This window comes from Apteryx rowi, unplaced genomic scaffold, assembly GCF_003343035.1.
Source record: "Apteryx rowi isolate R43461 unplaced genomic scaffold, aptRow1 scaffold_105, whole genome shotgun sequence".
In the NCBI taxonomy this organism is placed as follows: domain Eukaryota; kingdom Metazoa; phylum Chordata; class Aves; order Apterygiformes; family Apterygidae; genus Apteryx; species Apteryx rowi.
In genome coordinates, this window is record NW_020447253.1 from 1,140,872 (window position 1) to 1,212,960 (window position 72,089).

Sequence of the window (72,089 nt, forward strand, 5' to 3'; positions counted from 1 at the left end):
GGCGGTAAGCATGCAGCTAAAGGAGGTAGTGAAAATGCAGTCACAAACGCCCTCTTCTCTAGGGTTTAGGCTGTTCACTTGGAGATATGTAGAGCTACTTCTTTATTTAAGAATTACTCAGCCCTACACCCAAGTAAGGTCTATCTTAGGAGTAAGTAAAAGGAAACACCAGCTAAGTTTTATCCAGTATGTAAGCATCTACAACATACAACACTTATCCAGGATTTGCATTCATGTATCTTACCACCATTCTTTTATTATGTGGCTTCACAGTTACTTACTTTGTCTCAGTTCATATTTTATTCCCTGCAAAACTTCCAAACAGTTTCAAAAAGAGAGCTGTGTGGAGGCAGCTGGGGAAGATTTTCTCCTTTCCCCCAGTAATTTCAAATCTCATACTACCAGAGTGAGATTAGATAAAGCAACGGCAGTATCTACACACTTATTTCAGGCATGAGGGTTTAGTTGTTTAATTCCGTAGAGTTTTTAACTAGGTTTCATGAACTAGGTAAAATAAGCAGAAGACTGAGCTAGTTGTTGAGCAGGAATACCATAACAGTGTTTTGGGAAATTGCGATAATAGAAGTTTATGGAACTTGCAGAGTTGGGCAGCAGCTGACTAGTGGTTTTTAGTATCTACATTTTGGATCTCTGTCCCTAAGGTAGTCATTAGACAGCTGAGCTCATCTACAGCAGAGAGCAGGCAGCTGATTTGGCATCAAATGTGGAGCCATGCAGTCTAGCTGTGCTGTTTCTCGGCCTCAAACAGTATGCCAGCACAGTACACCACACCAGGTGAATTTACTGGCTGAGGCTGACCATAGCTCTGCACCTTGTCTCTGTGCAAAATTGTAGCATGTAGATAAGCTCCAAATTCCCATCTGTGTTGTACTTAAGTTCCCCTGCAAGTCTACAAGGGCTACTGAAGTTGTTTGTATCCTACAGGAGGAGGATCAGGTTCAAAAAAGGCATTTACTTATTAAGAACTTGTCATATGATACTACATATATCAGTTGCTACAGCTGATCTTTGTATTTTCCTTGAGTAGATGCTTGTGGGAAAGGAAGGATTAAAGAAGTAAAGCTGGTGAAGAACATCAGAATGTATTTCTAGATTCCAGTATCTATTTCTAGAGTCTTTTTCTGTTTCTCATCATCTACATCCTTCTATAAATGCTAAGAATTATTAAGAACACAGGCTTGAGAATGAAGTAATCTTTCCCTCTATTTAAAGTCTAGATTGTTGAGTGGAAATGAAATAGAAAACACAGCTAGCCATTCAGATCTGTCATTGCAGCTTCTGTGGTGAATTCTGTTGGGTGAACAGCTGACCAAAGTGCTTTGGAGAGTTGTTTTTTCCCTTTGCCCAGGTCTTGTGAAAGAGCAGAGTATAATTTGACCTCTTGTGGTGATATGCTGCCACATAAATTGTTACAGCACTCTGCTGGTATATTCCCCACTGCTAATAAAGTGCTAACAACATGCAAACAAAGCAGATTATATTGGTCACAAAGTCTTACCAGTTCACAATAATAAACACTTTAAAAGCGTACAGACTAAGTAAGTACTGCTAGAGGTGTAGCTAAAAGACTAAGCATTCCACTATATGACAAAGAGGATTTTTTAAACACGTATAACATATGCTATATGAGAAATGGAGCTGTCATCATTTCTTTTCTGAAAAACGCAATTACATTGCTTCACATGTATATGGTCAGTAGGCAAAACAGGAATATTTTGTGGCTGCGCAAGGTCTTAAAGGAGCCTGTGTGGCTGCAGACATTATAATGCAGGTGGTAACGTAATGATAGTTGTTTAGGGACAATCTAGCTCTGGAGATGCAATTTCTGGACTACTGCACAAGAAGGCTTTGGCAGCAAGGTAGTCCATGGAAGAGTAGGAACACGGCCAGGTCCTGCTGTTAAGAGCTGCTGGCATACATTTCTTGCAGGGAGTGAAGCTTCAGACCAAGAAGTGCCAATGAAGCTGTGAAGGGATACCCCATACCAGTGCTGCCCAGTCTGTGAGGCAGAGGGATTCCACACTCTTCACCTCTCCACCTAGCACCTCAGCACAAAGGAAAGTCTAAGGGGAATTGGCCTAGCAGTGAGGTTTTGGCTGTATACACTTCTGGAGGCAAAGCAGATGTCTATAATGGCTTGGCAAACTCAACAGCTCCTTAAAGCTCAGTAAATGTGTTTAGTTTATACAAATAAATCTTTCTTGAGAGATGGGGGAAAAAAACCTACAGGCTGGCCACATCTGGAGAGAGGAAAATGAAAGTCATGTTTCTTACATTCTGCCACCTCTTGCCTGTAGTTTCCAAGTGATCAATTCTCAGCTGGGCAGCTGCAGTCTCTCAGCTCACAATGACCATCATCACTCAGAATGGTGCAAAATAAAATGACCACTTGTCCTGCATTCACCTGAAACTTTTGGTTCACAGTTCTTCCAAATCATTCTTTCAGTGCTGTACTTTGCCCTTTGCCATGCTACCCCTGCCAGAAACAAAATGAAAACTAGCTGCTTTTACTTTTAATTGCCATTCCCCTTTCCCATTCATGAACTACTCGTTTCTGGTTTTTAGACTGCTTTATAATCTATTCCAGCAACATTGTAAAAAAAGAAGATAGGGTGACAGATTTTCCTCTGTGTGGAAATGACAGACTTATAACAAACACCTTTCCAGGACCAGGATCAGACACATGCCCACCTGAACCTCTGATAGGGGAGTAGCAACAGTCACAAGGTGAGAGAACACATTGAATGCTGAACCTTCAGTCCAGTTTGTCTGGCCAGGTTGTGGTACAGCAGTGTGAGTGACAAGGAAAGAATGGTAAAGATGGAGCAGTTAAAAGCATGATGCCATATCCAGCTCACAGGCAAAAGATTCACCACCCCTGCCTTAAGGATTATGCTTATTTTTTCCTACCTCCGGAAATTAAAAAACTTATCTCTTTCTTACAGTTTTGTGTCATCCCCCCTCACTTTCATGATAATATCTTATAATGAATCTCTAAATTTTCAGATGCTACAAGGCATATAGTAATTTTGTATTGGGAAGATTTCTGATTGTAGCTTTCATTACTCTATTATTATTATTCAATCCTTTGTGTGCAAGCATCCTTATGTTCAGTAGAGCTTATTGCCCTGCCAATAGCTCTGCTTGTTTCTCAGTTACACATGCCAAAAGCTCCATCTTTCCATGCAAGCCCTTCAAAATTACATTGCTACTTCTGCACACAACTTGCATTGTGATTAAAGCAGCACCAGGGATTGCCCTAAGAATTTCACTCTTACAAGTCAGGTTGCCAAAGTTTATTTTACAGTCATGAGCACCTCAAGAATCTAAACTATATTTCAATTTCCTGAGATTTACCTTCTGTTTCTAAGACTTTAGGATGCATTTCAGTTACATTTCCTGTCTTCTCATATCCATGAGAACTAGGAATTTGCTTAAAGAAAGCAACCCGTGTGTCTGCCATAATCACATGATGCCAGGAATAGGGTGCTTATAAGATATGACTGCTTCCCACATGATTTTTGCCCAGTCCTTCTATGGATGGGAAGCTCTCAGCCCAACGGATGTTCATAGGACAATGTCCTTGCATGGTGCTTTCCAAAATACTGGCACAGTTGCAGAAGGTTCAAAGAAGACAACTATACAGACAACCCTAAATAATATGTATCACAGGGAAAATCTAATCCCTTAGGAATAATTAAGAGAACAGGGCTGATTCTAAGACAGGAATGACCAGATGAATTAACACTGCACCACATATATCTGTATCATCTTGTACTGTGCAGTAGTATGTCCCTGTTAGCTGACAATATTTTTTCCAGTATTTGTACTGTCTCTTTGCTTGTCTTCTTTTCTTTCACTACATGTCTACCAGACAGGAGCACATTTAATGCTTTCATTAGGTCAGCAAAACCAAAACCAAAACCAAACTGAAGACTGTCAGGAAGAATAAATGTATCAGCCCCTGTCATTCCAATGCTACTGTACCTGGACTGTTGAAAGAACATATGCTGAACTAGTTTTCACTTCATTTTGTTTACATCAAACACAACCAATGCAAACTGGCTCTGCAGAATGCACAGCAAGGAGGATAAATTATCTAACATGCAAGAAGTGAGCACAAAAAAGCTCTCAGAAGTAGCTGCCTGTATATTCTCTGTGCCTGTGCTTTTATTAGAATCATAGCGAATATCCACTAGGAAATATGTGGCTTGAAAAGTAATCAGTCTTCAGTCTGGTAGGGAGGATACAGAAAGAGGAAAGATATGACAAGTGGGTAAGAAAATAGTGTCACACTGATCAGGTGTGTGACCTTTATTTTCCCTGCCTCCTGTTCACTACCTATGCACTCATCTGAAATGTAATCCACCCATGACTGAGGGCTTACTCTGTGATCTTGCAGTTACTAATCAACCCGATTTAGATCTCTCTGGGCCTATCCAAAAAGCATGCGCTACTATCTGTCACAGTCCACAACAGCTATTCTCTATCTGTCCCACTCCATTCTAGTTGCACTGCAGCCAATACTCTCAGTTTTGTCTGTGTGAATTTGTTCATCTCGAGATAACAACGCCTTGATATCTAAGTTTTTCATTTTACCAGATTTCTGAGCTCTCTCTGAGCTTTTTCTTGCTTTATGAACAATTCCTGTCCATCTTTTTTTAGCTGATGTCAGCTTATAAACCAGAGCGAAGGAATATTCTATTTGAAGTAACAATTACAGAGGAAATGAGTGGAAAATGCATTTGAATTTTTTAATGGAGGAGCTAAAGAAGCAACAAAGTCAAAGCAATAAATAAGCAAATCTTTCCATAAACTTAACAATATGCCTGACTATGATAGCTGCATAAGAGAGTTAGATAAAACAAGACTATCCCAAGACCAAAAATAAAAGGTTAAAAACAGGGCAAAACAGAATCAAATTAATTCAATCTTGTTTGGCCTGATAGGGAGCTCAAGGACAACTATGAACCTGTTAATGGCCTTTCTAATGGGGATTGGTGCTAAGCCTAAAGACATCATAACAGGAAACAGAGGCATTTATGCTTTCACAAAAACATCTTCTAGCTCTCCTTTTTCATTTTAATGTAAGTCAAATATGTACAAAAAATATTTTAAAACAAATTCATCTAAGCTACACCAAGTTACAAAGCAAAATGATACTTTTAATGTAATGTAATGATACTTGTAATGTAACATAAAAGCAAGATCTTTATTTGGATGTTCCTGGTTGACAAGATTCTTGAAATATTATCAACAAAAAGGAAGATTTTTGCCTGCAAGTTTGTCTACTGAAGAATAGCTGCAGTGACGCACAGTCATCTTGCAGTAATAGCAGCTATGACTGGTAGAAAAGCCTCCAGTATAAGGAATAATAAAATTCCAAGTTCCACAGATTCAGGAAAAGTGAAACTTCAGCTAATATACTGTTGTGAACACTTCATTGTTAGCCCATGCTTTTGACATGCAAAATAGCAGGACAAAATGTTTCATAAGTATATACAAGTATATACATAAGTATATATAAGTTTCATAAGAAATACATCATAAGATTCTGGAAAAAAATAGTACAGTAGCTGCAAAAGAGACTTTAAACTCAAAATTAGAGCAATTGTATTAGGGGAAGAGGAACTTTCTCTTCATGACAAGTCCCTTTTCTTAGTGAATTCACTAAAGGACTGTCTATGGGCTGTAGTATAAGTCTCTACTTAACACTTACAGTGGCTCAGCACGGTTATTTAATTACTCTCCTTCCACATTTCCTTTCCCTTCTGAATTAAATAATTTGCTATTTTTGGTGTTTCCAATTTCCAATGCAATTGTCAATACTATAAATTATAAAGATCAGAATGAACCAGAAATAAATGTTCTTTAGACCCAGCAAGGAGTCACTGAGATGGATTCTTCTCAGCAAGGCCTGCTCCTGCATTCCTATTCCTTCTGCACACCCGCATTAAGTTTGCATGCACAAAGGATAACAAATGGGATCAAAGTCAGTTCTAGTAGCTCATAAGAGCCACTAGTCAGGAAAGCTGTGTAGTTCAGTCCTGAGAACTGAGTCCTGGATAAAGTTGTTATATCTAGACCACTTCTGTGGCATTTTTCTAGAAAATGCTGATTCCAGATCTCTTCACAAGGCACTGCACTAGCAAAAAGGACTTTTTCCAAGTTAGAACTTTCTCCACTTTATCTCACATTCCCACTGACATCATCTGTGGAACCAGACAACTTCTGACTTTGCTTATAAGGCAAAACACTGGTTAACTTCCATTCTGGTCCTATACCAAACAACTTCTAACTTTGCTGCTAGGCAGCAATAACAGATTTATTTCTCCTATTGCTTTAATCTCCACAGCCACATTTCACATCTGGGCAGTTCCTCAAATCAGCATGTCCTGTCCTGAAGGAAAGACCTCTATATTGATATACTGCACAAAGTACAATCACTCATGTTAGTGAACACAATTGAACCATAAAGCATAAAAGCTCCAATAACAATAACAAAGCTTTCATTGATTTCTTGATCCATTACAAAACAGAATCTCACTTGAGCTGAAGATCTCCCCCAACAAATCTCATAATGAAACAGTCAAGGATTTTGTTAGGTGACCCAACTGAGCTTAAGGTTGCAAACAGGACTGATCCCACATGGTCTGCACAGGTTTGGAGAGCTTTAAACTGCTGCAAGGAGAGAGTACAATGAGGAGGACAGGACAATGAGAAGCTTGCTCCTCTGTTGCTAAGAGCACGCTGTATGGCTGTAACAATGTAACTGCCTATTTTGCAACTAGATAAAATTACAGAATAGAATGTTTATCCAGGAACATCATTTTAAACACCAGGGGTGAGCAAGGTGATGCCTTTGAAATATTCAATTGCTGATGACATTTCACACACAAACCCGTCTTTTAAAACACCACGCTATCAAGCTTGCAGACGGCTTGGGACCTATCTTACATGATATAAACAAGCTCTTTGGGTGAAGTCTTGTTCACTTTACTGGAGCTGGTTGGATTTCTGCCTCTAGGCATTTCCCCCCAGGCCTCCTGTCCTTGCTTACTCCTGGGGGATTCATCTGGGCACATCTGTGCAGCAGTGCAGAAACATTTTGCTCTTTCTCATATACCACAGGAATACCAGTATAAACAAATACTACAGGCACACGGTTTGAAACCAGGTCATCACCCTTCCTCCTACAAAGCATGAACTTCTACAGGACTGAAAAATCCTTTTCTGAGGATTCAGTCTAATCAAGCCATACGAGTTGGCAGTACAAAGAGGACACCAGAGTAATGGTAGCAAGCCTATAACAAATTGTGTACAATTGCAGTCAGGATAGACATACAGTTTCTCTACAGTACACTGAAGAAGTGATGTGGTTGATTTTCCTCCATCCATAGTTTTAGCCTTGTCATCAGCCCAGATGCTGAAAATACACTGAATTTTGATGAAAGTTAACTCAAAACTATAGTTTTTGGTTATACTCAATCCAAGGTACATTCTTATATGATGGTTTAAAACAGGTATCTCAAAAGCCTAAAAGCCTGCAGTAGTTGGCCTAGTTTGTTTACTGACCCATTCCCTATCCTCAAAATCTTACTAAAGCAATATATTTTATAGCAATATTCAAAAGTGGTAGTTCAAAACAATGGCTTTGGGTCACACTATAATCACATGGAGAAAGGAAAAAGGTCTTTCTAGATGTCAAATCAAAAGAGCAGATATCAGAATGGCCACATGAGATCACCTAGGAGCTATGTCTCATACAATGAGAAAAAAGTAGCTACTTATCTTCTTTTTCGCACTGGCCTTTTGATTGTGTACCTAGAGACCCAGAGCACAGAGCAGACAGTGCTACAGGCACAAAACTAGTTCTAGTATAATTTGGTACCCATAAATTACCATACTGTATCAATATCTTACAATACTGGCAAATATTCATCCTCCCAATCCATTTGTGATGTGGCTGATAGCAACTACTCCTCTTTTGTAAAAGATAAAGGTATTCAGGTAAGGCCATCAGGAATTACATGTCTAAGTAGCACTGAGAGCCTGTGCCTAAATGATTTTTTCAAAGTCATTCAGGATTGTCTACAGTAGAGCAAGGAACTGAATTAGGAGCATTACCTTCTAGTCCAATGCCTTAACCATAGTGCCCTTGAATGTCCAGATTATTTTACTCTTTTTATGAAAGACACACTAAATCAGAATGAAAAGCAGAAGCCAGTACCAGTAAGATAAACTGAAAGCTGACTATAATCCTATGCATGCACATAGCGTACACTCTATATTTGTTTTCTGGGATCACGAAAACTATGAGTAGCATCAGCTGGTATGCAAAGTACTTGAGATGAGAGTTCCTTAAACCATCAAGTATGGTGGAGAAATGTCAAGCAACACAGTTAATAAAAAGATTTTTGGTCTACATGATAAATCAGTGAAGAGCTTTGCCATGATCCCCAAGTACATATGTCAGTTCAGTGTTTGCCAGCAGGTTCAAAATTCCTAAATAGCCAATTGAAGTTGAAAAGTGCATGAGAGGAATAACTGTGAAATAATTAAAGAGGGCAACTGCGGTTAACTTGACTTTATGTCTCCCCATTTCCTAAATATCCAATTCTCCTTTCCAAAGGAAGCTAAGAATTATACTGCCTCACCAACAAGAAAACTGAAGTGCAAGGCACTGACACTAGCAAAGCAGAGCTAAAATCCAGTGATTTCTTCTTCATTAACTATTTTATGGTTGTTTATCATACACATTCACTCTCCTTGACTTTATAGCATTTTTCTCCATAGAGTCATTCAGGGGAACAATTTACATGCTTTGACATCATCTCATTTTAACTTCCCACATCCAACACAGGTTGGTTTGCCCAGAATATTTTCTACGACAAGCTGGTCCGTTATGTCTCAGGCGATCCCTAGAACAACAGCGACCGAGAGATTATGATTGCAAACACCAAAAAAATTTCTCTTCAGGCAGGGGAAAAAGGACAATATGAAGGTAAATGAAAAGCGATCCTTCACTCCCAAGCATATCAAATCCACAAAACACAAAAGCCGCTCTTATTCTTCAACAGCAATCAGAGACCATCAACTGCCTTTTAAATCAGCATCTCCAGGCTAGATTACAGTGAAGGACTGTAGAGCAGCATTTGACATTTACATGCTCTACACCAAATGCTGTTTTAAAATTTTAGCAAAGACTTTAATATTGCTTAGTGCTCCAGAAACTAAGAGAAAGTTCCATCCATGCATTCTGCTCCACAATACTTTTGCTTTCTTTGTCAGCCTTAATTTCTCTCTCATATCAGACAACTTAACAGGGGTTTAACTGCATGTTTTAAAAGATGCATTGGGCCAATTTCATCCATTGTGTAAATTGACTGAGTCCCAACAAGTCTAACACTAGAGATAAACTGGGTCTATTCAAGGTAGAATAATAATTAGACAATATAGAAATTTATTATATTATAATTTGCATTTATTATATTTATTATATTTAATATTTTTAATTTATATAATAATATCATAATATAACATTATATTATTATATTTATTATTATAATGTATTCACATCATCATCAGTGGTCATTTTATCTCAATTTAAATTCTCATTAGACCTGCCCCTGCCTTTTCTTTGAATCTCCTTCTCATTGTGTCTCCTCTGTATTTGCCTGCACATACAATGGTAGACATCCTCTTCTGTGGTAGCTGGACTAGCCAAAAAATGCTACTGTTCTCATTGCTTAATACAATCCAACATCTTGTCTACTGGCATTAAAACTATGAAAGTGTCCAGTAATCCCCTTAAAGTAAAGTCATACAGGCTAGGTCACCTTTATCATCTGCTTAAAGTGGGTAGTATTTCACTCTTACTGTGCAACAAGTCATATCTGTGCAATGGAAATGAGGCCCTTTATCAAACTAAGCACTTTAGCCTCCCCATTGATCTTGATGCTATGAAAAGTTTTTGTGCCACACCCACCTGATTCATTTCTTTCCTTATCTCCCTATTTTAAGGCAGGCTGTTAATTTTGTTCATGGTTTGGGAATTCAGACAGGATATTCTCCAAGACTTCTATAATTCTCATCCATATACTGAGCACTTTATGCCTTATTATCTTAAAAAAAAATTAAAAAGAAACATAGGCAGACAAGCTTTCCTGCAAAGTCTGCTCAGCAGCAGAACATACATCACTGAAACAGTCCACAGAAAAATGTCTGGATGATACACCCAAGATAGAAGGTCTCGGCGCCACTACACCTCTGTGACGTAAACTAACATGGCATAATACCAAAGAAGGTTTTGAGCTGAATTCTGAGGCAGCATTTGATCAGTGACAGCAAATGGTCTATAGTGGGCCTTTTTGTTGTTTTTATGTCTTCAGCAGGAAGGTTTGGTATGACTGAGTAAGAGATATAGTTTCTGACAGTATGATATTAGATTTTGCCTAAAGATTAATATTTTTCAATAGAACTGCAACTTCTTCAAATGGCATGTCCTTGAATAGAAGATTACAAGAGCTATACCTCCAGCAGATACATATAAGACAAGCTTAAATTCTGGTTTGTTAAATATTTTGGTTGAACACTTTCACAAGGAATTCCCCAGTGCTCCCAAATGTATCAAATGCTAGCACTTGCTGATGATTACATGGTTTGCAAAAAATCCTCACATAGTGTGGTCTATGGGACAATGGGACAAGCAGCCACTTTACAAAACATTTAACTTTCCAGTACTTTCTCTTTACTTGGTTAAGCATTAGAGCCTGAACTTCATAAAGAACACATACTTGATTTGTACCGTTCAAAAATATTGCTTTTAATACTCTACAAACAGCCATCTCCTTTTTTAATTTTTATATTAGAAAGCCAGATAATTATAATTCTCCATTTTTCCACAGTATGTTCTAGCAATGACTTTCTTAAAACAAGCCTTCCCAAGTGTCCTTAGTGGTGTACTTCTTGAGTGACCTGGGAGAAAAGCCATTTCCACATCAGAGTGGAATTAAACCTGAAACTAAACCATTTACGCTTAGCATCATGAAAAAGATTATACACCATCCAAATGAAAATTGAACGCTAAGCATGGATATTTTATTATTTTGGCAGCCAGTCAGAAATGTCTTTATATGGCTACAAAAAAAGAACAGCGTAGTTTCTCAACAGATGTATTTATTTACATCCCTACCTGAGAATGCTAAAATCAAGGTTCTGATTTCTACTCTGGACATTTGTGTTACTAATATATTTGGACAGATTTTGTCTGTACCAAATTCCATTGAATCAATACCACCCCTTCTTAAAGGATCTGAAATTCACAGAACTGATCAAGCACATCTTTGCTTACAATGTGAGGTTAGGAACAATACAACAAGAGGGTATGACAATACTGTATAAATAAAAACATGAATCCTACCAGCATAAAAATGTTACTTTCTGCAATAGGAGTCCTTGATTAGCATAACTTGGTTTCTACTTTTACAGTGTATTTCCAATGGATAATTCTACTAGTCATACTTCTGGAAGGCTTTGTTGTGGATTCTTAAATATAGGAACAGCCTCATTCAGATTTTTACCATGTGATTACAATAGATGTATATACGTGTTTAAAATTATATGTTTTCATTAATGTTCTATTGATTCAGGGCCTATGGGATGTCTGAATGAGGCCCTGAATCAGTTCAGTAACTAGAAAGATGATGTTTTGATGAGCAAGCATCATTGTAGACAGACAGTATTATTCTACCTACATGTAGAAATGGATGATGCCATGAATGCATAGAGAGAAGACTCTTCCCTGGTAAATGGTAGCAGAAACGATAGGTGCTACCTCAGATCAACCAGTCAAAAGCTAGCAATTTCAAAGGACAGTGAATCTCAACATTTTAATATTGTACATTGCCTTTCAACTTTTCTCTTTATCCACAGGGGAAGTAATTAAGTAATTTAATTAACAGAAACTGCTTAAAAGAACAATAAATTTCAGGATCCATTTAGTTTTGTTGGAATGTTGAATGGTAAACTGGTTTTCTATTATGTTCTGCTGTCAATGAAAAAAAAAGGACAGGAGAGAAAATGTGATGCTTCCTGGGAAAAGAGTCTGATTGACAACAGTTGAGTTGATAGTACTTACTTTTGTGGCAGTGATCAATTAATTTCATTGGTGCACACTCATCTGTGAATCACTCCATTGGCAAAGTTCATTTGTGTCCTAACTGTATGTAAATGCTTGGAATTATACGAGTCAAATATATGCTGATTGGCATTTACTTTCCTGCAGTCCTACGGGTAGACACTGTGGAAATCCCTCACTTCCTTAGATTTACATAAAATTTACTTTCAATAAATGTATCATCTCTTTTGCAAATACAAACAAAGCAGGAGAAGTAAAACAAACACTGGTGAAAACTGAAGAACTCATCATATAAAGTTTTTTAAAAGGAGAGGTCTTGATGAAGGTCTCAAAAAATATATATGCTGATCGAACTTAAGTGGATAGTTTACACAGTTTGAGAGGACAAACACTGGGCCTATGAGAGGAACTGCTCTTTCAAGTCCAGACAGAAGGTAGATGTTTTGCCAATAACAAGCATGTTTGTAATGGAATTAATTACATGCTGTTTCCTACTCTGAGTGCTCATAGTCAGTAAACCATTTAGAAGTTCCAGAATGATTGACCACAAAGCTCCAAATCAATTTCTCTGGCTTTCAATCATTTCTTTTCCAGTAATAACACAATCAGTTAAGGCAGTACTTCTGTAGCAACTTCACCTCAAGGATCTCACTTGGACTTAGCTGTTAATCATTAAAAATAACCGGATTGGATCCTCTGCTGCACCAATATACTTTTCAGTACAACCAAAAAGGAACTCTACTCTAGATTTAATTTAACCAATAACGGTCCCAGGAAACCAAGGTGGTGATTTCCAGAGCACAATATACTCTGGATACATATCCTTCAGCACCCACGTAATCTTGCAAACAGAAAGGATCAGGTAAAAGTTCGTTATACCAGCTCTGGTCTGCTCAGGCTGGAGGACTGCTAATTTTGCTACACCACACTAATGTATTAGCCCACTAATTAGTCTCCTAATGTGGACTAATAATTGACTGTAACTTTGGCAGCATTTTCTGAACCATTTCTGATATTCTGAACAGTAGATTGATATTAGCAGATCTAACCAAGAGAGAGTCTGTCTAAGCAAACTGAATTACTCCTTGTCCACAAACATAAATGTAAATTAAAATTTGGAATCTTCCTATGCTGAAAATCCTAGTTTAACTTTCAGAATTTTGTATTATTTGCAGAGACCTCAGTAAACTGGAAATTTAATTTCTGGAGAAGCCAATCTTATATCTGTACTACTGGATTTTTCCTTTCATTATGAATCTTTCCTAATGAATACATGAAGATATTTTGATGAACTGTACTTCTTTAATTTTCTGACTTTGTAGGAATTCATTTTTCCTCAGCATGAGAATGAATGCCTAAATAGACAATGCTGATGTGGAAATTAAATCTACACATAGACTTGATTTATTCTTGACGTAAGCTTTTCTATCAACACAGTCTGGTAACAAAAGGATCAGGAGTTAGCAGGTTCTGACTTTTGTTTACTGTAAAGTTAATCTGGACAGATCCTAGAAAGAGCTCTACATGCCTTAACTTGATGGCTAAAACAAAGTATTTACTCATATTGCTAAAAATAAGTATGTGTGAAGATCTCTAAGGGCCCCAAGTTTAGAATAACTCTCCAGGACATAGATCATCACTGATAAGCTCTTTGTACAACACTTGATTAACAGCTGGACCCTGCCACTGACCAAATTATGGGGAAAACAAGAACTAAATAAACTAGAATCTATCTTCAAGCTGAGAAGATGGTCCTCAATTCATTGTTTAGTACTGTATACTTAGACATGAATCAAATTTGCCTACTCCCACCTATGCTGCAAGTACCCAAAGCATACTATGAAAATATGGGAAAGGTACGTGCAATTATCTCATGGGAGGAAATAACAAACTACTCCGTGTGTGGAGGCAAATATAACAGCTTACTACTAAAAACAAAGAAACTGTTTTCATGGAATTTTTTCCAGCACAATGGAAAATGGAGGCTTTGGTGTATTTTTCTACCTTTTCTCTGAAAAGGGAGGAAAAATAGATCCTGGAGAATGTTGAAAACACAACTAAATCAAAGCAGCTCTAATGAGTCTGCATTAAATATTCCTGCAAGTCTACACTCTGACACCCTTTGCTTTCCCTTGATTTTAATTGGAAGATGAAAATGGCATGTTATTTCAAGAGTAATTTCATAAAAATCTGCTAACATGATGTCTGTGTGCCTTTGGTTTCAATTTATGAGAAAAGAACTGATAAAGCATCTGCTCAGTATATGGTGTTTGTGGAGCCAAGCAAATCTTTCAAGTAAACTTGTGAATATAGTTGGAAAAAACAGATAGCCTTAGGGTCCCAGTTAAGGCTCATGTGCCCCAAAGCTTGTCTATTTCTTCTTATTCCATCAGTTATTCTAACAAAACATTTCATATTGCTCCATAAACCTTGTACCATTTCTATCCTCCGACCATCACAACTACAAACATATAACAGCTGCTTAGTTTGTATAACTACACTGGCACCTTCATGTTATAAGTATGTCTTGGAAATAAAAAAATAGATGGCAAGAGCTCAAAATAATGCTACAGCTGTTTAACAGTATATTCCTGAATGGAAAGGCTAATATAATCCCAACAACATACACATTTCAGTATTTTTGCAGAGCAGAAAGTGGTCCGTAGCACTAAGGATGACTGCGTTTAAATAAACACACTCTCTCCCTTAAGGAATATTCTCCTTTTAACTGATCCTACTGCTCAAACCCTGCTGGTTCATGACAGCCTGTTGCTATGGATTGGTAATGATGTCACATATTCTGCCTTGTGTCTGAACCAGAAAATAAATGTGAATGGTTTTCTTAATGACTAGTGAGTTGCTTAAAATTCCCTGGAAGGCCTGAAATGAATCAGGAGTAAGAACGAATAAGAAAACAAGATGCCGTATTGACTCTACCTGCACTATATATTTTATGTCAGTGAAGTGACCCAGTAAAACTCCAGTGCAAATGCTCTGCATTACCTTCAAAACGAGGCTGTGTTAGTGCAATTTACCTTGTTATCTGACAGATTTCAGTGGGCTGGAGATCAGCAGGTGGCTAATGTGCTGACAGCTGAACACGGCTACCTTGGAAGCTATATAAGTGTTTGTCCTTCCAAAGTTTTAATGCTTGTGACCCTCCCTCAGTCAAGATCCCTGATAAGGGATACTTTGTCAGGAAAAAGTTACTGAACAGGGTACAGCCAGTACTGCATCATGCAGCCATTGCCATGCTACTGTCTTCTCTCACACCGTCATTCAAATTAGGCTAGATCTCTTCCTTTCAGGTCAGGATCTGGAAGGCAAAGAACATGAGGAAATCTCTTTTAAATAAAGACAACAACAAAAATGGCATGAGAGCACCAGAACTGTTAATGTCCCTCCAGAGTTGGCTTCTGCTCCCCCTGCTCCTCAAGGCGAGCAATATTTAGCATAAGGAAGCTTTTGTCCTTCTGAAGTGAGAAAATCTGAGAGTTTCAAAACTGCCTAAGCTCTCTGGATACCCCACTCCCGATAGTTTTCTAACGGTTACCCCAAAGGCCTTTCTAAAAAGGCAGCCTTCTCAAGTGCTGCCCCACGCATACCTAGGAGCATAGGGCTTAGGCACCTCTCCCCCCGCTCGCCCCCAAAGACATACACAGACCTGGCGCGCGGGCGCTGAGGCGGCACCGCTGGGGCGCTGAGGCGGCACCGCTGGGGCTGGTGGCGCGCGGGCGCTGAGGCGGCACCGCTGGGGCGCGCTGAGGCGGGGCGCCTCTCCCGGGCGGAGCGGAGCGGGGCGGAGCGGGGCTGGGCTGGGCTGGGCTGGGCTGGGCTGGGCTGCCGGGGCAGCGGCCCCGCGAGCGCGGGCGGCAGGTGGCCGCGGGCGGCAGTATGAAGGTTAACTTAAGCGTCCTCTCCCTGTTCGTTGCCCTGGTGGGAGTTTCAAGCTTCATCTTCCTCGTGGTGGCCATCGGGACGGACTTTTGGTACATCATCGATGCCTCGAGACTGGAGACGTCCCGCAACGGCACGGACGCGCTGAGCTCGCACTCGGGGCTCTGGCGGACCTGCCGGCGTGAGTTGCGCGGGGGCGGCGGGTCTCGCGCGGCCGCGGCAGCCGGGGTCAGCGCGCAGGGAGCCGCCCGCCCGCCCGGGCAGCGCTGCTGCTGCTGCTGCTGCTGCTGCTGCTGCTGCTGCTGCTGCTGCTGCTGCTGCTGCTGCTTGGGGGACGCTTTTTTTCCTTTGCTGAAAACTAACGGCGAGCTGAAAACGAACTTCTAGTCTGCCTGGCTGTAGGAGGGTTCAACATTTGGTATGCTTTGTAGTAAATACTGAACAAACTAACTGCAGCAGGCAGTTACAATAATATTTTTTAGCTTCAATTGTTCAAAAAAACAATCCAGCCTCCTTTCTGACTTCTTTATCCATCAGCATTTTTTCCCAGTGGATGTCAGATTTCTAAATCTTATTGCTTGTCAAAGGAGACATGTGTACAGCAAATTTTCTGCTACCGTAAACTCATTTTCCATTAACTTTTAATTCAAACTAATTTAATAAACGTTAAACATTTAGAAGGAAAGAGATGTCTTTTTGTTTGACTGAAGAGGGAATTAAGTTAAGGGGCAAAATTTTTGTGTTAAACCAGTTACAAGTATAAGTAATATTCTATGCTATATATTATATAGTATGTAATTTTATATCTACAAGTAATATAATAATATAAAAATATTAATATAATGATATAATATAATGTGCATCAGACAGAGGCAAGAAAGACTTGCTTTCAGTGGAGGACAGGTGAAGGAGTAGGTTAAAGGAATGCTCCTGTTCCCTGTAACTTGGGCCCCATCGAAATCAGATGTTTCCCTGTTGACTTCAGTGGTTAGGGCTTTGCCCAATGGGAGCAGAAGTTGGCCAGTGCTGAGTACTGAAAATCCCCTTCTTTCCTTCCCTGTCTGCGAAGGACTGTTATTAAAGGAGATAATATTAAAGTAATTATTATATGTACATGCAAAAAAAAGAGGATATATTGCAATAAGTTATTTTAGCATTTTTTAATTGTTTTTTTTTTCTCCTGTATCAGTTAGGAGCAAATGTTACCCTTTGATAAACCCCTTCTGGCATGAGAGTATAAACATCACTGCTTCACACAGACAGCTTTTATGTGAGTAACTTTTATATTTTTTCTATACTTCCATCCATCTCTCCCTCCCTCCTTGGCCACTTTCAAGGTTCCATTTCTGATTCAGAGGGGGAGACTGTCTGAGATAGATAGTGTTTTAACTCTCTTTCTGTACAGTATCTGTCACTGCATGTGGTCTTTGTGTGTGATTACAGTTGAGATAATTTGATATCAAGTTCAGGCAATTTCTTCCACAGCATCCAGATGTTTTTGCCCAGTATGGCTCAGGAAAGTACATGATTGTTAAAAATATGGGCAAGAATGTTCAGAATTCCCCCAGAGAGTTTAATCCCTTAAATGCTTAAGCATATGCTTAAACTCATCTGTAAGGTAGCTAGGCATGTATTTATCTACCCTTTCAGTGGGATTCCTTGCCCTGAAAAAGTCTTATGTATTCAGGAAATTAAGAAAATAAATAAATAATTAAAAAATAGCATTCAAAGTCTTTGAAGAACATCAAGTTCAAAAAGATTATTTAAAGTATTTAACTGCATAGATTAGTATTCATTTCTTTTTCTTTAGATTCACTTGTGGCTATGTCAGAATCTTTTCAGAAAGTCTAAACCAAACATTTTCAAATATTATTACACTTCTAATAAAAGATGATTTAGCTCCTTCATTTCATACTTTGCTCATACAATAGCTTGTATTTGGGCATCTTTTTTTATTTGCCTCTCCTCTCTGATTCTAGTTGTTTTCCCCTTGCAGACAGAATATATGCTTTTGTCGTGTGCCTTAAAATGGTATTCTTTCCCTCAAAAACAGCTGTTTCTCCAAGCAAGCCTTTAGCATTTCTTTAGGCCTTTGGAGCAACATCTCAAGATATATCTAAAAATGCAGCAAACATGACAAAATAAGCCTTGGGACACTGATGCTAATATAGTTTTGTTGCAGCAGGAACTGGAACATGTTAGTAGGAATAAGATCCTAACAAGCAACTGAAACAGGAGTACAAACATATTGACAGACTCAAGACTGCTGACACATTCTTTCTCTGTGCTTTCAAATTCAAAGGTGCAATTTCTTTAATCTTTCTTGCCTAAGACAGAGAGTTGTTGCTATTTGATGTTGCTGGAAATAGTGAGGATAAGTCAAAATGATTGTTTGCTGGATTGCTTAATCCTTTGAGGGTTCACAGTTAACATTTCATTGAACCTAACCAGCTATGAGTATCAACTATTATGTTAGGGATAGTCTAAATTTTGAGACAAAAGTATTAGCATTTGAAAAGCTGTGTTCATATCTGCAAAAGCTACATCTGTAATTTTTCTCAGGGAAGGAGATTTTAGATTACAACTCTTCAGCTAATGCTGAATTCTGCCAAAACATAATCAGAGACTACACAGAGCTCTTTTTGTTTCCAAGCCAGCACCATTGTAATAACAAAAGACAGCTCTTCAGTTGTCATGAAATGGTAAAGAAATAGTGACTGTGAATACAAACTCTATGAATACAAATCTCTTTCTTTCTCACATCAAATACTACTTCTAAGCTCCTGGGCAAAGACTTCAGGCCTGCAAAAACACTTGCATATTTTATTAGAAGCAGCGATAACCTGCCCCAAAATAACAAGATAAAAAGTCAGAGGTAGTTTCATTAAAAGAATCTATTAAATTTGGTTAAAATGCCCCACAGACTGAACTTTTGGGGCTTTTTTTAGATGTGCAGTTTCAGTTCAGTGAGGGTGCAGACCCACAGCAATAGCAGCTGAACATAGGAAATGTCTTGTTGGTACTTTTTACTTCTAGAAATTATAGATGATTTCTAAGTGTCATCTAGATTTGTCAAGTACAGAGATATTAACATCTGCTTCAGCCTTATACTTCTTTCTTAAGTAGTTTCTGACTATAATCACTGAATCATATTTGCACAGATCAGGGCAAACTTAGACCTTCATCTACCACACATTTTAACTAGAATTTTAGAGGACAATTCTGGGATCCTGAATTCCAGTGTAATTACAATCATTTCTTCATGTGTAGCCATCTGGGGCAAGCAAACCAATCGCACAGCTTTAATCAAAGTTGCTTCAAAGAAGTATATTTCATGTGTGTGTGTGTGTACATGTGCGTGTGTGTATACATGTGCATGTGTGTGTGAGACACATTCACATGGAATTAATCTCATTCTGTCTCCTTGTATGTCCGTATTTCTCACTGTTTCATTGGCAGACTGAATTTTGGGAGTTCTGGCAACACCAAGTGTGTTTCTTGCCCGTTATTCCTAATATGAAGGTTTAGAAGGGCTGTCTCCTAATGCAGGCACTTAAGTCACACATCAGGAATCCCATCACTCATTTTTCAGTGTTCCAATACTCTTCTTGGCATGTCTTAGCTAGACAAAAGTGCCAAAAAGACAGGAGAAAATCTATACCTGAGTGCAAAGAGCTGGGTCTAAGTGGAAACAGAAGTGCTGGTCACTGCCAGAAGACAAACCCTTTATTAGAGAATGAAAAGCCTTCACGTTCCGTCCTTCCACATTTCCAATCTCTCTCCTGTTCATCCCCAGCAGTTTCCTTTTGGGCTTATTGTGTACTTCAAATAGAGCTCCTGACAAATTGGAAAAGTCAGGTGTACAAGTTAAAGTTCTGGGCCAGCAGCAGCATTACTCAGGCAATCGAGCTAAGTCTTGTTAACCTTGATAGTATGATGTATTTTCACATCACTAGAATACTCTTGAGCAATTTCTCAAATGGATTAGACACAAGCATGCCTTCTCCTGTACATTAGGCTTCCATTTCTTTTCCCTCCACTCTCTTCAGCTGAACACAGGATGTTCACACTACATGATGTATCACACTATAGAATACATTATGGGAGGATTATATGCAGTATTCTTTTAAAATATCAGCCGCTGTCTGAAGAAAGATGCCAGTAGACTACTACCACTAGCTTTTCTTCATTTAAAAAAATACTGTTTACTGGAGATGGAAATGGGGCAGAGAAAAATGTATAAGATTTTATGAACTACCATGAAAAGATGCGTTTCTCAATGGAAATCCCTCTAAGGACATAAAATGACCATTATTTCCTTTTTGTGCATCTGTTCTGTTAATTTAACATAATGGCAGCCTGTCAGTTTCATGCAGAAACTAAAAAGCCAGTTGCATTTCTGGGCACTTCTTTACAAATGTGCTTTACCAACAGTAGCACGTTTTGCTTTGCTTTTCAGATCTGAAAGATCTGAAATATTCTTGTGTTTAGCAAAACAGCTTGAATCTATCTAATACTTTCCTTCTCCAAATGATGTTTTAACCCAGATAACTGATTTACCTAGCCACAGATGTTAGAGGGAAACCATTCAACCAAACCTGAAAAAAGTCAAACCTACTTCTGTTATCTTCTGGAGCAGCAGGGACAGTTCAGATACATAATAGAAGACAGTGGCATAAGTGTAAGCAGGTGAGATGTTCCCATTTTCTTTTGTACATCTGCTGTAGACTTTTTCCTCCAAGGAGCCTTAATTTCTCCACAGGCAGTGCAACATCTTCTACCATGCTAGTCAAAACAGATTCAGCAGAGTCATCTGATCAAACACTCAACACACAGTTTCTGGATGTTGCTTCTACTTACGCTACTGCAAAAGGGACAGGATTAAAATGAAAGTGCCAATTTTCACAATTCAGACAGTGATTAGGGTATTTTGGTGACCATTAGGGTTAAAGATAATCCATTAAAAGTCACCTTTAAAACTGAAATCTGTCAGCAAAGGCACAGAATAGATCTTGTCCTACCATGTGTTCACCTGTGCCAGCTGAGGGAGGCAAGAGAAAATGTTTTCATGATGAGCCTATTCCAGCTCTTGCTAAATGGAAATAGAAAGATGTCATGATGACTTCAAAGGAAATGGCATCAGGAGTTCTAAGCAGCTTTGCCATTTTCCAGGACAAGAAAAAAAAACATTAAAAATCAGATCTAAAATGCAAAGGATCAGATACAGAGAGAAGTCCGTCCATGCATGGAAGGAATACTAGTATGGATTTAGTTAAAGACCACCAGTGTAATATGCCACAAAATGGACAATTTTGTAAATGTTTCTAATCTGAATCAGTTTGTACTCTGGACTTGGTTCAAGCACTTGCTTCTTGCAGGACCGACTAGTTGTTAGAAGAAAAAAAAGTAATGCCTCAGCTGGTTACTAATGTTCCCTTTCACAAAGGCTTCTATGAACTTGACTTTGGGAACTCAAGAGACCTGTTCCTATGTGTCTCAGTTATGGCTGGAGCGTGACCCCTGCCTGATAACATAAAAATCACTTCCATCTATGTTATTCTGTCTCCATTCTTAGCTGTGTTTAAGGTTATTTTTTGCAAAGCATCCTGGAATTTGTTAAGCTGCAGAGACTTTTTTTTGTAGCTTCCCCTCTTCCCTCCACACTTTTTGCCTAAAACCGAATGGCCACAAAGCTTTTTTCTTTTCTTTTGTCACATCAAAGGAACATTTGTAATCTGTTATTTGACCAATATGCAAGAGGCCTTTTTGATCCAAAGATGCAAAAACAGATGCAAAATTACAAAACAGATCGTTTCGTTTGGCTCTTATCTTTGTACCCCAAACTAGTCTGGGAGTCCATCTACACTGCCGAACTGGGGCCAGTGCTAAAAACAGTTACATGAAAGAAAATACTGTTATTTCTTAATGACTGCCTTAATCAGCTTGCTCCAAATACACAAAACAAGCTACATTAGGTACCTACAAGGCATGATTAAATCCCTGAAAATCCTGATTTTTTTTATTATTGACATGAACATCATGGCCAGTGGTTGATTTCCTGATACACATCACTTCTTAGCACCCTCATTTATTCCTGAGCCATCCAGTGATGATCAGTTAATGGCTGTGGTTTCCACTTACAAAGGACTGGAAGAAAATGTTTTTTCTTTTATGAAACCAAGACTGTGTGCTGCTGACCATGCATGACTGCTTAAATTATTCTCCTCACACTATTCTCTTTTCAACATCAATATACTTGGAACTGTAATGCTGCAGGGAGGTTAGTGCTTTCTGCAGGGAAACAGTCTTTGCAGTAGCAACAATTACCAACACCTCAGGTATTATAATGCAACAGCTGCTTCAGTTTCCTCCTCAACAAAATTAGTTTAACGCCACTGGTTTTTCTCACAGGATGCGGACCCTGTAACAATCACGAGCCAACTGTTTTAACTCCTCTCCTCGCTTTGTACAGGCCTGCTTCATTTTTAATGAGTGATATGTTTATACTCCTGCCCCTGTCCCAGAATGCCTTGTTCTCAGACTGCTGTTACTTTTGACCTGAGGAATTTACAGTTCCTCACAATTTCTCCTTTTGGTTTGAAGTTATCAGAAGTGAACAGCTAGAGCTGGAAGACCTGGCAAAAGCCAGTTCAGAGGCCAAGTGAAATGTACCCCAGATGATGTACATAGAAATTCTAGCTTAATTCATATGGTAAGTATATAAACAAACAGATTCGCTTTCTGAGCAACAGTGGAGTGATGCTCCAAAGAGGTTGCAGTGAGCATCTACCTCAGTGTTTATAGGAGATACTGTAGTACATACATACAGAAATCTGAGATAATTGTAGCATCACTGCAACTGAGCCCTAATGACTGACAACTTTTGGTGAATGTTCTCATTTGAAAATAGCATAATAGCAATAGAACAGGATCCATACTGCATTGCTGACGTGGATCATTCCACCTAGTATCAGAGGTTTCTATCAGTGCCCGCCTTTTCTGAGTCTAGCATCATTATATTTTTACTTTCTGCAATTTGACTTTCAGTTTAGCTCAGAGACTTGTGACTGGAGAAGAGTAGAAAACTGAAACATGTAACCCGAAGTCCAGAACTCAGCTAAGTATCTGGGGGCACCCCGATCCTGTGAGCTCTCCTTGGCTATCATCATTTCTCTACTGAGTGGGAGGCAATCCAGGCCTTTGCATCCCTGCGATTCTAGCTCAGAAGCCTTGCATTTAGCCACAGACAGCTGTTGCTCACGGTTTCTCTGGGTTGTTTCCTTCCTTCCCAGCAGGTCAGGCTTTCTGAGTGCACTGTTTCTTCCTAGCCCTGCCAAGTCTTTCCAGAGCAGCCCCACTAGCTTTCACCTACTGCCTGCATTCTGTTTGAGCTACAGGCTTTTGTGCAGCTCTTTGTGCAGCTCTTTGGCTGTTTAGTTACAGCTGGGAAAGATACACAGGTCCTTAATTAAGCTCTTCTGAGCTGCTTCCATTTGGAGTACTTCTGATGAGGTGACTATTACAGATTTCTAGAGACTATTTCCTATAATAAGGTGTGCAAACAAATCTGAAGTTAGTTTAAAACAATGAAGCTACAGCATGTTCTTAACAGGAGATTAACAAGACTGCTAGATCTGCAGTTGATTAGTTTTGATAGCATCCAGTTTTCTAGTTCATTCCACAATTTTCTGTTACAAGCTACTTCTCATCAAGCAAGTACTATCTTGGATGGTGATTTAGAAATACCTACTAGATTCACAAAAGATCTAAATGCACACTACAGATGTCGTTCCTATAGACAGTTGGTCAGAGCTCTAGTAAAACAGCCTTAGCTAGCTGATGTAAAACTTCATGAACTCAAATCAAGCAAAGTATTCTTTGCTACAAAAAAATGGAGCGTTTTTTAAATGTTTGTCAGCTTGTTTCAGTATTTTCAAAGATAAGCTATATTAGCTCTTTTGGACTAGACTGACAGCAAAGTCAGGTATTATTCAGAAATAGATGTGGGAAACTGGAATTCTGTTTTATGAGAAAGTGCATATACCTTTCCTTGTGCAAAATGCTTGGTGTTTTTCAATACTAGATTTGTCATCAGAATGAAGACAGTTGTATGATATACATAAATACATACTTCAACCCAGCCTTAAAAAAAAAACAAAAATGTTTGACAGCAAAATTTATGTTTGGATTTCTCTCACAGTTGATTATTGAAGACAGAAGTACAGCAATGATATTTTAAGTCATGTCCTTCCATAAACTAATTCTGGCCTTCTAATCAAGGAGTGTAATGGCATAATATCATATGCCAGATGGCATGAATTCAGATTCCTGAGTGGTTTCCATGGCAGCGTTTTAGAATAAGTTTCCCAGGCAGTTGCAGATTGCACAGAAGAGGCACAAATAGGTATTAAGTATTGAACTAGAACAGTGAAAGTGATAAAAGTGCTTTTTAACCAAATACAATATAATTAAATATTTCATGTCAAAAGACCTGTGGGGGACTCATGAGAAATATGATTTCAGCTGTATGTAGGAAAATCTGTCACAATGGCATTTGTGGGTTTTACCTGAGATATCCCTGAAATTTATTTTCAGTGGAGAGGGAACAAAAATCAGAGTCATTCTGACGTTGCATGCAACTGTCACAGATGTGACATAGATTGATGTAATCTGTGACACCGTCCACTGGAAATGCGAAGGCCTCTGTCACTCTGCTAACCCACCTGGAAACAGAAGAATAATCTGGTAGGGATTTGTGTTCCCCTTGGTACGAAGGAAAAGGTTACACTCAGAGCCTCATCTTCTTTACCTGCACTTGTCCTAGCTAAGGTGACAGTCCTAGGAGCATTAGCTGAAGTCAAGCCACAAAAAGGAAAGTCAAAGAAACAGCAACTGTTAGCGCTACTCTCCTGAGGTATAGTTTGTTAGCAGCAACTTTGCCTGACTAGTGAGGGACATCTAGGAAATCACAAAGCACAGGCCCAGCCGTGAGCTCGTTTATATGGTTGCCTCCCAGAAAAATCAGGTCTGAGGACAGAGGTGCACCATTCTTGCATTCTTACTCTTTTAATGTCAATTGTATTGGACTTTATCCCCAAAAGGTCTGTTCACTTCCTACATGTAAGACCAAATCTAAGAGGATATCAAAATGGTTAGGGTTCAAAATCAGGCCTAATACTATTAGGAAGCACAAATGGGGCTGAAGAGCAGCTTGTTCTTGCCACCTCTGAAGAAAATGGGTACTAAATTGTGTGCCAAATCTCTGTTCTGTCACATCATGCCACATCATATCCCTGACAACCCCTTCTAACTATATAAAACTCCAGAACTAAGTTCCATGACTATTTCTCCTTTTGGTATTCAACTAAGATTTGCAAACAGTTGTGACATATTGGTTTATGCATAGTAAGCTGAAGATTGATTTGACTGTTAGTGTCTGAGAACTCCTAGCAGGCTGAATTTCTTAGCCAACAACAGGAGCCATGGCTAATTATGTTGAAGGAAAACTCAGAGAGTATCCTCAGACTTAGAAGCAAGGAGAGAAAGTGCTCCCTCTACTGCAGAATGCTGCATTCCTGCTTTCTGTGCATCTGCTGTCACTGATGGTGAAGTATGTGGGACTCATTTACTGTGAGAATATAGTCTTTTATAGGTTTTGTTAGCTCACTGGGAATATTTGAAAGGATTCCTCCACCATTAAGAAATACATATGTAAGCCCTTGACACACTACAGGGCCCTGCAAGACCACAAAGATGACTCTAATTGCAAAATTGTTTTAGAACTGAACCAAGATAAGTTGCATTTTTTTTATTAGCCTTAGAGCAGATTCCCTTTTAATTTACACCAGCCTTCTTCAACTCACTTCAGTGGATTTACAGTAGTACTGTACCAGTGAGGAATATGAGGAAGAAGTAAGTTACTTTCATGCATTAATTGCTTTCTCCAAGAAAGAGGAAAACTGAAGATCAATTTGCAGATTCTTCTTCTTTGTATAGAAAGTAACAGGGGAATAATCCTTACCTTTTTTAACAAGGTAATAATCAATCCTTACCTAATTAACAAAGTCAAGCTGGTGTTGCAGAGCAGTACTTAACAAATCACAGCTCCAAAGAAAGAGAGTAAATTAAACTAATTGATCCAAAAGAGCAAAGCACAGAGGCAGCAAAGTTGATCTACAGTTCTGTTACATCTTTATCGTGATATTGAAGAGGATAAGCTAGATCCTTAGCTAGTGGAAGGTGGTGTACCTTCACTTCTCTGAGGAGTTATAGTAATTTAAAAAAATTGATCATCTGATCACACACAAACTCTGATCTCATAAATTACTCCTTTTTCTTGGGGACTAGCTAATGTTGTGTTGTTGTTCCTCTGTGAGATTAAATGAGAGGTTGGAGCCCAAAACTCCTCAGAAAATGGAATTTAAATTTTCCTTTCTCAGTAACTCTGCTCTTGATTCTGGTATGAAATAAATGGAAGCTGGAATTACTATATATTTTTTTCTTATTATTCTATGAAAGCATTGTGAATAGATGACTTTTGATTGCATGAGAGAGAACAGTGAGACAAAGACAGTTTATGATGGAAATAACAGCATGACAGAAAAAAATACATAGCAACCTACTGTTTGCACAGCTATTAAAATGTTACAGAGATCAATAAAGACGAATGTAAAACATTCAGCATGGGAGGAAGCAACCAGGATAAGTTAATGTACTTAGTGAAACTGCTATATAGAACAATAACAGACACAGATAGTCAGAGCTGGATGGGAAAATTTTCTTCTAATGTTAACCTGTTGTTCAGCTACAACAAAGGAAGAGGTCAGCAATTTGTTAACTCAATTCAGCAGAGAACACATGAGAGAAAAGAAATGGTTTAACCAAAGCATCTGCTGGATATCACCACCCAAACAGGACAGTGCCACTCACTGTGATACGTATTGTTCAGATAACCAGGGTTACATTACTTTTGATTAAGGTTGCCAATGGCTACCTGATACGCAATGCACCACCTGTTATCTAGTTAGGCTTAATATTTGAGAGCAATTTAATTGCTTAAATATGTCCATGTAGACATATCCTTTATCTTTCTGGTCTCTATTTGAAACGCTGTGATCCTGTGAGAGGCTCACTCTGTATGATACCTTTTTCTCCATATATTATTTGTTCTGCCTATTTAAACTGAAAACCCCAGAGATTGTCCACTCCTTATTTTGTGCAGCACCTGGCAGAATAAGACTGATCCTGATTAGGGGCTATGCATTCAATAGCGATACATCCAATGACACCATAATAAGATATTAACATTCTTCATTTTTCTTCAGACATGCACGGGACATTTGTCATCCTGATGCCCCTCAGCCTGATATTGATGATTCTTGGAGGAATGACTGGATTCATCAGTATTCTTGCCAGGGCCTACCTACTGCTTCTAATGACGGGGCTGCTTTTTCTTTTTGGAGGTACTATATCAAACTCCTGGCTTAATCATTTTAGATATTAAGAGATTACATCTGGGAAACATTACTTTGCCTTCTAGGGAAAAGAGCTAAGCAAGAGTCTGCTTTCAGAATAATGCCAGTGTTCATTCACTTGGTGCCTAACTCAGCTCCTAATGGGTTTCTGGAACAGAAAGCTGCCACTTACAGCCAAGAAAGGCGAATGATCAGACACAGCCATATGCCTTTGTGGAGTTAGGCACACTTTGAACACAATGTGTTTGTTGTATCCATTAACACAAAAGCTTAAAAACCTTCTTAGTGCAATGCCCAACTCTTCACAGGCAGGGTTTTAAATCTGAAGTAATGGAGAAGTACCTTTGGAAGTAGTAAAACCTAGGGTTCAATAGCCTTGCACTGATCTTACAATTACTAAAATACATGAAATTTTTTCAAAGGCATTTGCATTGAGTTCCTGAAAAGGGTCTTGTTAGGGATTCTTGGGTTAGCTTTATTGTTAGGTTTGAACTAGAGTATTGTCCCCAAACTCTGTGGGGTCACAAAGGCCTTCAGCTCATTGCACCACCCCAGCACAGCCTACCACAGACAGCTTCAGGTCACAGCAGCAGGTTCTAGGACTTCAGTGATTTGTAAGAAGGCCAAACACTGTACAGGGAAGAAGTTGAAGATTACTTGACCACTGTGTTCAAGTGTAACACTGATTAAAGAGGTTTGTACTCTAATAAGAAGGTTGATTTTGGGAGTAAGTCATAGGAAGTTTTCTGATTTTTCACAAATGCCAGTTGCACAGGATGTTCTTTGACAAATATGATGAACTTTTATACATTTAATATAGGTTATGGGCCTCAGCCCATAATAGTCTGACAAGAATCCTGAACTCACTGCTCTGTAAAGTCACCCTAGGCATAAAACCCTTCCTCTTTTTCTGTCATTAGCTGGACTAAGGATAGCAGCACTGTTCACATGGAAGATGAGTGCAGTTACTGCACTCCACCCAAAATCCACTAAAATCCACCCACATGTTGCTATCTCAGCTACCTGTTACCTGCCAATTCCTGACCCTTCTGTCTTCATTTGATAGTGACACTGTTACCAGCCTTTTCATAACCAACCTTTTGCTGGGGATGGAAATTCCGTTTTGCTCTTATTTTTATTGTTTCTATTCAGATTAGTAAAATTAAATTTAATGTTTTGAAATTCTCACAAAAGAAAACCCCAAAGAGTTATTTTAGTTGAAGTGTAACATTTCATTTTGAAACAAGTGAAACACTTAAATTTGGGGGGGTTGTTATCATTTTTGCTGTAACTAAGAACTCTGTGTTTTAGAAAGCCATTTATGAATTAAAAATAAAAACGTTCCATCAAGATAGGATAACTGGACTTAAATCTGTCTCCATTTTTCCCCCCAAATAGAGTTTCAGTACTGTTTCACAATGCAGCTTGAAATAGAAATTTTCTCCAACAGAAAATGGAGCCCTCAGTATTGGTCCTTATCACCTGATCATACAGTCCTGTTTCTAAGAAGAGAATGACAAGAGATTGCAGGAAGCTAATGTGCAGCTGTCTCAAAGTCTTGACTGACCTTTGCAGTCTGAAATGCTTTTACAAAGACCAACCATCCCCCATTATGCTTTTCCTTTGTGAGAAATATAAGTTCTGTTTCCTTAGTACATCAAAAAGCTATATTCACTAAAAAGGTGTATTTAGGCCATTTGGAAACTGATGTAAATAGGAAGTGAAAGATGAAAAGCTGTGAAGTATAGAGCATGATTATCCCGCCGAAGCGTGGAGTACCATGCCTTTCTAAGACCCTTGGGTTTGCAAAGAGGGAAGAGAAACACAGAGACAGGATTAGGAGTGGTGTTAGAATTTGTTCTGAAGATGCAACTAGTGCTGTTTCCCAGGACAGCATGGACAGACTGGAGGGTGGCCTTTGATGTGAGACCAGATCGTCCTCCTGCTTAAGCAGTATGGTCTGGCTGTTTCAGCTGCACTGAGGCTTGATACATGTAACAGATAAGCACAGTTCTATAGGATTTTCCAGTTCACGAAGTTTGGTATTGATTGGATAATGCTGTCCCAGCAGAAAAATATCTTATGGTGCAATTCCAGAAACTGAGTTTTGGGGTTTTTTTGGAAAATACCAGAATGGATATGTTTCACATTCCGGGACATTCTACTTCCCCATTTCCTAAATGTAGCCATATTTGAGAAGGATCACAGAACCCAACAAACCTTGCTGAAAACTTCAACAAAACAGTCACTTCCATTTCTGCTGGCAAAAAGTATAGAGAAGTGATGTTGGCCCCTTGCAGAGGTCTAGAATAAGACACAGGCATAATAGCATGGTTAAAATAGGGAATGTGAATATGGATTTTGACTCTTGGATGATCCAATACTTTTCTCTTCCCTCTACTTAAATTTGTCTTCCTGCCAAAAACACATATGCACCTTGACTTACACTTTGATTTAACATAAAGCCAGATCAGAGTCTTATCAGATAAAGCACTATCTTATCCTAAAAGTGTTCCAGTATCTCCTACTTTCCCTGGGCCATAGTCCTCTAACTCAGTGTTTTCCTATCTCCTCTTTCCTGCCCATGATCCAGTAGAGGTGTGGGTTAGTCCATATTCTTTGACTGCCGTAGATGCCAGGCCCAAGATCTAGCACCTACCTTTCTTAAATGTGCCATTCCCTGCGTTTGCCAGTTTCTGCTCAGTCCTTTCATTCTGAAAACAACTGGCTTTTTGTTTGAGTGCCTTCAATAATTTATTTCTAATCTCCAGCTATGTCTTTGGATCAATTATTCACAAGTGCTGAACAGCCAGGACCTCACAACACTGGGTGGCACCTGACAGTAAGGACCAACGTGTTTACACTGAACACTCAAAACTTAGGATGCCCTAAATTAGAAACCAGCCTAAATTCAAGTCACTAGAACGTTTTTCTCCATGGGATTTCTCACATAAAAGTAGACAACTGTACATGGTGCACAGCAGTGAGAAATTAGGATGCATTATAATACAGTATTGAAAACAGATATGTACATGCATTAGATATCTGTGAAAGACATGACTAGATTTATAGGCTTACTGTTATACATTTTGAGTTAGTATTTAACAATTAGAACACATTAAATCAAATGAACAGAACTAACCCTCCGTTTACTTCCTTTCCTCTTACTTTCCCAGAAAAAAAGCCTCAACTAGATTTGAAAGGTAAACAGAGGCTAATCAGGAATCCTGCCTGGGTAGATACAAAGGAATAGCAAAGGAATGCTAAGAGGTGTCAGACTAAGTAGTTTTAATTTCTGCGGGGGATCCTAACTAGCTGAATGTGTTTTTCTTTCCCAGCTCTTGTTACACTTACTGGGATCAGCGTCTATATTGCATATTCAGCTGCTGCCTTCAAAGAAGCGGTTTGCCTCCTGAGGAGTAAGGATCTCTTGGTAGAAATCGACATCAGGTTTGGCTGGTCTTTGGCATTAGTGTGGATCTCCTTTGTTGCAGAAGTGCTCACTGGGGCTGTATTTCTTCTGGCAGCAAGAGTTGTGGGCCTGAAACGGCGACGTGAACAGGCATTGTGAACAACAGGTATCAGTGCAACAACAGAATTCTACAGAGCCTAAAAATGTGGATTACTTGGTCTGTCTGGTCCATAGGGATAATAAAGTGGTTAGGTTGTGACTGAGAGAGTCTTGCCAGCTGCCATAAACTCTTCTCCTCACATGTAGCTACAGAACACAAAGATTCTGATAAAGCTGTAAAACATTTCAAATATTCTTTCCCTTTGTGACTGTACAAGAAAGTACATTGCACTGTTAGTGTTTCCAAAATAATTTCAGCTGACAACTCGAGACATCTCCATTCATTGCTTAGAACAAGACAGATCTCTCGCTCTCTTCTCCTTTCTACTGTCCCAGCAAAGTGCCTCGGAGTACCTTGCAGGCCAGTCTGCACAGTCCAGTTAGCCTTTGGTTTCTTTTCTGAGTCTCCTAGTAAGTATCACAGTCATGTTGACAGCCTCTGTCCATCAGAGATACTCTGAAATTGTTAACTTTGTGGTAGACCGTGTGTCCTTCCTGCTGCCTTTGGAGGCCCATAGAGGTATATAATATATATACACTGGAACCCAAGGAGAGAGTGTTGCAGTAAATATCCTCAATTAATAATTCACACCTTAATGCAGTTTTGTTATACCAAATAAGATTGGAGGTAAAGATACAGAATAGGAAATACTTCAGAATATTTGAATCACACAGAATCACAGAATCACAGAATCGCTGAGGTTGGAAGGGACCTCTGGAGATCATCTAGTCCAACCCCCCTGCTCAAGTTTAGGTTAAAGATATCATTTTATAAGTATAATTCTAAATGTCACCCCTAAATTCTACCTGGACTATGCTGAGGATTTCATCCTCTAATACTATATTGTTGAATAGCAAAGAAGTTTTTTAGTAAATGAGCAATATCATCAAATCAAACGCAACTTCTGTCAATATTTTCTCATAATATCCCTTCATTGCTTCTTAACTGGAATTACCATAATACACATGAATAATATCTTAATCAGAATATAATAATACAGCAGGAGCCTTGGATTCTTACATTCAAAAGGACTTGTTTTTTAAGTGCCATGGATTTCTGCATTGGAACAGCATACATTTTTGACAGACTCCTAATTAAAAAAGCCTGCATGGCTCCACCATTTCACAAGCTGGAGAGCAATTTTCGTAATTATAATTGAACAGAAGCATGCACATAAACTTGGCAATCTCCATCTAAGCAAGTAGTTCAGACTGAACTTAAATTGTTAGTGCTCCTTTGCATTGAACCAAGCCAAAGGGAGCTGGGAGAACTGATTTTGCTACCACAGAAGGAGAACTCTAGCCAGAATCCCCAGCACTAGGGCATGGCTAGGAAATCTAGTGAGGTGAGTATTAATTTTTACTCTGGTGTTACTCATTTTCCTTAATTGCAGGATCTTTCTTTTTGCTCATGTGTCTCCAGAGAGGTCCTCTCTTCTCCACCACAGTCACACTCTTTTTTGTGACAAGAAATGAGTCAGTTTCTAAAATGAGCTTTGGTGCTATGATAAAACGAAGGGGTATGAAGTCTAGATGCTGTGAATGTCTTGATATTAGTTATTCTGCAGACAGTAGTGACTATGGTCACTAGTGACTATGGTGAAGTTCTTCTGAAGTGCAGTGTAATGGTGAGTCTACTTCAAGAGAAAGCTACAGCTGCTTTTCAGATGTTTTAACTAACTACTGCAGCCAGTCCCAACCTATCAGATGTTCGGGTACAGGAAGCCCATACTTACCTCTTTCAACTTATTACTAGCTCCTTTTTCCATTATGTCATGCAGTAAACCTATGTGATAGATTTTCCATTTTTTACTTAGCAATTTTGCTGATGCTTCCTTATCATGAAATCAATAACATGCTTTATGCTAGAATATGTTTAACTTGTGCTAAAAACAGCTGAGTGAAACTGGACATACAGGACACCTGAATTTCATCTTAAATGCGAAGAAATCTAGTTTTTTTTTTATTAATTTTTTCTCTGGCTAATAGTGTTTAAGATAGTTTATTTCAGGTCCCACTGATGTTAATGAAGAATTTTTCTCCCAGCTGCTGTGGCCTGGGATGACCTGAAGGAATTAATAGCTCCACTACGTTTCTACTAGATCATGTATTTCTGGAGGGCTTCTGCATATTCCAGTTCAAGACTGTGTTTCAGGAGCCCAAATTCTGTTCTGAACTGTGTCAGCAAGGCACACTGCGCCACTGGGCCAGTCCCTCACTATTTCTACTGTAGTAGAAATGTTTTTCCTCCAGTAGTGCAAAAGGCATAATTTACCTAACTCTGTTAAATAGCAAAACAATTTTATCATTGTTTCTCGTGCTAAAAATTGCATGTTTACTCATAAGGAAGTATCTACTGAGCTCAGCTCTGATCTTAGTCCCAACGTACCAAGTGTTTTAGAAAAAATGGTGAGAGAGAGCTTCCGAGAGCTTCCAAGAGCTTGCAGTCTTTGCTGATATAAGGAAATACTATTACTACTGTGCTGTGAATGGAGACCTGAGGCAGAAAAGGATTGAACTGCCCAAGGTCATATAGAACCAGAGTTTCTGAATCCCAGTCTAAGGCTTTAGCTGGGGGACCTTTCTTGTCATGAGGATGAAGTTAGAAATTCTGAGGTTAGGTGACTGAGCGGTATAAGTTCTGTGAACAGCCAGCACAATTTGTACTTTTCAGTAGCTCTCACATTAATTTTCACATATTTTCCATGTTGCCTTACATTGGGACTGTACAGCTGAGTTGTTTTACAAGTTAAAGCATACCAAATCAGCTCTATCAGGAAAGCAGGAAAAAATCCTTTGTAGCCAAAATTCCATGTGCTTAAGTCAGTTATTTTACATGTCTTATGTAAAATGTAAATTCTGTGTTTTAGTTGCTGGTGAAGCTATTTAACATTATCAAACCATTTGTATGATATTACTCAGACATTACTGTAAGCTGTTATAGTAAGGTACCATTCGAGTTATTTTTTAATGTTTACTATAGATATTCTTTTACAGTGGTTTTGAATGGTGAAAAATTAAATAAAATGATACCTCAGAGCTGGAAATTATTTACAAAAGTATGGAAGATCTAAAATACCTATTTTTCTTTAACTTTTTTTCTGCAGATCTATTCTACAGTTAATGTGATGCTTTTGAAGTGCCTGTGTCACATGTGGTAGGTATTTATCAGATATGTATGCAACTGCAATAAAAAATACTCAGATGATCAGAAAGATTGCAAAGAACCAATGAATTTGTCATTGAATTAGAGTAATTCTCATTTCTATGGCTTTCCTAAATTTCTCATTCTGGCTTTCTGCAATATGTGGCACAATAGTAATAAAGAGTATTTCCTGCCCCTGTAGATTTGTATAACCCCTGAATTTCTCTTAAATTCCTTCAGAATACCAAAAAAAAAAAAAAAAAGATTGCTTGGAATAGTCAACTAAGTTTTAAACATTTTGAAGAGTTATGCTAGAAAGGGAAAACATTATGGAAAGGACTTCATCTGATTTGATATAAGTGACCTTATCAATTTCTTAATCATACTGAAACTGATGGTTATTGAATACCCAGTTCTTTGCTGTATTTTCCCAAAAATGCATTAATGAGATGAGGAGACTGACTGCTCCCCTTACCTTCTGGTGTATTATAAACTTACAGGTAACTGGCCACATTTAAAGTGAAGAAAAATAGACATTATTATATTGAGTAGAGCAGAGCAAAGTTGTTTGAACTGGTAGAGTGCGCAGAGATATTGGCCAATACTACTCACTAATTGAGAGGCTACTTACTTCAAGGGATGGCAGAGGAGGATAGGAGAGGTCAAAGGAATCCTTGGGGGCTAGAAAACTTCAGATGTACAAGACATCCAGAAGAGATACTGATGAATATAACACAGAGATAGGCAACCACAAGAAGTCAGTATGAGTCTGTGTTGCACCTGTGCTGACTCCTGTAGTGCAGCTTGGATGTCTCTGCACTCCATTCCCTGATGACCAAGGGAAGATTATTGGTTATAGCTCTATGCATTTGTTGATCACTGGTCCAAAGCCAATAGACCTGACTGATTGAAGCTGACTCTATGCAGACACATTTGATTCACAATTTCCTCCTTCCAAATAGCAAAGAATGGCAGGTTGGAGACAAATGGGACATGTTCTGTCCATGCCTTGCTGGTCAGCAGCCAGAATCTGCCTAGAACTGCTCCACTGAGATGATCGTAGCACAGGCATGCAGTGCCTGCCCACTTCCTCAGGCATGGGCTCACGTAGCCTTCCTACAGCTATGAAGAGAGCTTATTACTTTCTGTCAAAGTCGACTGAAGCTGTTAAGGAAAACTGGAATTTACCCATCAGATCCCAAAGACTTAGATTTTCCAAAGCTTTATTTGCACCTTGGGGATCTCTAGTAATCTTGGCCTCCAAATAACCTTGTTTTGCTTAGTTCTGCAAATGAAATCTGCTGGTCTTAACTGATTAAAACAGTGCAAATCTGAATCTGAAGAAATCTGAGCCTACTTCATAAATACAGATTTCCTTTCCTCTGGTTCAGTTTAAAAATTCCTTAGAGCAAACCAATTCATATTTAGCCAAGATATCTCAGTAAAAACACATCCCTTGGCCTCCTGACTATCATTTTCATCTTAACAGACTAAATTGTCCCAGCTCAGGACCAAAAAGATTAGACAGAATGCTCTGACTTTGTGCTACAGAATTGAACTGTCCCTAGAATCAGCATAACCATACTCAAGAGGGTCTTCTCTGTGCCTCAGTACTCCCAATTTGACTCAATGGACATGGTTGTCAGCCCAGCAACTGAAAGCACGCAGTGGTTCGGCCAAACATTTTTGGAGGCCAGAAAATGCTGCCTTGAAGGCCAGGTGCAACCTACAGGTTTCTACCCTAAGTAGGCCCTCAAACTTCTCTTTCCCTCTTTCTGCCAGTACTTTTAGCAGTCATGTTACTGTCACCTGCCACTGTTGGAAAGTATAGTGGTGGCAGATGCTACTATTAGCAGTGGCAGTCTCCACTGCTGGACTATATCCCACTTCGGTGAAGCATATGTATTGCTAGTAATCATAGTTTGAATGCCCTGACTATAGAGACTCTTTTTTTGTATTTTATTGGTTTGCACAGAAACAGCAGTCTCTGCTGACATCTTGTGGCAACACTGAGCAGTTGACTGTATTTGGAAAGAAACCATTTTTATACATAATATTTTCTGTATGGTTTGAAGAACAGAGACTACTATGCTCACTGGACCCTAGCTCTCATATTTTATAGTGCACAGAATCTCATCTAGCAACTGCTGAATGCAAGCCAGTAACTTGCTGCTTTAGGATACATCTCCCAGCATCTGTCTGTCTTAAATTGTCAGGTGATGGGATATTGTTAACCTTTCCTGTTTTTAAAAAGTATCACAAGACATTCTTAAAGTTTTTTACTTTATTCTTTAGCAATAGTTGCTACAGCCATTTTGCAGACAATTAAGTTTTTATTAGATCAAACAGTATGGGTTTTAGTCTACACTTCTGGCATAAACGTCAAAACGATCAAATTGAAATGCATCTGAGGCTTCAAATGGTGAGGGAAAAATAAATAGCTTTATATCTTAGCCTATTTCTTGAATATGACAGGCTGTCTAAGAACTGAACAACTGAGCTGAACAGGCTTCAGGATTAGTCTAGAAAATGTGAGTGGAGTTCTGCAGGAAATAGCATGGTACTGTTTTCTATGGCTCTTTAGTTCTTTACCCTCTTGCAATAAAAAAGTTTTATTTTTTTCCAAAAAAGTCAGGAAGTTTTGCTCTCAGCTTGAGCTGAGCAACTTCAGTGAAGTTCACCAAGACTTCATTGAATTTTGAATGCAACAATGGTCAAAATAGAAGAGACCACCCCTAATGTCTTGCATTTACTAGAGTCAGTCTGCCTTTCTTGGGGGCTGTGGCAGCATTGTCCACTCCTGGTCTACTGATATACCTCTGCATAGTATGCTCAGACATGTCTGTCATGCTTCAAAGCCAAAATATTAGAGTAGAGCATCTCCTGTAGATATATATTCTTAGCTGTGGTGCAGGATCAGGTTGTTAGACTTGTGTGTTGCACAGACAGTATTTGGGGATACCCCCATTCCTGAACTACAGTCCTCAAACAGATGAACAGCAGTTGGTTAACAGTCCCCAGGTAAGTGGAATCAAGTATTAGAAGAAAAGGAAGAGGAATGCAATGTCATATCCCAAAGTAACTGAAGCAGTATTGACAGATTGAAATCCCTTGTGATGCATGACCTAGTTTCTCAGACTATCACCTAAAAGAAGCCAGGTTCCATTGCTATGAGAACAAGGCACTAAAGTTAATACTTGCAAAAATGTCAGAAAAGAAGGGATATGGGACTTTAATCTTGCAAGTTATCATCAGTTAATGAGCTATTGCTAACTAGCCAAGATGTCACAATTGAATGTATGTATTCTTTCAAGTCATCTCCCATTGCTCTTGAGATTAAAAAGTTTATTCAGTGCACCACCTCTGCAGCCTGGTCCCATGCCCATGGTGGTTTAAACTAATGGATTTAACATTTCAACTGGAGCAGACCAGAGCTGATGAACAGTGAAGTGTTTAAAAGTGGCACCTCAGTCCTTGTAATAATCTTTTTATACCACTCATTTCAGAGCTAGCTGGAAGACTCCTTGGTTGGGGGTTGAGGGATGGCGGGTAGTTCCCTGAAGAGTTTTTGGCTGTTTATTTTACTGTTTTCATTTTTGCCAAGGACAAGGCAAACACTTGTCATGGACTTTCTCTGTGTAATGCTCCCTAGGTGTTAAAATGAATTTGTCTGCCAATGGCTGAACAGCATTTGCTAGTGGCTTTCGCTTCTGGACAACACATCTGGTTGCCGAAGGAGCTAACATATTTCTCCATCCAACCTAGCCTCCTCACATATTTATAAGCTAGTGTTGTCTGTAATGCCTGCAGCGTGCAGAGAGACTGAATGTGGAGGAGTCTTTTCCACAGCCTTTTGGAGTTGGCTGCATCAGCATTGTGAAAACCCTTTGGCATCATAAACCTGTTATTGTCACAGCTCCCATTTGCCTAGTATTAAACAGTGAAGCATTTAATTATGCAAAAAAACCCACATAAAGTAATTTTAAAACTATCAGGCAAAAACCCATAGAAGCAACAAAATTTGTAGCACTTACAAAACCAAGTATTTCAAGTTCTGTTATGTTCCTTTCTCTTTGGAAACGCAATACATTACAGGTATGGCAACTTCTGTAGCCAGCAAACTTGGAAGCTGTATCTCCTTCCTGTTTGTGGCAAAATACCCATTCAGTATGACAGGACCTTGATTTGGTCCAAGGTAGTTCTGAGAAAATGGAAAAATTCTACATAGGAAGAAACAGAAAAGACCAGGTCTGTTTCATTCAGAGACGTTACAAATAAGAGACATGTTTAATGTAGTGAACAATATAAAAATATAAATAAGATATTTCTTTCTCAAAACTCAGGTATATGGCATTGTTTAATGAAACCAAAGGAAGAAAGAAATGACCACAGGATGCTTTCTCAGCCAACAGAAATCAAGGCATTCACAAGCCTCTCTTTTAGCTTCAAACTTCACCCACAGAATTACTTCATGCTCAGTTCCTCATTGTCTAAGCTTCTGCTGTAGTTTTTGCAAACACCTAAGTGACAGGACATGCTACTGTGAGTTGCATTTTGCTGAACAAGTGACAAAAAAAAATGCCCTACTTGAATCCTTCACCCTCCTGATCATATCCAAGGCATTGGTGTCAGCCTTGAGATACTCAGCACGCAGTAGTAACAGGGTTTTGAACCAACTTTCACTGACTGTCCTGTAGGCATCACTGAAATAACAAATGCAGACAGGTAGAAGAGACAACATCATCAGTGGCCCTGTCTTATAGGGAACTGTGCTGTTTGACTTGTGGCTTGCCACAGATGAAACTGTAAGTGGAAGTTGGTATTAATAATCCAGCTGAATACCGACAGCTTTGCGGAATGGGCTAATTAACAAAATGGCAGAATACAGTCTTTACTGTCTGACTGTAGTGCACGCTTCCTTGTCAAATTAGCATTCAGAGACACATGATTGTAAGTCTGTAGCAGGAGCCTTGCTGGGTTGGCTTCCTCTTGCAAGTAAGACCTGTTATTCCCCCACAGGGGGTCTCTGATTCACATCGCGATTAGCCATAAGGCACTTACATCAGCAATGTAAATGATAAAAAAGTCTACTTCCTGTACATCTAACCAATATAAAAATCAAGCCCCTGCTCCCCCACCCTTCCTAGGCCCAGATGTGCCTCTCAGAGTTTGTCCTGGGCTCACCTTCCAGCTCTCCTGTTCACCAGAAACTCCTTTTACTCCTCCTTCTTGGCAATAATAGCAATGCAAAGGGACCCTCACAGTACAGCTCTGTCACCATAACAACTGGGATATCTGTCCTATATTTCAAACTGCCCTCTCTAACTCCAGCGGCCTCTTCCTACACACAATCTAGAGCTCATCAATCCTACCCTGAGCAATCCCGCATTCTTTATTGAGGTAGTAACTCCCACATCCACTCTTTCTAAAGCTGCCTCTCTGCCATTTTATTTCTAAAAGCCTGATTAACTGTGTACTCACCCATTTGGGAAGAGGATTGAATTTGATACAGGTAAGCCTGCATCTTTTCAAAGACAGCTAACCCTGTGATTAACCCCATTGTCTTGGGTAAGCCTGTGAGAACGGGTGCCTCGAGGAGTTCAGAAAGTAATCCCACAGAGGGCAAACTGATTGCATAACAAATCCCCCTGTAACTCCTAATTCCTTTGGAATTTAGACAGCATGACAAGCATTAAAATACTGAAGGCTCTCAGAAAGCAGCATGCCCCTCCAAAGTGACAAATGCATCCCCAAAATCCTATTTAGCCACAGATTAACTTTGTGACCTTGGGCTAACCGATATCCATGGCCATAGTTCACCTTCTCTGATGGGAATGTTCCTACTCAGTTGCCTCAAGTTGTATAAATGATTTTACTAAACCTCCCCAATGACGCATTTAGAGATTGAATCATTTTCATCAGATTTTCTTTCATTATGCTCAGAGGTTTCAGCTTGCCCTGTCAGTTGCAACCCACACAAGCACTGCTAGTCAATACAAATATTTTCTGCTAACTTGGAAATCAGGTTACAATGTGGTTACCCTCTAAATAGCACTGTTGCATGAGAAAGGAGGATGCAGTGTAAATTAATGCTTGAGCTGGGTTTTGCAATGCATGTAATTATAACTTGGTATTTTACCAAACTCATTTATTAACCATTATCACTAGATGGCCACCCAACTAACTGATAGCCTTATGTATTAATGTAATTGTACTGTACAGTAACAGTCCGTGTGATACAGCATTTCCAGTTCTACACTGCTGTGCTTTACTTGAGTAGCCACTACATGTCACTGTTGTTCCATACAGAAAAGAGCACTCATTTATGTGAACAGGTAGAAGGCTCAAACAGTCTCTTTGCCTTTTCAGTTAGGGAAAGAAACTGTGCTGCAGACCAAGGGATGGAGCTGACTGAAGTCAAGGGGAATTTTTCCCAGGACTGAATGGAGACCATACCTGTGCTCTTTTGCTTTTTCATTTACCTGTGCAGAAAGTCTTTTTCCATCTCTTTGTTTTAAAGATGTAAAAAGAGAGTGGTCCAGTCATTAGCCAGGGCCAAAGACATTAGTCTGGTGCAATTGCTTTCTCTTCCATAGGCCCTATATGACTTTGGACAAATCACAAAACCTCTTGGTGTTTAAGTTTTGCAGCAATGACACAGCACCCTGCCTCACTGGGGTACTGTGAGGATAGAAATTAAAGTTATAAGATGATCAGATATGATTGCAAAAGCAATGTATACCCACTAAGATTTGGGGCATTCCCTCCTTTTCAAGTGAAGGTGAAATTCTGGAGGATTATGTTGTAATTTTAGAAATAAAAAGCTTGAGAATTCGTCATGATTGTTAAGCCTTAAAAGGCAGCTGCAACCAGGGGTGTGAATGATGTTGTTCTAGAGGGCACAAAGTTCCTAAGAAAGCTTTATGATCATCTATGTCCAGTCACATAAGCCAACTAGCACTAAGCTCCTCCTTCCATTCCTTGCCATTAAAAACCCAGAAATATTCCCAGGAAGGGCAAAATCAAGCCAAAGTTCATCACATCTGACTTTTTTCAGGCTTTCAGTAACTGCCATGTTGTCTGAGTGCAACAAGTAGGCTTAATTCCTTTTTCAATAAAGTTTCATACAAAACAATTTGGAAGAGGAATGGAACTGCCAATAAAGACAATTCCTGTAGTGGGTACAAAGGAGAGGCTGAAGGATAAAATAGAAAAATAAAAAAAGAGATGATGTTGATGGGAAATCTGCCATTAAAAATAGAAGAGATATATAACCTTAACTGCAAATGGTTTAGCAAGTAGGATCTTTGATGACCCTCAACACACTCATATTCAAGGCTTAAAAGCAATTGTTCCCCCTTTGTGGGCTCCCATACTGCCCCAACCCGTCAGTGATAGCTCTGGCTGCCAGAAGCAACTATTACAGCCCAAGGTGGCAACAAGAGTAAAGTAAGATGCTGCCACTGGCATATTAATTCCTCAAAAGGCTGGCAGTCCTTGTATCTGGGACAGTAGGGAGGAAACCACACTGCAACAGGAGGTGACACTGAGGTGCCATGTAGACAATACTCAAGCCAGGTTTTTTGCTCTGTCTAGCTTCAGTTTCAACAACAATGCTGAGGGATGAATTTTAGTGTGGACTCACCATATTCCTGTCAGGCTTCTGTGCCCCATGATGAATCCCATGCCATTGCATTTTTCCTGATATCATCCTGATTTGTCATGATTACAGTTACTTCACAAATACTTTCCCACTTCTCCTGTCTGCAGCATAGGTACAACTTGAGGAAAACATTCTTGTTTTCCTCCTTAGCGCCTTACTCAAGTTAACAAGAATCCGATGCCAACTTCCCTAGGCCCCTTTGAAAGGCTGATCCCTGGCATTTACCATACTGGGAATGCTTGCACAGGCACAGAAATACGTGCATCTCTCTGGCTGTGTGAAGAGGTAAGCCTCTGCATGCTGGATTTGAGTGCTGCTGTAGATCCCCTGTCATGGAAAGGTAGAAAATTCCCCAAAGAAATTATCCTGGAACCTCCAGCCATGATCTTAATCCTTTGAGATACCTAAAATCAGGCCAGCATTCTTCATGCAGCACAAGAACAAGAAGGTTTTGTTTTTGAGGTTACTAAACCAATGTTTATTTCATAAGCCCAGATCCACAAACATGAGAGGAGAAGAGATCTTACTGCCAGAGGGAAGGAAACCCTTTCCTGAAGCAAATGACTGGGCTGTAATGCTGCATCCTACTGAAACAGAGATGATTTATAAAAGAGAAAACATACACAGCCTGGTGATCAAAACAGTTGCCTCAAGATTGCCAAACTGAGTGAAGAAGTGAAGGGAAATAGAAGTGAATCAAAGTCTAGAATCCAGGACAGAGGACTGAGAATACCTGTCTGTCTTCAAACTTTGTGAGAAAATAACCTTTGCCTGCAACTCTTATTCTCCATTTTGTGCGTTGCTCCTGTGCTGCTAAGGGATGTGTAATTTCAGATGTCTAAGCCTCTACCTTAGGATAGTACGCATCAGTCAAGGTGATTCCTGCCACTGTACTGCCCTAAGTACACTTGACCTGCAGCTGTTTTCTTCCTTACAAGTAACAGATGAAAGAAATCTGCCAAAAGCAATGGGCCAGATTCTCTTCTCAACTAGAAGTCTTGGCAAAGAAAGTGGGGCCTTGGAGAGTCACAGCTGCTGTGTAATAGTGTCCTGGTGCCTGCTAGCTCTTGTGCCTAAGTGGTCATAAGTTGACTCCCCAGGTAGGGCTGAAGCAGAGCAGAGCTATGCTTTGCTTTGTCCGTTAGCTGGGCTCAGAGAATTATCGTCTAAACCAGTAATATCAGATCTTTACCAGACAAAAATTTTAACAAATATTTTGCTGGTGCAGTTTTTAGCAAGGCAGCTCTGAACAGATTCAAGTTTTTTGTATGACTAATGTGCTGCAGAATGACTGGAGCCAGGGAAGCTGAGTCTGGCTCTGACCTAATACCATAAATTGTTGTTGTCTGTTTAATTGCAAGATTTGCTTTTGTTTTATTTGCTACATGAGCCCAAATGGAAGCTTGAGGACCTATTTGCAGACCCAGCTATCTAAAGCTCTTCAGCATACATGCTTGTAGGTCCAGCTTTGTATTATTTAGAGCTTTTGCTTGTTGTTTTAGGTTTAATGTGTTTGTTCTCTTGATGGCTCCGTCAATATACATTCTATTCTGAAAAAGTTAAATGTCAATATATAAAAAAAAGATAGGGCCAAAAATAACCATTCAGAGTTTGAAGATGGAAGGCAAATTGCAGGTTTGTCAATAGTGTGTTTGGAAGCATTTTAAGTAGTGAATCACTTGATGCTAGCTATTGTAAATATTGGTTTAAAAGTGCTATAAAATAGATGATGCACAGTTAAACCTTCCTCTGAATCCTGATCTATATATGCTGCCCCACTTAGTGTTTGATCCAAAGACCACTGAAGGTAATAGAAGTCTTTACCAAGTCCTTAACAAGCACAATGTAGTTTCAGCATACGCACATAGTCTTGCAGTAGAAGTATGGTACATTTTCTTATAGTTTTTTTGAAATGAGGCATATGATACTCCAAAATGTGCCATTTTTGTTTAATGTAGTGACAGCAGAGAAAAATGGCGTAGAGTGACTATTCAAATAAGAGTATCACTCTACACCTTATCTGCACAACTATTGTTGACACAAGGTTTGACAATGAAAATGATATTCAGCTTCCATTACAAATCATAGTGTGGGACATGGTGACTCAGGTTTGAACTCTGGCCAGACCTGGACTGACTATTATTCCGAGTAGCAATCAGGTGAGGTTTGCTGGTTTTGCAGGGTCCTTCATTAAATTCTGGATTCAATCAGAGCAAAACGTATGAGCTGTGATGCCAAAATGGTGAACCTAAAAAACAATTAATGTAACTTCTGCACAGTCTAGCCCTCACATTGTGAAATTTGAAGGAGTTCATTATCACATTGGCCCTAGTCTCTACAAAATCTTTTCTTGTTTCATCTCCTCAGCAACATGTAATTGTCCCAATATCCTTAGATTAGATTAAGTCCTGTTACAGAACCAAAGGATTACTACGGAGAGCTAGCTTCCTCAAAAGGCTTAACATTGCTAGCACAGCCAAATTTTCCAAGGGTTTGTATGTTGGATGTCTGTCTAGCACTGTCCTAAGACTGGCTACTGTTTTTTATTTTTCTTTCCATGTAGATGCCTAAATGGGAGAAAAGGCTGTACAGATGGTGAGCACCTGAAAGTCTGGCTGAAGGAATTCCTAATGAATAGATGTGAATTCAAGCTCCACTAAGGTAAACCAGAGCTAATGACCTGAAACTAGCATAGGTAGGTTTGGAGAGCTTTGGATGAAAATCCATTCCTCAGTATTACAGAGACAATACTTAGTTCAGCCCAAACCTTATGATACCATGATTGTTGCCTGGAATATTAGTATGCCTGACCCCCACATGGAGAAATGAGTTACTGAGAAAGAAAATAAAACAGGAGAGACATTCATGTTCTTTTGCATGTGGTGTAGTTGTCTATTGTAGTACATCTGCATATTTGCCTTTGTCTTCCTGTTTTCCTGCCATCCTTTTCTCATGGAATAAAGTGAAAAGAGTTCTGCTGTGGGCAAGTCTGGAACCTGTCTGGTTCTTCACCCATGGTTTCCATCACAAAGAAAATTGTGATTAAGGGTGACAGGGCCCTTAGGAGACTGGAAGGTGAGGTGGCAGCTGGAGAAGAAAATGACAGGCCTCTAGAATTATTTGTTCCCATAGAACAGGTGTCGGCAATCACAGATAAGGGAATGCCTGAAAGTTTCAGTGCTCCAGGCAGCACTGAGAGGGGAAGATGTATTTGCAAAAGGGCATGCTCACTCAGTTACAGAGTGCATGTGTTGTGCTAAATGTCCTTAAATCCCTCTGGTAATGCAGCCGTCTGTAACAATAAATAGCAAATAACTATTGTCTCCTCTGGGACTACAGCTAGCTCCCAAACAGGAGTCATCCTGCTCTGTGTTGAGGTGTAAGAGACCATACATTTATTATGGGTTCTAGGGAAAGACACTTACACACACATAATTTAACCTGAAATCTTAGATTACTTGTATTTACACAGGCTTGTATAAAATCAATAATAACACTTAAAAAATCCCAAGCAATTTCCCCCTCCCAATTATTCCAGGTTTAAAAACACTTGATAAGTAAAATGTTATTATTTGTCTGACTTTCCATTGCACCTTCTGGCCCCTTGTTTCTGGGGACATTCTCATTTTAAACCTTCTCCAAAGTATAGATTCAATTAAAAATTGCTCTGTGTGCAATTTTTTTGATTGGTGGGAGTTTAAGAATATGGACAGATCAACTGAGAAGTGAAAAACCGAGGAATTTATTTATGTACATACATTATCTTTTAAAGTTGAGTAGCAGTCTGCCTACTTCGTCTGTTTAAAAATATATATGCATATTTCTGGAAATAAGGATAACAGAACATCTAATAATAGCAAAGGGATCCATAAGCCAAGCTAAGACAGTGTCTTGAAAGTATTTTACAAACATGAACATAATATTCTTCATGACTCACCTTTAAGGTAGCTATCATTATGTCTGTTGTTCAGATGGGGAAAATGGCATCCAGGGAGACTGAGAAACTCAAATAAATAGCACAAGTTAACAGATTGGCTTGGATTAAAACCAAAAAATGACTAGTATATGACTTAGTTACTTCAGCTCACTGCCTGAAATTATCTGAATATGAACACACAACAAAAATCTAGAACTGAAATTCACCCCAAAATGCACACAACAAGAACATCCCAAAGAAAGACACAAGTAATTCAGAAGCTATGAAAGAAGAACACTGCCCTTTTTTGAACAGATCATGAATCTCAAACTAGTCTCAAACCATAATAAAACGTTTAGGAACCCTCCAAAAGCTAACATTCTCCCCCATCAAAATACCCATTCCTAGTTATTTGCCTGTTTCTTTCATATGTAAATCAATATTTCTCTCCCATATCTAGGAACAGATTTCAGAAGTTTAGACACCTGCTACCTGCTTGCTTTCTCCCAAATAGGTGTTTAAACCCCCAAAGGTTTGCAGTGGTTCAAAGTCTGAATCAGAACATACTTATTTCCATGGTTTTGAAGCAGTATTTTAAAAAAGCAAAGCCTTTTAGATAATTCCTAGTAAAGAATATATTACTGATCACTAAGCTATGGTATACTATGAAAGGTTCAAAAGAAGTCTGTCATACACAGCAGGAGGTGCTGAGCTGAGTTAAAAGCTGAATTTTACAGTGGGTTTGGTAAAGGACAAAACTGTGCTTGTCTTCCTAGAAGCTGCTATAACCTTCTAAGGTTACACATGAGGCCTCAGACAAAGCCACTCATCTGCATCCTTCTCCAAAAGAATGGTTGTTTCCTCTTAGAGACTTGAGCTCTAAAATCACATAGAGTCCTAGATAACAGTCACAAACTCTGTGGAGTGGGATTTAGAACTGCTGGGCATTTCATCAATGTAATGTTTCAAATCTGCAATTCTAGAACAAGATTTAGCAGCTCATAGGTAGAAAAATCAAGGCCTACCTAATCCCTTTTCCCTTGCCTCTATAAAAGAAGTAAGAAATGGTTTCCTTCTAGCTAGAACTCTGGAGCACTGTCATGTTCATCTCACACAGCCACATAACCTGTAACTGTTTGCTCTCCATGGCACTCCAAAGAGGATATCCTTTCTACCAAGTCTGCCACCAGGACTGAATGTCCTACGTGGCAGCTTCACCTCATATGCAAGGGCTTCTGTCTGTAGTTGTACGGAAGCACTGAGCATTTTTTTCTTCATCATAACTTCTAATGGCTTGTGAACAGCCAGCATATCCACCTTGTGCCGAAAGCCAGTCACAGAATTGTTCCATTCCAGAGAGCATAGCCAAAAGCTCCTTTTCTATCCACCACCTTTTTGTATATGTCAAGGCACTTGTAGCAAATGCTCTGGGCTCCTGATCTCCTAGTCTTCTTCTGGACGTATCGTGTTGCATCTGTAACTGCTCAGCACTTCTAAATCAGCAGTAAGCTGCTGCATTGCCACTTTACTGCACTCATTAGTTCACCATTCACAGTAATGCTCTAAGAATGACTTACTGCATTCTGATGGTTTCATGTGGTGACCGTTTCTAATTTCAGCTTGTCCTCTAGCTCTTCACCTTCTTCGAAGAAATCTTGCTGTACTGGTAGAAAATATCCTAGTCTATATGATGCTTGATGCCCAAATTGACTTTCTCCTTCTTCACCCTGAAGAAATGCTTGTGCTCTACTAACATCAGTCAAGCTTACCTGTCCACGCTTTTTAGCAGTGAACAATGTTCCTATGTGTCTAGTACTCTAAACTGCCAACAATAATGTCTCTTCCTTTTCGTGGCTACTGACTGATAGCTGTGTTTATGCACTGGCCTTGGCATTGTTCTGTACCTTTCCGGCGTCTGGTTACATTCCTCCAGCCCAACACTGCTATTTATCCCTGCTGCTTGGATTTTCTAGAGCTGCAGTTGAACTGGTCATTGGCTTATTGGCACAGCTGAAAATACGGCAGTGGAGTGGCTGACAGCCTTCTTCTGTAGTATGCATATGCTGAGAATCTTCAGATTTGCTAGTAACAGTATAGACATCCTCCTGTAACTAGAAGTTACCTCAGACATCTTACATTGCTGTTGGCTTCTTCCTGGCAGAGCTACAGCATGAAGTGGTTTCATTTCCCACACCATCATTGTTCTTGCCACCTTTCCATTTTGTGTTCAACAGCATACCTGCTAGAGCAGAAGCACCTGGTTCCAGCAAGTCTGTCCTCCCTAATTCTTGATTTGTTACTGTTTTGATCCTTCTCCTCATAAGACTGATATTGCTATTCAGAGGAATTTCTCTATTGCTAGATCTGGTACTCTTGGCCAGCCACCTTGTATGTTGAAATTATCAGCCCCAAATGACCCTGAAATTAACTTGGGAATGTTTGATGTCCCCAAAGTTAAGTCCACATGCCACAGTGCTCATGCATGTAATTTTACTATCTATTCATCCTTCTGCTTCTTGGTTTCTGCCAACCCCCTCTCTCCCACTGTAACCATCACCACCACGGTTAAAACCCTTTTTCATAACGATCCCTTTCTCTGCTGGCTCACAGCTTTCAATTAGTTTGAACAACTTTTCCACTATTTCAGGCAGAACTTCTGATATCAGCATCTTCCTTCTTGTCTCTGTAAATATTGGTTTATTTTACTTTTTCATCTTTAATTGCCATGTTCATTTCCATATGCAGATTCAATACTTCTTTCAACTGCTTTCGTGCTTGCACTCAGTTTTTGTCTGGAAGATCAGTGTTTCCTATGGTGGGGTCCCCCTGGTCTGGATCCACAGTCCACTTTTTCTCTCTTCAGACTTCTTGCTTCCTCTTAAGCTTGCTATCTCCTTCCTGTAGGTGACATTAGATGGCTCCTGTCAATTTTAGTTACATATACTGCATGCCAGGTAGTAACAGGAGAGGACCCCATATTTCTCAGAGCAAACTGTCTCTCTTTTAAGAAAACTATTTGCTCAAAGGTCACCAATGCACTCATATGTGCCAACAGACCAGCATTCTTATGATTCTTTCAGGCTCTTCCCTTCTGCTGTTTATTCTCCTTTCTTAAATTTCTTCACAGGTCCCTTCGCCTAGGTCTACTGAAAAAGCTTTTGAGCAGGACCGTGCTTTCTTGTAAGACTCAGGGAGCACCAGGAGGCAGAGAGAGGCCGCAGACTACACCCAGTTTTTTGTTTGTTTTTTTTTTGGACCACATAGGCAGTCGACTCAGTCTGATTCTTTTCAGGCTTCTGAAAACATCTCATTTACAAGGGGCGTGCTGAGAGGCTTAGCAGAGGTATTAGCACAGTCAGTTCCATTACAAGAACATGACATCTGTCTTTCCCTCCCAGGTCCTCCTTGTCTTTCTGCTGATCACTCTTAAATGCCGCAGAATCGCTTTCTATTTTCAGCTTTTTCCATTACTTTTGCACATGCCTTCCACCTTTTGCCCTGTTCCCATCTCAGCCCCTTCTCAGTGGCATCTTCCTCCTCTCCCTTTCATTGTTACATCTCAGTGTTTATCTGATTGTTTTTAATTTGTCCTTGTATCAGTTTTTTTAAATTCTCTCAGTGCTTTGTTTTTGGCACTTTTATTATTAATCAGGTTTTGAGCTACATAGGTCTTAAAAATCTTACAAAAGGGATTAAATTATATCCATACTATGATTAAACTGAGATGGAAAATGAATATTGTAATGTTTGAATGTAAATGGGTTGACAATGGTATTAAAGAGATCAACTGTATCTTAAAATACTTTAATCGGTGCTACAGTTCTGCATTAGGAGAGTAATCATGTAAAAAGATTCAGAGGTGTGTGTGTATACATATAAACACACATATATATATGTACAAACACACTCACAAATAAAATATATGAAGATGTAACTGAGTCAACTGTTAAACCAATATGTGCAAGACACTTTCCCATAGGTTAAAGTACATTAAAATATTCACACAAACAACTATGCACCTCTATATGCTGGCTGAAAGCTGCACTTCTATTATGTGGGTCTGTGTAAGCAAAGGGTCTGTTCTGTGCAAGACAGGAGACAAGCCTTGGTGAATTTTTTTTCTAGATATGCTCTTCAGAGTTATTTCCTTTAAAAATAGGGCAATTTGCAAGCTTTCAGAATGTCATAGCCTGTTTTAGAACCTTAACAGGCCTGAATTTCCGGTTAGCTGCAATTACTGGAAAAGGGACTGTGTAAGCCAGGCAGGTTGCCTCAGAAAACCAACTCTGGTTCTTCTGTTCTCCTGCAGAGGCATATAATTCTTCACAGGAAGAATTAGATGTGCTAAGGCAAGTGCTCAAACCCTAACATCAGTGAAATAGGGAAAAACACAAGCGTTATTTAATGTCTCATTTTAATGAGCAAGAACTGTTTCTGTCCTTCAAAACACAGGGTCAACCACCCATTTTCCTTTCACTATGCACTGAACAGTTGTTTTATTATAGTCTGCAGGGAGGATATCTTACTATGTCCACAGTGAGTGGTCAGATGTTTGCAGTATTCATGTATCTAAGAAGTCAAGCAAGGTGTTTAGTTTAACACTTTATTCATTTTTATTTCTCTGTCTCTCACACATAGCTCTGAAAATCCCCATTTTCTTCTAATTCACCTTGTTTAAGATCAAAAACAAAGAGAAACATCCAATCTAACTTCGTAAGGCTTCCAAAGCATTCAGACCGTCAGCGTTCAGGGATTAAATGTGTCCAGAGAGCAATTCATTAGTCAGGTACAAAAAGTAAAAAGCAAAAGTAAACCCCACAGCTCATTGTTTACTTTGGCCAGATGCTGGTTTCCAGAATCAGTGCTGAGACATAACAAGTCAAGATTCTCCCATATTTTGCCTCAAAGAGCTTTTCCAAATATTTCCTGTTGATTTCCCCTTTTGCATAAGCAGTAATACAGTTGACTTGCCTAATGTCTATATTAATTTTGGTACATTTTTAATTAACAGATAGCTAATTAACGTAGTATAAGGTTATCTTGTTAAATGTTAATTGGATATGTAAACATTCTTTACAAGTTAATATTCGGAGGGAAAAAATGTAATATGCATTTGTTGCCTGTGCCATTCTGAATTAATTACATGACAGTCAGATTTATCCCTTCCCAACTTGAGAACCTTCAATAAGTACTCTTTTAAGAATCAATTGATACTTAATTAATATGTACTGGCTGTCCTATTTAATTTAAATTAGTTCTTTCAGCAAGTTACAGTGTTGCTGAAAGACACAGCACTCACTCCCCCTGTGACACAGAGCATTTTCTGCTGAGAGCACACGAGGGTGCTGTAAGAAAAGGCTCAGTGCCTTGGGCCCATATTTCATGACTGGGCACACAGCCTCCTCCTTTCTTCTTATGAAAAACAAAAACTACCCACACGGAAATCTTTATGAAAGTTGCATGTACTGTGCTGTATCTCATTCCACGGGGCTTCATATTGCTCAGGGCTCTGTGATAGCTGCTACCTTGGTGGTGTTTATTACATTAGATGATGAGGTCAGTAACCTTCTCCCCCGATCAGGTAGGGAGCAAGGTCCACATTCCTTCACTCCCATTTTATGTTATCTTCATAACATCCACTGATGAGATACACGTAGATTTAGCTCATTGTTTCAGTGCATTGATATTCCTAGCTACAGAAGAACAGCATGATTGAGTCCCTGAGGGGCTGAATTCTGGAATGGATGCATGGCAACAATGTTCACGTATAATTTATTATGTGTATGAAATCCTTAACATCAGCAAAATGGTCGCAGAGTTTGCCTTTCCTTTCATCACACAATAAGGCTGTTAATGAATACGAAACATCTCTGCATGCTGCAGTTTAACACATTCCACACCCAAGCAATGACAATGGGGATCTGAACAGCTTTTCTGTCTGCCCAGCCACAGAATCTGTATTCTGTACATTTGCTGCAAACAATTGTGCTTTTAATTTCTGGAGGATTATTTCTCTGGCGAAAAGCGCTTTAGAAATGACAATTAAGTATCACCACGCTTGGGTGATATAAGTATTTCAGGCAGGTTAACTGAAACACAGAGGTGAAGCCTTTTGCCCAAAGCCACGATGTGATATAGTAGCAGCTCCCAAGAGTTCTGACTCTCAGTTTCTCCCTCAAAACAGAAGATACCATTTTCTTTCACAGGTAGCTGCACTAACTGGCCTCTCTCTGGCCAGGTGATCTGTCATGACAGGAAAAATAAAACCCCTTCAATTCAGGCTGGACCTTGTAAGTGAGGGACTCATCTGACTCCCTGAGGTCAATAAGAAGGACCTCTTTGACCCTTGCATGGTATCAGAATGACAAATGAAGAAAATTAAGAGCATGATTTTCATAGGTGCTTAGATCCTGGGCCTGCCACTACTTCAGGAGCAGTTTTGAGTGCTCAGCCTTTCTAAAACCACATCTGAAGGCTTGCCAAAGGTCATACAGGAAGCCTTTTGCAGAGCCATGGCAGTAGTAAATTTGCCCAATTGCCTTGTCTCTGAGATTGCTGGTGTTACTAAATTTTCCTCTAAGGAGGTTTGCCCCATTTGTTGCAACTGAGAAAGCTGTTCTTTCAGCTTGAAGCAGCTGAAAGAATCTGAATACATTGTATTGTAATCACTAAATACCAGTTTTCTACTGGATATAAGCAGCACACCTATTTTTAGTTAAAAAGCTGCTGTTAGGTTACACAATATCTTTTATGGTTGAAGTAATGCAGCAAGCCAGCACAAACCAAACGGTACTTGACTGTTTGCAAATTGAACATCAACACAAACCGCAGGTGGTCACTCATCTCCAGACTTTCATGCAGATCATCATAATAATAGCTATAATGTAATACTAAATAAATAACACTCAGCAATCTATGTATTTTTTTCATGGGGGTTTTGAATACTGAAGATCCACTTTTACAATTCATGCTCAGACAATTATTACCTCCAGCTTTATTTTTATCTTCACTCTCTCCATTTTGTTATTGTTGAAAGTTACAGTATTGCCAATAATGTTCTAATTTTACCTACAATGGATTAATATCCCCACATCCCTGTAGCGAAGACCTAAAATAGACCTTGGATCAAATACTTACCTGGAGCTGTTGCTCCCTGCATCTCTGTTGTACATGACTACTGTACCAAATTTTTTCTAGAGTGAATTTTTTAGAGTCATGAACCCTGAAAATAGGAACACATGACCCACTTTAAAACTTCTAGGAATCCTAACTAAAAATTTCTATAATAGGTATGTATGACAGCAGTACTCTTACTGCATTTCTGGTAGCTTTACTAAATATTATCTGATCTAGTCAGCCGATGAGAGTTTCACTATGTCCATCACTCTAGGGGAAGAATGGAATATTCTCTCACTTTGGAGCAATTTACCACACTGTGTCTGTGAAGAATTCAAATTATCATGTAGCAATCAGGAATTTTGAACTATAAATCAAAGGTTAGGCTAAGAAAGTCTCTTGGAGTCCACAGTTGCTGAAAACTTGCAGATCTCCATCACTAATGGCCTATCTTTTTTATTATTATTTTTCTGTGTGTATTTAACCTACAGCTAAACTGCTATTCCTTCTCCCCACTAAAGAGCACCAGTGACTACCTGACTACTTGTAGAGGAAGGTGATAATCAAAACAGAGATGGCCCAGCCTGGCCCTGAATCAGGCTGAAAGCAGTTTTCATAGCTCTTACCATTAAGCACTTGATTATGTAAAATGTCTGCTGGTGTATTTACTGTGGGGAGAGTTGCCTCTACAGTCATTTATTTTAACAGGACACTGGGAGCATATCAGTTACAGATCAGCAGACACTGGTCCTTATGTGACAGTTCCCATGTGCTTGTCAGGCTCCTGTCCTAGCTGATGTTGATATGCACTAACACAGCCCAGTACAGGAGGATCCAACAATGTAGCAGCATTAACTGCTTGGTTAAGTCCGCCCATGTGGTGAGGATGACACTGGTGCAGATGAAAGGTCTCAGATAAATGGCAGCTCAGATGTAGAAGGAGTAAAAAAAGCTGATTAAAGAGAAATTCTAAAAGGATCTTCATGGGTCTTGGGAAACCAAACTACATGAAAATGAAACCAACAGAGGCTTTATCTCAACAAAATTTAGTTTTATGTGTACAGTAGCATTTATTTTGTGCATAAAAGCCCTCCCAGGGGTACTACAAAGCATACCCTAGAGTAATGCAACACATAATTATCACTATTAGAAAACAATGAAAGACAACATTAATGCTGAACATATAAAGCAGATACAAAATTTAATTTTTAATCATATTCAGTGCATTCCCATGAAATTTCAGATCCCTCAGCTCCAGCGGCAAGCAGCACGCAAATACAGCCTTACAAGGGTAACACAGTTGTTTTCTGCTGCTAGAAATAGGCTAGCACTTCACCTGAATATTCTGTTTGGCCCTGACAGTAATTCTAGTAGACCTATGACTATATATGAATTCATGTCAAATATTTTTTGCTAAATAAAAGAGAGAGAAAAGACTATGTTAAAGGGTTCCAATTTTGTTTTAATTGTTTGAAACTAAATTTTCCCAACACACTGAAAATTAGAAACAATGCAAAACAGGTTAATATGTGATTTCAGGTCTGCAGCCCTGAAGTAAGAACAATCTGAAATGAAGTGGTGCCAAGGTTCCAGAGAACACACGCGGGTCATATCCTCATGTGCCAGAAGTGCTCTTTTACACCTGCCTGCTTGGCATCGTCAGCACTTGGCACCAATGAAAACTAGCCATTATAAAGCAGCAAAAGTATGAAAAAGATTTACCAACCTCTCTTGAAAGAAGATGCCACCTGATTTTGGATTACCAACAGGCCAGGTTGAAAAAGAAGCAGGCATTGTACTTTTACCTGTGTCATATACAGTGAGATTACAGAAACTGTTCTTAAAGAACTGCAATTCCCAGAATTGACAACCCCAAAGATCATACAAATACTTAAAGTGAAGCATTAAACAGGGTCTTGTCTGCTGAGTGGCATGTCTGTTAAACCTTCAAAAGCAACACAATCAACTACTGTCAGAAAATTCAGATTCATATTTTTTCAACATTTGTGGTCTCCAGTGTCAGCTGAGATATCCTTTTCTATGCTTGTCTCCTGAAATGATTAGTAGACCTTGGGAGACTGAAAGCTATTTTTGTGAGCATCTGCTTCTGATGTTGTAAAATGAATCCACTCTGCATTCCTGTGAAATCTGGTGACAAGTGGGATTTTAATCAAACATAGCTGGCATTTCATGGAGAAGGAAAAAAAGCAGGGACTTCCACAAAAAAAGCTGCAATTTTCAAAGGTGATTTAATCTCTGTGGCAGAGATGGATCCACGATACCCACATAAAACCCTTATTCGAGTTCAGTAGTTTGCTGCAGGTGGTGGGAGTTCTGTCACTTGCTCTGCGTTGTTGCATTTGGCCCCTGCCTCCAGAAGAGGATAACGTGGAGGTGGGTTAGCACAGGGATTGCTCTGGAGGTGTGCAAATGTCTGGGTATGCAAAGCTGAGGCAGCAGATTTGGTGAGGCTGACTCTGCTGACCCACCACCGCATAGTCAACAGGATCTCCACAGCACAGTGCCAGCGCAGGGACACTTCCAGAATTAAAGCAGACAGAGGGCTAGGCGTGAGCTAGGCACAGGCAGGACCTGGCTGTCTGCACCAGAAGAGATGCAGCCCTTGTTTTGCAAGGGAGGCTCTGTGGCCACGTGAGTGCGTCACATCTGTGGCTGCCTGGCTGATGTTAATGAGAGAAGAGCCATGCTCCCTGTGCCTGCTTTACTGGCTGTGACAACACAGAAGGTCTTGAAGTGGGATTAAAGGCCCTTCCTACCCTTAATGTACGTGAGAATGAAATGAGTTTCTTGAGAAAGACACTCTGATTTTGTGAAACTTTAAAGAAAGTTCAAACTCCCTCTTTCTTTGAGAATAACCCAGTTTGAGTATTATAATATTAATAAATGCATTAGATATATTTTAAAGTAAGCAAAGACTGAATGATAGTCATCCAAATTAATGAAGGGTATGAACTTAAAATTGATTATGTAAACCACAGTAAATCCTTGCGCAGATTTAATGATTTAAATTCAAATTTAATTTAGATTTAACTCAAATACTAACTTGAATTAAAGCCATTTTAATTCTGAATGAGAGTGCCCACAATGGACTTTAGTATGGGTTAACAAATTTGCTCTATGCAAAGATTTTCTTAAACGGCAGTATTTTTTCTTAATGCCATTAAATCAGTAGTAAATGGATTGAGTACTCCAGGCTCTGAAAGAAAGCCTGCATTTGCATGTAGAGGATGACTCACCAAAACACATAAACACCCCCAGCTATAAGCATAGGAGAAAACTCACTGATATTTTTTAGGCTAATTAAATGCCTCAATGTGGACCTAGCCTTGCACCATTCAAATCAAGGGAAATTCCCCTCTCTGATGTGAACAAGAGCAGGCTGGGGCCCTGAATCTTCCCCTATTGTCAGTATGCTTCCCCTTTTCCCTAAAAGCAGAGCTGAAAGGCAAGAAAGTTCCTAGGTTACTTATTCTCTTTTTTGGAGTCCACAAAAAAAAATGCTACCAAAGAAAACCTTGACTGGTGCAAAGGAGGCAGAAACTCCAGATTTTTCTCTGTTGCAAGAAGTTTCCCTTATTTAAATCTCTTCATATTTTTTTCTAACAAACGTATCATACAGACTTTTATTTTAATGACTTCAGGGAAAATCATTAGTGTATTTCAAATGAGTCCTCCACTGAGTGCAGACTGGTAGAGCAGTAAAAGGTACAAAAGAGCTGTATCTTTTGATCTTCTCTTGAATTTACTTTTTACGTTCCACTTCTCCTGTTGTAATTATCAATCTGAATTTAGTTCCAGTCTGTTCCATTTTGCAAAGGTAGTATATACTGGGCCAGATCTTGGCTAGATGAGTATAAGTTTGAAGGAATGTTGTGAAAGCTACTGTTGTTCAAGGACAGTTTAAAATTTCTTTTGTCGCCCTAGGAGTATGCATGTGCACGCACACACACACGTGCACACACGTGCACACACACACACACACACCCCCGTTTTGTAACACAGAAATTGGACAGTGCTCTGACCAACATCTCCTAGAAGATCTTCCTGAGGCAAGAAGAGGATTTATTAGCTGTTCATCCTGCCTTTCTGCTAGGGACCACCAAGCCCAGGTGGGTGCTCCCTGCCTCTGTTCAAGCACCACGAAACTGGCATCCACCAGCTAAGTCTAATCAAAATCGGAATGGGAACAAGGGATGGAAAGGATCCATCACAAATTCACTCCTCCCAGGCAACCAGGGAAGTGACAGCTTCTCTTTAATGGGAGGATTTTATTTCAGCAAGGACTCCAGATTCCGGGGCCAGAGCACAAGCTGGGTAGGGTGCTTTTGCAAACTGTCTAACCTGGGCAGGCTGGGTTTCCCTTTAAGAGAGCACAAGTATACTGTAGCTTAATGGTACGTGTTAAACAGGAACATCTGCTTATGAAGAGATAGATATGCTGAAACATTTACTGATGTTTTGCTTCCTCCCCTTGTGTCACCTGAAATCTATCATCTCCCTGTGGTATCCCAGTGCAGTCCTGCTTGCAAATCTAGGGAAGGAGGGCAGTGGTGCACAGCTTTTAGAAAATGATTAGTGATCTGTCAGGATAACGTCTAAACATGGGCACTGACTCAGATGTGTTACCTATAAATCTGTTCATCAGCAGCTGAGGAACATATGTGCCTCTTCTTCCTTAAACATAAAAACATTAATTACATTATATTGTACCACAGTAATGGGCAATGTGGTGACAGAAGCTTGCCAAAACTTTAATTTTAACCATAAATCTGGAGGGTCTGAAATGGCAATTCAAGCTGCTTTAAAAGATGAAGATAAAGCTGAAGTCGGCAAGTAGGAGCAGGAGTTGATGGAGGAGAAAGGCATGCAGAATTAGCACAGACTGGCCAGAACACTAGAGGCTAAGATCGTAAAACTACATTCTTCCCTGGGCAAGGGACGGGAGAGAACAAATCACAATTCAGTAACAGCTCCTCTTCCGGCTTCCTTCACTTGTCCTGGGGGGAAAAGGTTTCTAGTCTCCTACTATCGGGCCTGCTTTTGCTCCTGTATCCCCAAGCAGAAACTCCAGCCAGGTTTCTGCCAAGTCCTGCTTTTCTCTTCCCCTGTGTAACCATGTAATCACAGAGGGAATACTGAACGAGCAGCCCTTGGTGTCCTCCCCCGGCTGGATTTTCATTTTGAACAGAACCAACCAGGAGAAAAGCTGAGGCTCAGCATGTAACATGTGCTGTCCTGTGTACCTGGCTAAAGGCAACGAGAAGGGGCATCCAGATTATTTATAAACAGGAGCATGATGGATATGGGAGTCTGTGAGTACCATTAAATACGAAAGGCACCGGGAACTGGTTCTCCTGTTGTGTTGTATTGAACCATTGATTGTTCAAATGAGTTATCAGATGAAGCAGTCCTGCTGATTTGGGCAAGACAGACAAGGCAGCAGCTGTTTGGGCCCCGTACCCACTGCTTTTCTCTCATGTGCTCCTCCCAGAACTGGCCTGATCCTGCCTGGCTGTTACTCTGAACCAGCTGATGCCCCAGTCCTGAAACCAGTGTAAAGATGAACCCTTTGCCAGACTGAGCTCTCTGCTGCAATTGCCCCAATTTTGCCCCATTATGCCACAGGCAAAAGTGCAATAATTTCTCTTTCTGAAATTATCTAGATTCCCTCTGACCTCTCTGCCTCCATTTTAAGCATTTGCCTGCAGTGTTTCAGATCCATGTGGCCATGCTCTGGTGACAAATCTAAAACATTACAGCAGCCTGCATTAGACTGGGGGCCAGTTTTGGTACTAGGTCTTTAAAACCTTGTCTCTCCTGGTCACTAGTGTCTGCTCTTTAGGGAGAGGGTAGAGAATATCCTGGAGATGGGACTCTACTGAAGGGAAACCTACAACTTTCTGTTCTCATGTAGTTATTCCCTATTTTTCATCACTCTTCTCTTTACACCAAATTCTGCTCCACAAGAGGGATAAAGATGATGCCACTTGTCTGCATAAGAAAACAGGCACAATTAAAGCTGTTCAGAATAATGCCTCTTGTGGGCATGATTCCAAAAGGATATCTTCCCTTTGGAAAGACAGCCATGGTTCAGAAGCTGTGTAGCCACTATTATGCTACAGTCCTGTTCCACTTTACTATACCTTTGCTGGTGAGTTTCCTTGGGTAAAAAGCCCTGAAGTAATTTACTTTTTCAGCAGTTTGCAAAAAGGAAGTCACTATTCCAAGTAGACCATCATGTGTTTTTAAAACAACACAGAAGTATAGACAGCTTATATTCTACTCACAGCCTGTTTCCCTGCTCTTGGCTCCAGGATATATCTCTTAAAGGTAGGGAAGTTTCTTCCATCTTCTGTAAGTAGTAACTCAGCCCTTTCCAAGCTGCTGCTTCCTTCTGACTTGAAAAACCTTTGAACTACAGACACACTGTGCTTGACTGAGCAGTGCTTTAATCCATCTTGGTCCAGCTTCAACTGGTAATGTTATAGAGGTCTTAAACAGGCAAAAAATGGAGTACAGCATACAAATAAGCCAGGCCTAAACTGCAGAAGTCCCAGATAAGGGCATATTTTTGTTTAGAAGTCCTGTAAGGTCCTTTGTTCGTTTGTTTGTTTGTTTTCCCAAAGCAGGAGCCAAAACATGGAAAATATTTCTCTTTGCCTCTTGGCTAAAGTACTTAACTGGCTGCCAAATGTGTTAGCCTAAAGAAGAGCATACAACAGCAGAAGATAGCAACCCCTTTGGTACAAAGTACAGGGAGGGGTGCAGGGCAGAGTTTGCAGCTGGTGTGCAGGCTGTTTCTCCCCTGTCAGATCAACATTGGATGTATCTATCATGAAGCAGAACACAGAATATTCACTGTGCACTGGACAGCAATATTTCATTTCATGCATCATTAAGAACCTGCATTGATTCCAGCTAGTCATATAACCTCATGCTGCACTCACTTTAAAGCAACAGCAAAAAAAAAAAAAAAAAAAAGGCAGCCTTCTCTCTCCCTAGTCACCAGATAACTCTAAAACTCGGGTGCTTGAAGAAACAGGCTTTCTTAGCCTCATCTCTCTTGGGGACCAAAATGCCATATATAGCGCTGTATGACTTGGAAAATGGCAAAGACTCAGTGAGGGCCTTTGTTTTAGTGTAACAAAGCTAGGTTTGTTCTTTAGCACATATCCACTTCAAGGTGAAGCATTTGAAGGAGGTCTTATTTGCCCTGTCAGTGCTGGAGTCAGTTTGATTTGGAATAAAGCTCGGTTCAAATCACAATGAAAAGGGAGGAAAAAAATCACAAGAAAATAAACTGGCAGGATCACTAACATGGGTCTCTCCTACCAGCTGAGCTGGCTGTGAAACATGCTACTGAGCAGTGTACTTTGGTGCTCCTCTTTAGTACAATGCTGAGAACAACAGTAAGAAAACAGTATCAGCTTAAAAAGTAACATCTTTGTCCATATTTCAGTTTGAGGGAGTTCAGTGGGTTTAGCTCAATCTGCCACATATGTCCAGAGCTACATGTGGATTTCGGGTCTGGATCTGGTCTAGATCAAGAATAATCTGAAAATTCAGCGGTACTAAGGCTGGGTGGTCTCCTTCAAGGACGCTAACATTTCCATGCTTGAGAAGGCAAAGTGCCCTTGTGCTAGATATGTGGCAAGGTTACAGAACGCCACCTCTCCTTCGAGTCTGCAGGAGAACAGTTGGACCATGCACAGTGGGCTCCCGAACGTCTTGTCTGGGCTATGAAGGTGCTGTTGAGCCCATTATGAACTCAGCTGGTGGTGAAAAGGTGCCAAGCAGTGTGATCTGGGAAGATGGTTGGCCAAAAACAACTCTTATCATCTCTTTTCTATGGCGCTCACTCATTTCTCACCATGATCTTTGGCATGCTACTGAAATGTCTCGTTTAATTTTCCCAGAATCACATGCACCGATCATTCTCAAAGGGGATCTGCATATGTTAAACAGTTGAAGAAGTGAGCTCTGAAGACAAAAATTCTGTACGCACTTGCTAAACTCATGTTATCTAACAGGAATGTTACTGCTCGTTTACACGAGCAGTCCCTCCTCCTCAACTAAAGAAAAGAAATGGGGGAAAAAGATGAAAGTTTTGCCAGCATCATTACCAATCACTTTTACTCTGGCATCCATCTTCCCAACAACAATGCACTACAACAAATAGTATCGCTTTAATATACACTTTGCTGGTTGAATGAGACACAACATCTTCATAAGAAATGTGGCAAAGGGTGTCAGCAGTGATTCCTCTCTGTGAATGGTCTGGTTTTCTTGTAAATGACATTGTCCAGGGTAGAATAAGAGTCTTGCATTCATTTCTGACCATAATTTCACAACAAAACTTGCCTTCTCCTTGTATTTTACTCTCTCATTGCTACTATTCAGCTTTTTTTTCCCCTCTATCTTCAGGTCCCACAGCATCTGCTGGCAAATCAAACATGGGAAAATGTTGTTTTTGAGCTTAATAATATTTTCCAAGTCATTTATTTACCAAATGTTCTTGGTGGAAGTGTTTTGTTCTGTATGCTAACAGGTGGTGCACACTCAATCTGAATGTATGGGTAATCAAATCACAGCAATACACAAATCTCTCAGGGTTTTATGTTGAAGTTGGGCAAGTCCTCAAAAGTTCAGAGACTGTATATTTTGACTATCAGCCTCCTGGCCACTCCTGCTCCCAGACATGGGCATGGATTTTGCAATTACATTACTTTAACTGTTATGGCTTTTCTTTTCTGTGCCTGCTTTTTTTATACTGAAGAGCCCAGAAGCCTCCAGAAACAGGTTTCTACACTGATAGAGGAGCAGCAAGAATGGGGAGTGACCCCCCTATGAAGAGGAATAGGAAATGGTCTTAATATAAAACTTTAGCTAAAAATTAATCTAGGCTGGTTCTCCTCTCTTCTCCTCTTTCTTCAATAGATCCAAGCCTTTTCACTCTGTGCTGTCTCTTTGGAAAGCCAAGCGTATCTTCACTGCTCATCAGATGTGTCTCACTCTTCAGAGGGCTTCTTTCCTGGTCTCCCATCTCAGTGGTTGCAGATCTCAAAGAGAACAGAATTAGCAACACAAATGTATAATTGCTGCTCTATCAGTTGCCTTTGGGTCAGACCACACCTTAATTTGAGATTAGTCATCTAATTTCTGTAGGACAAATAAAATGAATACAGGAACAATTACAAACAGAATGCCTTTTTCCTTTGGAAAGCCACATCTTTCTTTCAGGGAATGATAACTTCTATCTGGTTTCATATTCTTAGGGCACCAGCAGAAATTTGGAGTTACCCATTATAACTTCTGTGACACCAAAACCTAATGGGCCCTTTGCAATGTTTTACTGTTTATAAAACACACTAAAAATATTGTACATCCCTGTTATCAACCAAAAGAGAAATTCATTAAAATGGTATCAGACGGCACTGTCTAAAATCACTCCATGACACTTCTAACTTCAGAACTGTATAAATTTGAACTGTAAGCTTAGACATGGAGGGTTTTTTTCTTCTATTCACCAAAGAACAGAAGCAGATGCAGATTATTTTTTGGATAAGACATCTCTCTTTTGGAATGATTTCACATGCTAACTTTGCTTGGGAACTGCTTCTGTTGGTCACCATGTGTTCAGCACATCTGCTTTGGCTTGTTGTTTTCTCTGAGACTGACAATATTGTGGCAAGACGTCAGAGTGAATTCAGGTGAAGAAAAAGGAAAAGGAAAATTAACATGAAAGAGATGCATTGCAAATCCAAATGAACCCTGAGAGACTTTCCATCCCTTGATCCTCTATGTGTATATTAGGGTGTGTGTAGAGGGGTTTGAAAGGATGGGAGGAATTGACAGGCTTGAAGTAATATCTGGGCTTGTCTTGTCACAGTCAAAAACTCAGCTACAGCAGACATGCTGGGAGGACATTTCTGATTTCTAGCCCAGGGGAGAGGCTGCCTTCTAAAAGTTGGGAAAATCCTGCCAATGACTCATCAAGACTAGTTTCACTGTTCACTGCATAATGCACTCATTCATCAAACTGAAGGGGTTTCAATCAATATTGTCAAGCTAAAAAGTTATGTATTATATACACACGCACAAACAAACACTCACTAATGCATAACATATGTGATGGCCATCATCAAATAAATTACAGAGCTGGGTGCCAAACTGAATATACCAAAAATCACTGATCTCTACCCATCCTTTATTTGCACCGAGATTCCCAGATACAATTCAGTATTTTTCATCTGTTTCAAACAATCATCAATTGAACTGAAAAATAAAACAAAGAAATCAGGAACTTTTTTTTCTTCATATGATGGTTCCTTCAGCAAAATCATACTTCTGGGAGATGGCTAAGAAACAACATTGAGTCCCACCATAGAGTAAGTCTGAAGTCTGAAGTCCAGCCAACAGAAGCCCAGTTTGGATAACACTGTGGTACTTTGTGTAAGATGGATCTATTTTTACAGAAAGCAAGGCTAGCTCTAACCCAGAAATCATTTCAGAAGGCATCCAACAGTAGGCTTGGATATAACATTATTGCATCTTTATTTATGGAAATGTGGATACATGTGTGGATGAGTGGCGTGGCTGGGGAGATTCAGGCACCCTGGATTCTGTTCCTAAATCAGTCTCTAACTTGATGTCTGCAAAGAGGGAACTGATGAGAATAATTATTGATTCTATTAATACTTCTTTCCTTTGGGCTATAGATAAAACTGATTGGAGAGAGAGAAAAAGAGACAAAATAAGGATTCTCTGTGGCCATTGACTCATTCGATAACATTTAAACAGCACGTGAAAATAATCTGATTTTTCAAAATACAGGCTGAAGTTATAGATCCCTGCCTTCTTTCCTAACCCCTCAGCAGTTCTGCTCCATAGCAACATGCCTAGGACTTGAGAGCCTGGAGACCTTGTTTTCCCCATTTGTGGCTCCTCAGACTCCTGCGGGCCGGGTCCTGAGGGCACTAATGACTGTAGTAGCCCTGAGCAGCTGCACCTGGGGCATCCACCCACCCCTTGGCCCATGGGCCTATAAGTCCCAGTTAAACCCTAGTCCTGGTCCTTAGTCCTGGCCTGAACTAAGCTGTAGGAGTTCCTGTCTCCAGGCAGGCCCCATGTCCTGCTGTTCTGGACTCCCTGGATGGACTTTGGATATGGCTCATCACTTTGTCTGTCTGGGACTGTTCATGGGTCCTGTTATCAGTGCTCTGCCTGCTGCATTCAGGTACTGTGGGACTGTGCCCTGTTGGTCACCCTTGACTCCTGGTTCAGCCACTTCAAGGAGTAGCCCTGCTCCTGCTCTTGCTGCTTCCTGACACAGGGTTTATGATTTGATACAGCCAGGTAGGCTGTTATTCAAGTTTTCATTCAAGAATTTTGAAGCTTGGGGTTTAAACTGATTTGAATCAAGCTTTGGTACATTGCTGTTTGTCCTTCATGAAAAGGAATTGCTCCTCAGAGCTCTGCTTGAGTTATAGGGCCTGCCTCCCCTCTGTTGGAGGCTTGGAGCAGCTTACTGGGCAGGGCAACAGAACAAGCTAAGCATCTCTGTGCTGCAAGAGATCAGTGTCCACCCAACTACTGTTCTCTGAACTAATCAAGCATCAGGCAAACATGCTTCTAAATACCAGTGTGTCTTCCCTTTTAATTATCATGTAATGGTGAAAGAATGCAAGAGCTGGCCAGCTAAAAAGCAAACTCCTCTAACCTGGTCCCAGCTGAGTTCTGGCCATGCAACAACTCCCAAAGCTTTGAATGGGCCAGGAGCTCATTGCTGACCTCTCCCAGTGTCAGTCAGTAGCTCCTGCTGTGTGGACACGTGCCATGCAGTCATCTCCATGTGGTGCTGCTCTTCTGTTGCCTCTGTAGGAGAGCAGGCTAATGGCTGGCTTTTAAGTGAGGCTGCTGTTGATACAGACTAGGACTGCGTAGAGGATTTGCCTCTCAGGCTGAAATCTCGCTCACATGAAAAATTTTATATGGGGATCTCAAAGCATCTTATAAAATGTATGTATAAAAAGACATGAGAATTGGAGGAGTTATTTTTAAAAGTGCCCAAAATAGAGCAATAAATCATGTAGTACAAATTGATTTGACGTGGGATGTGCACCCTGGTGCTCAGTCTAGAACAGCACTTATGTACAGACTTTAAATTTAAGCATATGACTAGGCTCACTGGAGTTAACATTAAGCCAGTGCATAGGAACTTTATTGGTTTTGGGCTGGGTGCACCAAGCATCCTTCAAGAAAAATACACTCCATTTGCCTATGGCCTTAGAATGAGTGAGGCAGGCTAATGTGTACTGCTTTGTAGTGTTTTCCATGGAGGATGCTGCTCTAATGTTAATATCCGCAGACTTCTAAATCGCTAATCCAGGCATCTGAACCTGTAGCAGTGAGAACCAGCATCACCAAAGGAGTGGCAGAGTATTACCATGTGCCATGTGAAATTAGAACCAGGCAGGGCACAATTTGATTGCGAACTGCCTTCAGTTATGGTCAACATAGAATGAACACTGTTTCAGTTGTGTAATTATTTTAACTGTTCTCACTAAATGTAGGGAAGAAGAGTCCCTCCCTCCTGCTGCTCTGACCTCGCCTTCTGTTTTATTAATTCAGGCCTCCTTTTAGGAACAGCTTCTCTCTCCTCCTACCCTATGGCTCTTCTGCCTTTTCAAAGCTTGTTGCCTGTCTCCATTCATTTTGTTTTTCTGCAGATCCTGACCCCTCTCTGTTTTCACCTTTGTGCTCTGCTTCTGCATGTGTCAGGCTCCTCTTGAATCCATGCATCCCTCCCCGCTGGAGGGAAGCTGTGTGCCTGCTGCCCCAGGGTGAAGCAGGGCAAGCAACCCTCACCCCATCAAGGCTGGGGTCCCAAGGGTGACCAGCAGGGAGGGGGCAATCAGATGTAATCTTAGCACAGTTATAGCTCTATAATTAATGTATTAACTACTACATAAGTGAACAGCATGATCTGCTCTTCTCCTACTGCCTAGGCATGAAGCGGGCGCTTGTTGCTCTGTGTTGTAGCGTACCTCTGCGCGATGAACGTGGATGGATCCAGAGGCTGGATTCTGAGCTGTGGTGGCTGCACCGCGACAATCCCAAGCCCTCCTTCCAAGCCTGGGAAGAAGTCCATTACCTTTCTCTTTGTTAAATACAGGCCTCCCTTCATGAAGGGCTGTGTATTTCAGAGTCAGACTCTTGAGCTTTGTTAGCAACATTCCTCTGTGTCCTTCAATGCGTCCAGTATCAACAAAAGGAGACCATGCTGTATCTTATAAAGAATATCTTCCAGTCTTCCCTTAGCTCAAGACAATGATACAATAATTGTGTACCAAATACTGAGACAGTGTTTTCTAAATCATAACCTAAGCAAGCTGGTAGCTCTTTAGCTAAAATAGAGTGCATTACCACCTACAGGCTTTGGAAGTCAAACTTTCTGAAGCATCTGATTACTAAAAAGACTAATCCTAGCCTGCTTGTTCTATGTTTGAGACAGAGTCAGCAAATTTCCTGCTAAATGGATTGAGTGCTTGTAATGTCAAAACATTCATGCCAGCGACGGCCTTACTGTGACTGGAGTTCCCTCCTCAGAGAACTCTGAAGAGCTGTATCAGCTGGCACGGATGGGAGAAACTTATTGCAGGTATAGGAACCCATATGATGAACTTCAGAGCTAGGTGAGGTACTTTATATAGCCCTTGTCTTTGCCTCATGTGTCTTGTGCCTATTAATTCATCCCCGGGAGGTCTATTTTAATGTTTCAGGCACCTAAATTTTTCAAGCAGTTTTCACTTTAAACAAAACCAAAAAACTTAGACAACTGATTTTTTTCTGGTGTCCAGAACTTGTAATTTCTTGCCTAAAATTCCTCATTCTTAAGAGAGAGGGCAGGATCCTGTATCTGACCAGTAGCAAAATTTTATGTTAAAAATGCAAGCATGGAAAAGGGAAGTCTGTTGTATTGGAGGAGAAGAAAAGTACCAGTTTCCTGTTGGGAATGAGCACTTGGTTTTAATCCCAGAAATGCCTGGAACAGTCTGTTTTTAAACCAGTTTATTTCTAGGTATTAGAAACCTTTAGATAACTTTTTTCTTTGAGCCTCACTCAGACGCAGATAATGAAATTATCTGGAAGAGGAATAGGAAAATACACTTAGGGAAGCATCAATGCCAAAAACATTGCTAAATGACAGTTTAAGTAGGGAGGTTGTTGGCAGATGCCTAACACCTGAAGAATTTTAAAGCTTTATTGTCATAGCATGGGTTTAACTTCCTCCTAGTACAACTCTACACATTAAAGTTTGAAACTGAGCAGTACTGTTTTCCTGTCTTTCATTAAATGCTTAAGAAAACAAAAACACACTTTAAAATTAGTGATAGAGGCTTGATTCTCTCTTTGGAAGTCAAGATGGCAAAATATTGAGAGCTTTACTGACTCAGTCAGATCACTCCTTGAGCATCAAGAAATTGGGCAGTGGACTGTTACCCCCCTGGGAAGAAAGACACCAAACAGCTTTCAATTCATTATTTTAGGATGTAGGCAAAACACAAACCGTCTCCCCTCAGAATGGCTGCGCTGCAGGCCAGAGCCTGTGAGAGCCATAAAGTGGTGATGATTTTCCAGTGATATCAGTGGAACTTTGTTGGCTTATAACAGCTGAGGATATGACCTACTTGCTTATTTTTTGCTTAAACCTTGGTGTGATAAAGTATTTTAGCGCACGATGGATTTTGGGTATCTGGGTAGTTCCAGAAAAATAATGAGATTGACTGCTTAGGTTAACTCTGAAGCATTTGAGTCTTCATCCAGTGAACACGTAACACTTCTGACCAAACAAGCTGTGTATTTAATGCCTTTTCCTTTGAGCTGGAGAAAATAGTTTGCAATAGTTACCCTGTATCTATTACCTCAGTCTTTTGTATTTTTGTATCATTTCATGCATGAATCTTGTAAATACGTGTGAAAACCGAGTCAAGAAGAAATATTCATTCTACATAACATTGCACATGTATCGCAAGTTCACATAATGCAAATCTATTTATGACAAGCTTCCCAAGACGTGATTTTTCAAAGCTCTCTTGCCTCGCAATGTCATTCAACCTCTCCCTTCCTCATAGCCAGGCCAATTACTAGGATATCTCAAAAGTTTCTGTCACAGCTCAAGCAGCTTCTGAAAACAAGTGGGGGAAAGAAAAATAGATGGAGGAAACCAGAAAAGCTACAGGGATATAGCTGGAGGGGGAAAAGGGAGGGAAAGTCAGTCTTCTTCTTCCAAAGCAATTGTGGATATAGATTGCATGGAAGCCTTCTCATCAGCAGGGAGGCTGACAGGTCTATCAGGGGAGAGTTCATCTACTTCTATAATAGCAGTTATTTGAACAACTAGATATCAATATGGTTTCTAGGGGAGATACTGCTATTTATTGGGAAATAAGAGAGAAACATTGGTGAAAGTTTCCTTTCTGTTTCTACAGTAACTGCTGTAAGAACTGTCTACATGTTTACTCTAGCTGGAGTTCACATTTAGTGGTTTAAAACTGCACAGCTACCGAGCAAAAGCAGTCTATGAATGTCATGCAGGAAGCCCCGCTTTCTTTGCTTTGAACCTTTCAAAGCTTAAAGTGCTCATACTGAGGCCGTTAAGGTGATGAGTTAGCACTGGATGCAGAACAGTTCTGAATTTGCACCTGCCCCTGGCCAACAGAGGTGTTTGGGTTGGGGTCCAGGCCTGAAAGGGATTCTTGCAGTCCTTCCTGATCACAGGTTTTCTGTGAATAGCTGTGTGCTCAGAAGGCAGTGTTACAAGGCCAGGTAATACACAGTCCTGAAGTTCAGAAGCTTATTTGTGTGGAGAAAGCAGAAATATTCTGGTAGCTTGTGGGGGGAAGAAGCTTGGATTTTTAGCTCAACTTCCTCAAGGAAGGGGCTGTATTTTATTCATCACATTTAAAAGGTTTCATTTGGAGTGACAAACACAAAGTTAAGACATTAATTCAAATCTATCACATTTTTCTTAGGGGAAAAAAAAAAAAAAGTCATATGCCAAAGCAAATCCCACTGCCAGGGTAAAAACTTCAGGAGCTATAGTCCCCCAGCAAAAAAGGCAGAGCATCATCACGAAGCTCAGCTGGACACCACACAGATATCTGCACACACCATTTTATCTAATGTAGTGAAAGTAAAAAGGAACTCTGTAACAAGAACATGGCCTCAGACTACTTAAAGTATTTTCATCTGGTGCTTCACAATGTTGCTATCCTAGTCTTTTTTTTTTTTTTTTAATTAATGTCAGGTACACATTTATAAAGAGAACTAAGGGAGTTTATATTCGCTTCCCACACTCATATGCTGGCTTCAGTCTTAGCTTTGGCACCTAGATCAAGGATTTTTCAGTGTATGGGGCTCAGTTTAACTTGCTGTGGCTGTGAAGCCTGTGAAGTGTCTCCACAGCAAGCAGCATGTTTCCCTTGAACTCAGAGTCCCGCTGCAAGGCCGGGACGCCCTCAGATTAGGGGCAGCGTGAGGCACTGGTGCCCTCCAGCACCTCTGGCTCTTACGGAAAAGTCTTTCTACAAGTACCGAGCACAGAAAAACAATGCACTGAGGATCTGGGCACTCAAAAACTAGGATCTGGTTAAGTAATGGTTAGAGAGATAATAAATACTACTGCACAGTGCATCGTTGCAGGCAGGAATACTTCTACTCTTTTAGCAAATAAACCTGCAATATCTTTACCTTAAATGAGCTACAAAGTTGCCTGCTGCTCCTCCACTGTTTACTTTGCGTTACCATTTTGTGCGCATGCTGCAGTATTTTGCTTTTTAAGAGGTGTCTGTGATAAGCTCATGAATAACAAATGAGGATTTATGTTTGTGGATTGTGAAATAATATTAATGTGACTATTACTTTTAATCTTGGTTTTGAATGATGTCTTGAGCTGCAGGTAATCCCAGACGGATATTATTAGGGGCTGGGTATTGGAAATGTCGTCTTTTGTCTTTGCTGCTATTAAGTGTGGAATTGAATGCAGAAAAGTGAAAAAAGCAGGACAAACACAGGCTCTCTGATTTAATGTCTTATTTCATAGCATAAGAGCCCCACCAGGTGTATAATCTGAGAGGGAGGAAAGGGGAAAGAAGGATGAGAAAATCTGAACACTAGTTATGTGTTTTGAGAGAAATGATGAATGTCTCTCCACACTAAATCTTCAACTCCAATAACAAACACTGAAATAATTTAGCTATTTCCAAGAAATTTTCATCCATTTAAAAACCCATATCTTCCTTATGATTTGAAAATGAGCAAATTCATTTCCTTTCCTTTGCAGCTTCTGAGTACCAGAACTGGAAGCTGGACTGAATTTTGCAGCCCAATATTGGAAATAATATTAAAAAATATGAAGTTCTTGCAATTTTTTGGGGAACAGAATTGAACAAACCATCTCTTAAAATTTACCCTTTACCTAACTGTGACAATGTTATTTCTTTAAGAGGACGGATATCTGAAAACACTCTTCAGGACTGTAAATATGAGAGGAAAAAGATGATATCTGGGATGGTATCATGCTAATAAATTTCCTCATTACGTATTTGTAAGTAAGCAGAAAGTCTTGCCTCATCTGTAAATCTACTGTCCATTTAACGACATCAAACAAATATAGATCTTTATCTTTGCATATTGGTAATACTGCTATTAACTTCATCATTAGTACAATATTGTTGCATCATTGTTGGTGGAGCTGCCTGGATGAAAGAGGAAATTTGGGAGCGAAAGGAGAAATACCTGATAATTTTATTTTCATTCCTCATTCAATCAGCACTTCTACTGAACATCCTTCCAGACTATTGATCAAAACAACGCAAGCCAACCTGCAGGGGTGATTCAAGCTTCCTAACTCCAGGAATTGGCTCTAGGCTTTGTACCAGGCCACAAGCCACCTTCTGCAGGCAGTAGCGGTGCCGAGCGTGCGTTTGTGCATCTGCCCTGGGGAGCAAGGCTGCTTCCAGAGAAGAAGAGGGTGCAGGGTGGCTGCTGTGCCTATGCGTGGCCAGACGCAGGGCTTGGGAGAGCAAGCGGGAGGGTGCAGGCAGAGCAGGAGGTACCGGTGCACTTCAGGTACTCAGGACATCCAAACTCTCTCTTCCAGAGATGGCTGCTATCCCTCATCTTTGTCATAGCATCAGTCTGTGGGCAGGAGGAAGATGCTTAACTGTCGGGACAAGTTTCTCTGATTCAGTACTGGATCATCTTTGGGGGAAAAGCTGGTGGGCTGCAGGGAAGTTTCCTACAGGTTGGATCTGACTGCTGGGCCACCAAGCCACAGTGCATTGGTTTCAGCTTCCCAACAGATCTTGCATCACCTGCTTTTAAACCTGCTAATGACAAATTCAGAGAACTCCCAATATACATGCACAACTTCAGCTGTCAGGTCTTTGCACCTGTTGTATTGCAAAATCAGCCTAACATTGCTGAAAAGGAGAGCATGGACTCCTGCCTCCCCTTCCTGAGGTATCTTCCATGCCAAAATCTTCTAGGTGGCTCAGTTGAAAGCAATGCAGGTTTGCAAAAACTGAATGAAAAGCCTATAACACTTCAGAAGCTTGAAGTGTGGGGGAATTTGAATGTCATCCCTGTTGTAGACTAGGGACACATCAAAACTGAAGAAAGTTGTCGTGAAAGGCTGACTGGGAAGGGGCAGTGTCCATTTTTCAGGAGCAAAGTGGCTGTAGGTCTGCAGCACTTCTGTACTGAAGACTCCGAAGCCAGTAAGAATGATGGGTGCATAAGGGATATAAGATTAGGTCCCTTCATCCTTTCTAGTTTTACTTTGGGAAACATTGTTTAAATTTCAGTGGGAGTTATTATTGTTAAAGATAAGACAGTCCTGTCCTTGAAAGCTGATAGACCTAATTATGAGAGGCTTATAGGGATGGTTGAAAGATCATCGTTGCTTCTTGAGTTAATCTTGATATATAATGTATGGCAAATATTGTCTTGTTGCTTTTAAAAAACAACAGTGAAGGGAAATTCCAGAGATAGGAAATGCAATCTTTCAAAGGATTAAGAGAGAACTAACATGAATCAGATCATTAGCTTTGTATTTTCTGTT

The 72,089-nt window shown here is 40.0% G+C and overlaps 1 protein-coding gene across 2 annotated transcripts; it reads left to right on the forward strand.

Moving 5' to 3' along the window:
- Nucleotides 1-16,054: 16,054 nt before the first annotated feature.
- Nucleotides 16,055-31,102, forward strand: TMEM114 (transmembrane protein 114). 2 transcript variants are annotated; one of them, XM_026068645.1, is made up of 4 exons: nt 16,055-16,238; nt 17,247-17,327; nt 27,382-27,519; nt 30,870-31,102. In XM_026068645.1, the coding sequence occupies exons 1-4, from the start codon at nt 16,055-16,057 to the stop codon at nt 31,100-31,102; spliced, it is 636 nt and encodes a 211-aa protein (XP_025924430.1). The 2 variants fall into 2 exon arrangements, with proteins under 2 accessions (XP_025924430.1, XP_025924438.1); XM_026068653.1 differs by lacking the exon at nt 27,382-27,519.
- Nucleotides 31,103-72,089: the final 40,987 nt, after the last annotated feature.

Excerpts from the sequence above, each read along its gene's own strand:
- TMEM114 (XM_026068645.1), top strand. The coding sequence starts at position 16,055 with ATGAAGGTTAACTTAAGCGTCCTCTCCCTGTTCGTTGCCCTGGTGGGA. Across the intron at positions 16,239-17,246 it reads GCTCTGGCGGACCTGCCGGC|TTAGGAGCAAATGTTACCCT; the intron begins GTGAGTTGCGCG and ends CTCCTGTATCAG. Across the intron at positions 27,520-30,869 it reads GCTGCTTTTTCTTTTTGGAG|CTCTTGTTACACTTACTGGG; the intron begins GTACTATATCAA and ends TTTCTTTCCCAG.